We start from the raw sequence: 72,089 nt of genomic DNA on the forward strand, positions 1-72,089 counted from the left end.
TTCTAGTCATTTCAATCTACCTATATGCTTGTACTAGGTACTGCTTATTCAATAATATAACAAATTTCCTTCTATTTATATTGTTATGGAGAGGATTTTTTTGTTAAGACTTTTAATTCACCAATAATACACAAGAATGAATTTCCTGCCTACAGTGCACATACCTTTCCATATGACCAAAGTTATTGTCTATAGATAAATTTAGGCATGTTGGTTGTGAATAATTCCATTCATAATAGGTACAAAATTGTTCTATTTATGAAAAAAATTATAAACTAATAAAAAATCCTTGATCATTATATGTTTCAGTAGTAACAGCATTTCTAGCTCATGGTTGGGATTTTAGTTTACTATTTTTATTCTTTCTGTGACTAGTGAAGTTTTAAAATGATTTTGAATTGTTTTATAGTCATAGAACACATACACAGCGGTAAATTACTTATCTTTTGAAAAACAAAAATCTTTTGTTTCAAGAAAAAATTTCTGCTAGGTGTTTGGTATTGAAATCCATCTTTCATTCATTTATTAGATGAGTATTTACGAAGCAATGACACTGTACAAAGTTGGTCACACATAGTGTTCAATGTACACAGATGAATTATCTTAATCAGGTAGGTTACATAGGAAATGTGACCACAATGAGAGATTTTACTAGTCCTCTTGATTTGGACAGAAATCAGGGAAACCAGAGGCAATTGATGAAGTTGGAGGGTACAATAAAGGTGTTTTATTCTGGTGACCAAGTAGGAGACAAAGATTCAAGACAATAGCAGCTTGGAACTGGAAATAATTACTTTTTTCCATGTGGTAATTAACATTAAAATAGTTCAGGAATACAGGTGTGCTGTGTAGTTTTACATGCTGACTCCAATTTATACCCATAGGGTGGTTTATAGAATGTGAATTTACCAAATCTAGAATAAAACGTCTTAAGATAAGGTGATTTTTGTACAGGATGTCTTCTTTTCTGAATTAACAAAAAGAGTTTGCTAGCTGGCATAACAGTCAATAATAATAATGAAGTCAGTGTGGCTTAAAATAGAGAATTGAACAGGTCTCAACCCCCTTGTATGAACAGGACATAAGGTAGGGCAGGGGCAGTGGCTCCTGCCAAGTGTGCATGTTCCTGGGTTCGCTCCTGTTGCCCTGCTTCTCCGCACTCCAGAGAGGACCCAAACCCTGACAGAACTTCAAGCTCAGAGGACCTGCCACAGCTGCTCGTGGCATCCACCATGGACTGTGCCTTTGCTTCATACAGAAGGACTTCCCCAGGCTGCACGTTGGTTGTTTAAATGTTCTTGCCTGTGTTACACTCAATGTACACAATGAGCAGAATTTAACCTAAGCCTGAAGAGACCGAAGGAGACCCCCTGACACTGTCTTGTCAGTCTTGCTTCCTTAAGAAGCTACTTCCTGTATTCTTGAAGAGAAGTCTCTTCTATTTTTTTTGCATTTCTAATGAGTTCCTGTAACCCATCTGTAACACTGAAGAATCTCCTTAATAAATCTCCTTAATAAATCCATTCTGTGAGGACTGTACAATACCCAGCTAACAGGTGAGAGAGCACTTGTGACACAGGCTATGCACAAATTTGAGGAGAAGGGGAAAGGAAAGTAGAAATGTTCAGAGTAGCTCACTTCTTCCTGCTCCAAAATACTGTGTGAAAGCATGGTTGTGATGCTGCCTTCCTACAAAATTGTTGAACAAGTACTTGTATAGATCTTTGATTCCTTCAGTAATTTAACAATTATTTATTAATTATCAAGTATGCAAGATGCTTTCACCTGAAGCCTTCTCTTGAGATGTATATAACTTTATTCCAAAAGATGCCCACTTATGACTGAACATCAAAGTAGCGAAGATTCCTTTCACTCTGCTATAATTGTCCTTTCCCTCACTCCTGATCCCTTCCTTTCTCTAAACCATGATCACTTCATGGCACCGACTTGTGTGCATGTTTCTTATTTACATTGCTTGTCATGTGTGTTGGGGAGATTTGATGGGGAAGCAGAACTCATTACTGCCCCCTCACCCCCTTTTCCAGACCATCCAGACATTCGGTATTCAGGGCATTCCTCCACCTCAAAGGTGACACCAGAGGGCCTTTGGGGACTGGACCAGCTGCAGGACTTATTCCAGAGAAATGGCAACTGAGCATAACTCACAACCCTTAAGAAAGCAGAGCCGTCCTATAGATTCCACAGTCTGTCAGCCTGTGGGTGTCATGTTCAGTGAGAAATTGATCCTCGTACCGAAAGCTTAGCTTTCTTTCAACGGAAGCTCCTTGAACAGGTGACAATTATGGTGACAATGAGAGCTTTGCCAATTACTGGCTCTTTCTTTACTCTTTTAAACAATATCATTGTTCTGTGAGCCAAAGGTGATGGCTTCATTGCTGGCTAAGTTTCCTGGGAGAAAAGTTTATGTAACTCAGAGCACATGGAGTGTCCCTCTCTCAAGGAGAAGAGCAGCAGGTTCAGACAGGCATGCATGTGCTTTTTTCCCGATTCCTCTTAGTACTAGTTCCTAAAACTGTGTACTTCATCTTGAGAACCCTAGGCAGCAGTTAATAGAGGAAGGAAATGGCAATTTGGGGCCCTGATGGGTGGAAGCTCATGTATTTATTCACATGCATTGTTTGAACACCTGGGGCTTATGTGGTGGACTTTGTGGTGGGAGCTAAATATACAGTGAGGATCATCAAGTAGATGAGATCATGACTCGGTAGGGGAGACAAAATGTAAATAGGTCATTTCAGTTTCACAACTATATAAAAAGTCCTGTGGTCAGAGGGAAACATGGTACAATGGCAGCACAGAGGAGGGACACCACACCCAGTCTCAGGAAATCAGAGACCGTAAGGAATAACAGATGTTAGCAAATAAGGGGCACAGGGGGAGGAAGCCAGGGTGTCTAGTGAAGTCTGTGTCCTGTGTGCAATATCCCTGAATCAAGAGAATTTGTCCAATCGTGGAATTATAAGCAGTTTATTCTAAGTACAAGCGTCAAGCATTAGACAGCTGAGAAGAATTCCTAAAATGCTGAATTGAACTTGAAGAGAAATTTTCCTTTGAAATCACCATCTTTATAAACCTGAGTATTTAGGGAACATTTTAGCCAACATCCCAGGGGACGTTTTATCTGTAAATAAATTAGGGACTAGAATTTCCAGGCCTTACCAAGAGCCCCAAATGACAAGAAAATTAGGATGCACATCTTATACTTTTTGTTTCTGGCTGTAATAAGTAGATTTTTCCTGTTGAGCTGGCATGTTATTTCTAGTAGTGTTTAATACTTTCATCCTGGGACTTCCCTGGTGGCACAGTGCTTAAGAATCCACCTGCCAATGCAGGGGACACTGGTTCGAGCCCTGGTTATGTTCATGGATACCAATTTCTTTTGTATTTTCCAAAGATAGATGATAATATATGCATATACTCATTATTATTATTTTTATTTATTTATATTTATTTTTTGGTACGCGGGCTTCTCACTGTTGTGGCTTCTCCCGTTGCGGAGCACAGGCTCCGGATGTGCAGGCTCAGCGGCCATGGCTCACGGGCCCAGCCGCTCCGCGGCATGTGGGATCTTCCCGGACTGGGGCACGAACCCATGTCCCCTGCATCAGCAGGCGGACTCTCAACCACTGCGCCACCAGGGAAGCCCCCTCATTATTTTTTTAAATTGGTAATACAACTATACACACTTTCTGCATCTTGAGATTTTCTCATGTTAGCACAAATAAGAGTTTCCCTTTCCACTTCAGTGACTGTAGAGTATTCCTTTGTAAGTGTGTCTCAGGATTTACTTCACCAGTATGTGACAGAGAGACTTGAAAGTTGTTTCCAATCTTCTGGAATTACAACAATCCTTCAACAAATATACTACTACATAAGCCATTTTTAACTTGGGTAAATAAATCTGTAAGATAAATTCCTAAATGTGGACTTCTGTATCAGCAGTATTTGCATTTAAATTTTTGGTATATATTTGCATCAGTTTGCACTCTCCCTAGCAAATATCAGAGACCGCCAACTTCCTGGAACTCTTGCTAGCTGGTGCCCTGTCCAAACTGTACTTCCTGGCCCATCTGAGAGGCGACACAGGTACCTCCTAATTTTACCTTGTACATCATTTATAATCAGTAAAATTGAACACATTTATTCTCTTGGTATATTTTCGCACATTTAAAATATTGTGTTTGTTGCTCTTTCCTCACTGATTTATAAGGGCTCCTTATAACTTAATGAATTGATCTCCATGACTGTATCATAGATTACGACTGTTCTTCCTCTTACCATTTGTTTTTTAGCTCTTCTTAACACTTTTCTATAATTAATCATTATCCTCCAACTTGTTTTCCATTTCTTTAACTTAACTAATTCTCAAAATTGTTTGTTCTTTTTGCATTTCAGGCCCTGGTAATCACTTTAGTAATTCTTTGGTAATCAGTTTTTATTTTTAAACTCCTCTTCAACAAAACTGTCATGAAAACATATTTAAAAAATGAGCTACAGTGTTACACTATTAAAACATAAGAAGCCTTTCAAGATATACTTAATAGGGATTCTCAGCCCTTTTCATAGCCTCACTGAGAAATTTCGTTCCCATACCAAATAATTTATAATGCCCAGGTAGTACTGCAACTAATGCCATGCTAGCCACATCAAGGACCTCTGAAATATTTATGGACTTATTATTTTTAGTTATTTCAATGGCTTCGTTTAGTTGTTCTATCTCTTTATTTAACTCTTCAGCTTGCTTTTTAAATCCTTCTGTAAGTAGTTCTTCTTGCATCTGTAAAAAGGAGAGTCCCTTTTGAAAATAGCCCAAATCAAGATTTTGTATCAAACAACTACAGCAGATAAGTACATGTGTCTACTTCTATAATACCTTAGATGCTTTTTGACATTTGTCTAACATTTGCAAATGTTTGGACCTGGGTAGTGAAAGCATCCAGGGTTTAGAGCTTCCCAAGTTCCCTCAACACCATCTCCCTGGGCACAGAAAAGATGGGCCTAGGTCAGACCTGAAAACTACCCCAGGACTGTGTTCCAGCCCTAATAATGCACTTTGGGAGGGAATGTAGGTGAATTCTAAATATTTGTCAGTTTCATTGAGGTAGGATGACCACACATATGTCACAAAAATGGCACTGCTGACTGTCTTTAGGACACTGTCTATCAAACTCCAGGTTGAGGCAAAGAATGCATTTACTCTAGGTATTTAAAATGAATCAGGCAGACCTGGAAATGAATGCAGCAAATTTTAGAGCTTTCAGAATCCAGTATTTCATACCAGGCACAATCTGATACTTTCAAGAGCAGATGGAACTATTCCAGGTCTCTGATGGTTGTACCAAAATTTCTAAGGACTCTAGGACTGAGGTGCTATTCACTTGGGGCAAATGCGAGCCTATAATCACCACAAACAGCAGTCCAGGAGCCTGGGCCATGTTATTTGTATGCGCCAAACCCTAACACTACAGAAGGTGCTGAGTCTTACAGAGGTAAGTCTTCAGTGCGACCCACATCTCTTTGATGTTACAGAGAATCATATGTCTTTGGATTTCCCTCTGGGATCTGACTTAAGGTCAAATTTCTGTTTTTTTATTCCTGAGAGGCTAGCATTTTGTCCATCAGGCCCTGCCCAGGCCCATCCAGACTTACCTTCAGCTTGTGGTTCAGCATTGTTTCCAGCTCTCCTAGAAGGTATTCTTTTTCCCTAGCCATCTTCTCTTCCAGTTGGATCATGTTTTCCTTGAAGCTTCTCTCTTGTGCCGCCATTTTTTGCTCCTCTTCATTCTGTTTCTCTCTTAGCAGCTGCTGGTCCCTCTCAGCTGCATGCTTCTTAGCACACTCAACTGTTTCACAAGAGTTTTAAAGAGGGAAGAATATAACAGTTATGCTGAGCTGTCACCTCCTTAGCTCAGAGATAAAATGACTTTAAAATGGTGGGAAGGAATCTGAATATTCCTACTACCACATCAGAAAACATGCTTTAGCATGTGATGCAAAGGCACTGATTGGATGTACATGCAACCAAAACTCCCCTGGTTATTTCCAGATGTAGCAGAGAGGTTCCACAGAAGGAGAGGAAGCTGCCGTGTGAGGAAGTGTTTGTTTTCACACCTGCCAAAGGGAAGCACAAGAGCCACCTTTCCCTTTGTGAGCTCAGCCCTCCCCTGTACCTGCCAAGGCCTTGTCCCGATCAGTGAGGGCTTTGTCTGCCTGCAGGATGGCTTCCTCTACTCCTGCCTGGGACTGCAGGAAGCTCTGGAGGACTTCATTTGCCTGAGGACACAACAAGGAGCAAAGACTTGTCAGGCAGCAAAAGATGTAGTGTCTTGCTGAGGAAATTATTGTTCAGTAAACCTACAGATTGGACCCTTTAACTTCTCCATCCTTTGTAGGATCCCAAAATGGTTACAGACGCCAGAATTATGTGCAATTCTACAAACACCCACCCTCCATTGTGTGCAACTCCTATATCTGCACATTGTTTGGCTTCCGACTAATGCTCATCTACTCTTTCTTTATTACAATTTCATTTATGGATACTTCAACTTGTAGCTTCTATCGCCTCTTCCAGGAAGCTTTCCTAAGCTTTATTCTGAGTTTTGAATGACTGCCAAGACCTTACATTTGCCCTATCAGCCCTACCACTTGATGACTGTGTGATCTTAGGCAACTTAGTAAATTTTCCACACCTCATATTTCTCAGTTTTATAGTGGGGATGACAGCAGTACCTAATTCATTTTTTGGGGGGAACTAAATTGATTATCTTGGCAATATGGTAGAGCAGAAAGATCCTGAGCTCTCCTCCTCTCACAGGCACACTGAAGTCACAACTATTTGCAGAACAACCATTGGTGAAAAAGACAGAACCTATCAGAAAAGATCTCCTACAATTGAAGATATAAAGAAGGAACCACAGTGAGATGGGTAGGAGAGGTGGAGTCTCAATATAGTCAAATTCCATACCCCCGGGTGGGTTATTCACAATCAAGAGAATGATTACTACCTCAGAGGTTCTCCCAGAGAAGTGAGAGGTCCGAGCTCCACGCTGGGCGCCGCAGCCAGGGATCCAGCACCAGGAAGACAATCCTCCAGAGCCTTTGGCTCTGAAAGCCAATGGGGCTAACTTTCAGGCGTCCCAGAGGGCTGTGGGAAATAAAGTCTTAACCCTCAGAGGGTGCACTCTAAATCTCACATGCTCCGGGACCCAGAGAAGAAGCAGTAATTTGATAGGAACCTGCGTCAGACCTACCTGCTGACCCTGGAGAGTCCCCTAGAGAGGCAGAAGGCAACTGCCGCTCACCCCAGAGACATAGACACTGGCAGCAGCCATTTTTGGGAGCTTCTTCTACCACATGGACATTGGTGCTGGCATTCGCCATTTTGGAATATTTCCCCTAGCTTATTAGTCCCAAGACCCAGCCCTGCCCTGGTCCAGTGGTCTGCAGGCGCCAGTGCTGGGATGCTTCAGGCTAAGCAACTAACTGGGCATGGACAGAGCCGCACCCACCAGCAGACCTCCTGAGCCCACCGTCGCCTCTGGACATGGCCTTGCCCACCAGAGGGCCAGGGACCTGGTCCCACTCACCAGGCCACAGGCACTAGGCCTGAAACCCCCAGGGCCCTTTAGCCAGAGACCCTGGGACCCAGCTCTACACACCAGGAGGAAGATACCAGTTGCAATAAAACCTCAGTTTCAGTCTGCAGGGCCAGCCCACCCACTAGCAGGCTATATCCTGCCTTGGGACCAGCTGGGCTCAGGCCTGGACCAACATGAGGCCAACAGAAGCTTCAAGACACCCCAGATCCAGCAGCCCAACTGGTTGTACCCAACTGTGATCCAACACATGCTCTTGGACTCCTGGGCCCTGCAACTGGACTCCAGGATCTGGCTCTGTCCTCCAGAAAGTTGGCACTAGCCCTAGGACTTGGCCTCACCCACCAGTGCGCAGGCAACAGTCCTGGGGTCTCCTGGACACTTACTCTGCTCACCAGAAATGCAGCACTAGACCCAGAGCCCCCCGGGGTTCCACAGTCAGCCTCCTTGTGACCAGCAGCCTCTGCACAAAGCAGGACCTGGCAACCAAATGAACCAAAAAGACCCTCTGACTCCAATCTTCTGTTCTTTCCCACTCCCATTACCCCTCACCTTAACTCCTTTCCTGGGAACCAGTTTATAGTCCTGTTCAAACTTGCTCCTTGCTTCTAAGTAGAGACTGTGTCCTCCAGGGACAAAGAAAGTTCCTCCTGAAATACTTGTCATCAAGGATTCTGAAAGCTTCTTAAGCTCAGCCTGACAATGTTTGACAGAGGCCTCTTCATTTTGGATCATGAAAACGTCCTTCTTTTTCTCCATGATGTCCTGTCAGGGAAATATGGGGAAATCCAATAGAAAGAAGCTGTTAGAGGGAAGGTCCAACTGTGATCCTCTTGGAAGAAGTAGTCTGACAGCATCAGGTACATGAGACACAGAATAATAGATGTGGAGTCAGGAGTCTAGTTTTAGTTCCAGTTCTGACAAACTCTTTGTGTGATTTGTATGAAGTCCCTTAAATCCCCTGGGCTCAGTCTCAACATGTGTGCAATGATGCAGTTGGCAGAGGCAAACTACTACTTTGACAGTAGTAGCACTAATAGTGATCCATCCATCAACAATGAACAATGAAAGTACAATTATGAATGGAAGTAGGGTTTCCTCTTCAAACTTGGGTGCTATGGATAAAAATATGTACCTAGCAAATCAACTTCCTACTAATGAATTAAGTATACACTGAACAGAGTTTTGAACTCTTTCTGGATTCTTGTTTCATTGAGGATTTGAGTGTGTGAAATTATAGGAACAGAAATTTTTTTGCTTGTACTTCTAAATTACAATTGAGCTGGTTTTACTCTGTATGTACTAAGAGATCTTTGTAAATTATAGGATGGTCAAGGGAGACTGAAAGTCAAACTTTCAGTGAAGGTGCCAATGGTAAGCAGAATTATGATCTCCAAGAGCTCTCTCTGCTGGTGTCCACACTCCGCATAGTTCCTAGACTTGTGAAGATGATGAACAATTATTCTGTGTTTAGACTATATTACATGGAACAGGTTGACTTTAAGAAATGGAGATTACCTAGGTGGGCCTTACCTAATCACAAGCCCCTTAAAAGATGTTTTCTCCAGTTGGTGGCAGAAGAGGTAGTCGGAGAGACTAGAAACAAAAGAAGGAAACCATGCACCACTGCTGGGTTGCAGATGGAGGGGGGTTCCCCAGAGCGTCCATGTGAGTACCAAGCCCACTTGAACCTTGTTTTCAGCTATGGTACAGGGAGCAGAATACCCATAGACCCTGGGCTGGTATCTGACCTGAAGAACTATAAGCTAATAGATGTGTGTTGTTTCAAGCTGCTAAGCACAGTGTAATTTGTTTTGCCACAACAGAAACTAAAAGCCCAACTTTTAGAAAAGAGATGGACTGTAGCCTGTAGAGCCCTATCACTCACTAGAATCTAAACTCCTTATATGACGAGAAGCACATGAACCATGGTGTCAAAAGGGGGAGTCTAGGTATCATTCCAGAAGAAAGGAATCAGGAGGGATATATTCCAGAGCACATTACCACCAGCTTCTTCTGGAATGTCTGCTTGTCATCCTTGAAGGAGCACTCCATGAAGATTGCAATGGCTTCCGTCTCACAGGCTGCGTGCACCTCCAGAAGCTCCTGGAGCGTGTCCGTGGGGAGCCTCAGTCGCTGGGCCATCTGCTCACTGTAGTGGTCGGCTGCCTTCTGCACGGCCGCTGAGTTCTCACGCTCAGCCAGAGTTATCACTGCGTTCTCCAAACAAGGAACTCCTCCACTGTTGATGGCATCTATGTAGGCCACCACCAGAGTCCCCAACCCTGATTGAGACATGATATTTATGAAATGGAGAGAGAATTCTCACCTGTTTTAATAGCTTTAGAGATTAGCATTCTAAAAATCACTAAAATTTTATTGAATTTGAAGTTTTCTTTTCTTCTATCTATTCTTCTCCTCATTTTCTTCATTCTTGTAGCCTCCTCCTTTTTGTTCTATGAACCCCTTCTTTATAATAACATCACTGTGTCTCCTATTCACTCTACCTTTTATGGTTCTCAAATTCATCCCATTACAATATTAGCCAGATGATTTCAAACGATATGCTCAAGGGTCTCCCAGAACACTTCTCCCATTTTTATACAATAAACCTGTAAGTAAATTACATTACTTGTGGGCACTATTTGTAAATGAAAATGCCTTGATGAAAATGTCATCAAGAATTTCAGGGCAGTGACACAAACATTAAACCATGAGCTATGACCCATTTATTAATTTAGGCTGTCAAGGAAAAGTGTCCTCCCTGATTGGTGATCAAGTTCCTCTCAAAGAAAGACAAACATAAAATGTTTTGTTTGAAGCCAATAAGAGATTACAAAGCAAAAAAGAGAGAGGGAGAAAGAAAGAAAAAAGAGAGATGGGGGAGAGAGAGATACAGAGACAGAGATAGTTTGAGGGAGAGAGACAATGAGATATTCCCAAGGATCCTTAGAGTTTAGTGGACTGAGGTTCTACCCACTAATTGTGCTGAGCCGCTGGGCCACAGAGGAAGGCATTAAGAAAGAAATGGTGTGTGGTCTTCTTAGAACTGCCCAACAGGACATAGGCGGATTGTCCTAAAAATCAACAAGAAACAAGTCAGGCAACTTGGTAGGAAAAAAAAAACCCTTTTGAAATAGGAGATGCAAATAGCAAATATGTGACAAGGTGCTTAAGCTTATCTGTAGTGAGGCAAATAACATGCAACTACACAGACACCAGATCAGCAAAAGTTAAAAAGTGTTTTTACCAAAATTTTGGAAGGATGTGGATAATTCTAAATTACTGCTAATAAGCATATAAACTGACATAAAGCATAAACGGCTTTAAATGTTTGATAAGGCTTAAAAGGTTTAAAAACTTAAAAGGTTTGATATTATCTAGAAAGGCTGAAGACATAAATACTTCTTGATTCAGCAATTCCACTTCTGGGTATAACATAAGGAAGTTAGTGTACACGTGCACCAGGATATAGATGGAAGAATAATCATGAGAACACAATTTGTTGTTCATCAGCAACAAATGGATGAATAAATTGTGGTATCCTCTGTCAGTTGCAAAGTACAAACGAGTGAAAATAATTGCAGACACATATGACAAGCTAGATGAACCTCATAAACTTCTTATTGAGAATATGAAGCAAGATCCCAATGAATATCACAATGAAATTCCCTATATAAAGATTAAGGTATTTTTAAGAAATGTTTACATAGATTGTAAAACCATGTTTAAATAGGAAGAGCGAAAGAATGCACCATGAAAATCAAAACATTGGTGAGCTCTAGGGAGGGTGTGAGAGGGTGTGATTTGTGCTTTTGGGTGCTGGTGATGTTTTATTTTTTGATCTGGGCGGTGATTGAACAGATGATCGCTTCATATTTATCAACTTTATTATATGTATATATATTTTTATGCACTCTTCCGTATGTTTTAGAGTTCACGTATTACAAAAGACTAGTTAGACAAAGAGAAGGGGTATAGTTTATCAAAGTTTTGCTGTGAAATTAAGCCAAAAAGAATGCATGAGATATGGGATATAGGGATTTTACTGTCTGTTCTTCCTTCCATCCCTTTTTAAAAATAAGACATGTTGAACAATATTTGTGTGCTGCTTGGAATGACTCTGGTTTAAAGCCAAAGTGATGAAGGAGAAAGGAAGGGAATAACGGTTGAAGATGAGCCCCTGAGCAGATGGCAATGGATCAGGACGAATGAGGTGGCTGTTTCCATGGGGTTGGGAACACTTGATTACTGGACAAAAGAGTGAACATTGTGGGGAGATGGGTTTGAAGTTATAAATTTGGTGGTGAGAATTTGAAGTTTTCTTCAGTGGGAGGGGTTAGGCTCTTTCTTAACATGACACTAGAGGAGGATGATCCACAGCCTGTGTTATCACTGCTTCCAAGCAAATGGTCCTGAACAACACTAAACGACACTCACCATGGTTCTGCCCTGCCAGGCGGTTCATCAGGAAGGATTTTCCCGTCCGATACAGCCCTGCAATGGCCACCACCACCACAGGCTGAGAAATCTGGTCAAGAATCTTCAGTGCTTTTGGATTTACTGTCAGCTGATTGTTCTGGTTTTCCACCAGACGGATGGGGTCCATTATGGTGGATCCAGATGCCATGGGAAGCTGTAACCCAGAGGAACGACTCAGTAAAACACAAGATCCACAAGTTATCTCTCACGATGCACATCAGGCTTCTGCGTTTGGAACTTATATATCAATTTTCTATGTTTTGTATGCTTCTAAAAGGTAAGTATTTAGCCTAGTGTGCCAAGGTCTGTACAGATACATTATGTACATCATCTTATCGATCCTTACATGAACCCTAAAGCAACCTTATCCGTGTGATGCAGTGAATAGAATGAGAGAACAAAGCATTGATGATGGAGCCATGAGAACACTAACATTTTGGGGGTACGCAGAGGCAGAATGGAACATGAAGGAGATGAGGAATGACCAGAGACGATTTCTGGAGTTCCAGAATGATTTGGTCACTCATTAATTGCACAAACATTTATTGAGAACCTACCATGTGCTGGAGATTGTTTTAGGGACTCAGTATCAAACAGTGAACAAAATGGGTCCAAATCCCTGCTTCATGGAGATCTAATCTAGTGGAGAAGACAGATAATATAGAAAGTGGAAAAGCAAAATACATGTATGTATATTAGAGGATGGTAAATGATCAGAAGGAAATGAGAGGGAATGGTGTTTAGAGTGTTGGGGGTTGAATTCACATAGAGTTGAATCAGGAAAAAACTTGCCAACAAAGGAAAAATGAATGTGATTGGTGACCTTGATGAGGATAGATGCACTGAATCGGTGGGAACAGGCTGGAAGAGGAGTTACTGTGAGGGAAAGGAGACACAAAGAATGCAGCTCTCCCTCAAACACAACAGGACAGACCTTAAAGGTACCTAACAAAGTTGTGCATGCAAGAATGAATTTATTAACTGAAATTACAGGACATTTCTTATTATTTAAGCCGACAGGGAAGAGAGGCAAGCAACCAGGGTGTTTTAAGGTCTGCCTACATATTTTCCAGTCTCACATCTGGGCCAGGCTCTACTTTAAATGACTTCATCACAATGATTGGGTGTTTCATGATCTCAAGAGACAGACAGCAGTCAGAGAGTTTTAACTGTCCCTTTATTTTCTCAGACAATACTAAGCAACATCCACATGTTCCCATACTTTACTAGCTGTGTGACGAATGGAAAGATTAATTTCTCTGTGCCTCAGGTTTCTCTTCTGTAAAATGGTAACCCTAAAAGTAAAATTCAGTGTGTCATTAGGGTCATTAGGAGGGTTAAATATCTCATAATGCTTACAATGCTCTTAAAATTATGCTGGTACATAGTAAGTTCTATATAAGTATTGTTTTAAAATTAAGTGTCTCTGAAGACAGGGTAATTTCTGAATGAAAGTGGAGGATTAACTTTGGCCTGAAACAGTGACACTTCCCTCCCTGGTTGCAAGCAAGTGGGAGGACACAGCCCATGAGGAAGATGAGCAGGTAGGGGAGGACCAGTGATAACAGCTGAGAAGTGATAACACGGATGGAGGGAGAGACAGGCTGGAGGAACTCAGAGCTGCCCTGGGATGTCCAAGTACAGGTTCTGAAGTCCGGCTGCCAGGGTTCAAACCGGAGGGTTTAAGTCACTTATTGTCTGTTGAGATCTTGAAAAAGGAAGTTACCTCCACAGCCTGCATTTTCTTATCAGTTTATAAGTAAAGCAACAATTCTTGCCTGATTCATTACTGTATAGCTGGTAACAGATAGGCTATCAATTATGAAAAAAGAATTTTCCTGGATTCATGTACTATTTCAATAATCAGCAATTAGACATTGCGTTATAAAGTGTCAATGAATTCTGTAAGCTGCAAATTGCCAAGAAATATAAGGTACTGTATCTAAAATCTTTTAATTAGAAAAAACATGAATTTATTTAACAGCCTTCCTCTGTACAATTTCTTTTCTTTTTCTATAGTGGATTGGGAGCAGAGATGGGGGAGTAAAACATGACCTTTTACAACTGTGTTATGTGTTAATTAATAAAGGGAGACCTGGGGAATTCCCTGGCGGTCCAGTGGTTGAGACTCCGAGCTCTCACTGAGGAGGGTGCTGGTTCCATCCCTGGTCAGGGAACTAAGATCCCACAAGCTTGGGCCGTGCCCCACCCATGCCCATCACAAGGAAACCTCACTCACATGGAGTCAGCAGGCCAGAAGGGGGAGGTCTCATGCAGAACTACTGCCTGGAGGTCAGTTACAGGAAGAATTGTCAATTACAGACCCCAGGGGAAAAATCTTCCACGGGAAGGAGTCATCAGGGACAGTCCCCTATAGGAAAAGGTGAACATTGCATCTCCTACAAGAATTGACTACCCGGCAACTCAGTCAATGAGAATCTGTCATCACCCTGAACTCTGACTTTTCTTTACAAACCAACCTTCCCAGCCCCTTCCTTTTCTCTATAAAATAATGTTCTTCTTTGTTGGACTTGCCTGTGGCTTCTTCTATAGTTTGCTTGTCCCAAGTTGCAATTCCTCTGCTATTCCCGAATAAACTCACTTTTGCTGGTAAAATAACTGTTTTATTTTTAAGCTGAATAGCTATAAGCAAGAGAAATTGTAGAGCTTATTTCTGAGATTGAATATTGATAAAGCTTTGTGTAAGTCAATGAGTCTACAAAGATTCTTTTTTAATTCAAAGTATACTGAGGTACCAAAACCAGAAGCTTTTAACTTCAAAACTAAACAAGTGGAAAAGAACAGTGCTACTAGATGGCAGAGGCAATCAACAGTTTCCAAAGGTTACTGTTCAGCAGAATTATCTAAAGTGATAGATAGTTAACATACCCCAATCCCTGTATTTTCAGCAAGTCCAGAAATTATTCTGATGCGATTAATGTTTGGGCCACACATGAAAAACAATGTATGATAAACAAACATGATTAGACCTTAACAGTTACTAATCGTTTTTTTTTAGTGAGAGTGAGATTGAATTATTCCGTATAATACAGTTCTGTAGTATTCGGAAAATCAAATGTTAAGACAAAAATAATGCAGGGTCAGTTTAGGATTTAAATTGTCTCTACGTCAAGGACCATCTTTTCCCTGTTTCTCCAGTGCCCAGCAAGGCGCAGTCAGGATGTGTCCGAGGAGGGGAGGAGGGGCTAGAGGAAGGGACTGCACCCAGCGCCCCTGCAAGGGGCCGGGGGTTTGGGCCTTCAATTCCGAAAAGTACTTCAGCCCCCTTTCCTCAGACGATATAGAATGCACTCCTCCCTCTCCCATGCAGGGCTTTTTGCTGCAGCCCTGCGTAGATGCTCGAGGAGGAGCTGCGCACCCCGGCGACACGCCTGGCAGCCGCCCCGGATCCAAAAGGAGACGCTGAGCTGCCCAAGCAACGCGCCCGCCGCAGCGCACACCCTCCGCGCGGCGCTGGCCTCCGCGGCCTCCCCTCCTGCAGTGTGGAACCTGCGCTGGGGGATTTATTGTTGTTATTTAATGGAAATGTGCTTGGAAGGTAAAGTTTAGCAGCAAACTTACGTGCCGCGGTTGCGTCCGGGGTCAAGTTAGCTGCTCCGGCTTGCCCCTAGGGTTCCTCCTGCGTCTGGCTCCTCTGGAAACCGACTCATTTAGAAGCTGAAAAGCCAGCCGATTATGAAAAGCCTTTCTGTTATGGGTTGGGTTTATGAGAAACAAAATCGAAATCGAAAGGACATAAGGACATGGCTTTTTTTCTTTTTCTTTCTTTAATGGAAGCAGGAACCCGAATGAAGTCGGGGAAAGACAGGGAGACAGGGATTCCTCCACACCTGGCTGGGTAAACCCAACTTTGTCCCTTCTCCACAGGTGGCTTAGGTGTCCTTGACCCCATGGTGAACGTGGCCCAAATAATGGTAGGATGAGAGAGTTCAACAGACTGTCTCTCAGGGGCGTCTTTGTGAGAGAAGAGGTTTCTTTATGAATTTTTCTTCACTTGAAAAATGTTTCATTTGTTCATTTCCTTTCTCTTTCCTTTTTAAAAAAGTGTTTTTTTTTTTTAACCGCGGTGATTTTTTTTCCTTAGCAAGAAAATTACGTGTGTGTATAAAATCCATGATTTTATAGCCCAGACATATTCACTATTATTTTGTTACAGTTCTTCTTTTCTTTTCTCTTCCTTTCTTTTACTAGGGTGCATCCAGATTTGGGGGTTGGGGGTTGGGGGGAGGACTGTTTATAATTTGAGGGTGGATGCAAATTTGGGGGTTGAGAGTTGATTCAGATTCCTTCCATCCTGTTCTGTATCCTTTAAGGCATTGTACTTACCTACAACTTAAAAACTTGACTGCTGCTGTTAGGGAACCAGGTTCTTTTGCTCGAGGAGCTGCAAGCCAAAACACTGAGACGCTGAGGTTTGCAACAGGGAAAAATTTTATTTGTGAGGCAACCCAGTGAAGAGGCAGGAGAACAAGTCTCAGGTCTGCCTCCCAGAAGGAGAGGTGTTTGGAATACTTAGGGGACAAAGAAGCAAGGTGGTCTTAGACCTTGGGGAAAGGTGATCGGAGGTAGGGAAAAGGTGAGGTAATTGGAGTTCTGTGCAGGCTTATCTGAGTTGCATGCTTCTTCATGGGATACCTGTGCAAATTCAGGGAGATTTGGTTTGAAATAGGTTGGAGAATTTGGGGCTGTGATGACAAAATTCACCTATGGGACAAGCAAGTATATTCTGTGCAGACTCTGATCAGCCGTATTGGTTTCACCTTGTTTCAGCCAGTTTTGTTGTATTACAAGAGGAGGGATTTTCGATCTGTTCCCTTATCTGCTGTTCTGTAAGATAAGCTCAAGAATTTGTTAGTCGCCAGTTTCTGTTACAGGTTTTTAACCCTATGGAGCAGGGTTTCACTACCACATCTGTATTTCAGACTGTAGTGAGGGGAAGGAAGGACAGGGAGAGTGTAGTCTCAAAGTTCTATGGCCAAGACTCCCCAAGAGCAAGTGCTTTGACACATATTCCATATGCAGACTTATCTAGCTTCAAAAGCAGCTAGAAAAGTATAATAATCCTTAGCCAGATTGCCCTAAGCTTATTCTGTAAAATAGAATGATACCATACTTGAAGGTGCAAAGCATGTTATAATTCTAAAAGTATATGCAACAATATTGGGGACAGATTTTTCTAGAATCTTGAGATGAAACTTGGCAGATTCAAGACAAACCCAAGCTGGGAAAATTAGCATGACCTCATAATTCCTGAGCCACCGAGATTGATTTAGGGGGAGATTGAGCACATGACCTAAGGCCAGATAAAGTTAATCCTTTCTCAGTTACCTGGATCCAAGAAATTTCTCTCTTTTTCTGTATCACTCTTGGTCTTCTTCTGACTCTCTTGATCTCCTGTCTTCTGTTTTCATTAACTTTTTGTTGTTGTCAATGAGGGTATAAAGACGTGTGTTTCAAGATGAAGACTGTAAGGCCACTTAGGTATGTTTGGCTCTGAAACATGATGTATATTATTACTTACAAAGGGGTAGAATACATTTGGAGTCTCACTTCCAGCTTCCATGGTTGTAATTGCTTCAGGAAAAATCCAATAATATTGGAAAAGGAAGAATGATTAAAATGGGTTCCTAAACTGAAGGCAGTCACTGAGACTTGATTTAACTGAAATGAAGTGTTTTTCAGTTTCTATTAATTTAACTCCAGAAAAAGTGGTCTAGCATCTTGTTTTCGAAATTGTGCTTATTTGTCACCTAGTGTACTTAGCTTTGGGTCTAGTGAAAACTCTGAGAGGAAGAGTCTCATTTTCACATCCTGCTACTCAGATGTTAGTGAAAGACCACAGCTGTGGATGGACCAGAGTTCTAAGCAGCTCAAACAAAGGCCAAGCATACAATAAACATGGAGTCAAGCAAAAAACAAAACAAACAAAAATACATACTAGTTAAAACTATGCATTATAATGAGATAAGACAAAGAACAGAACAAAAATCAGGGATAAACCTAATGTTAGAACAATCAGACAGGGCGTTTGAAATTGCTATTATTATTATGTTGAAGGATCTAGTGGAAAGGTGAATAACACACATGAACATATGTAAAATTTTTCAAAGAATGGACACTATTAATAGAGTTAAATGGAAATGCTATAAGACTAAAGCACAGTATCAGTGATTAAGACTTATTTTAATGGAATTAACAGAAAAGATGTGGACAAGTTGGTGGAAAGAATCAGAGAAACTGAGATAGATTGATAACAATTAACCACATGGAAACACAGAAATAAAGAGAAAACAAATTATAACTGAGTGTTCAATAGCTGAAGACACCTCACAGGACAATGCCAAGAGGTTTATTGTGCACATAATTGAAAAAAATAAAGTAGAAGTAAAGAAAGAGGCAGAAAAAATGTTTGAAGAGAAAATGTCCCAGAATTTTCCAAAATTAATAAAAGACAAAAAATGGCAGATCAAAAGCTCATAGAACCCTAAGGAAAACAAATATAAGATAAATATGGCTATGCACCTCACAGACTAGCAATAGAAATCAAGCATAAAGAGAAAATCTTGAAACAACTGGTGAAAAAATAGAAATATTACATACAGAGGAACAAAAACTACGATTGGAAACAAACATTGCTAGAAATTATATAAGCTAGGAGAAAGTGGAATAACATCTCTAAAGTATTGAATGAAAAATGTCCACCAGAATTATTTACACAGTCACAATGTTTTTAAAGTGAATGCAAGATAAAAACTTTTAAAGTATAGCTTTCGAACACTTGTATCCTGTTGGTGGGAATGGGAATTGATGCAGCCCCTATGGAAACAGTATGAAAGTTCCTCAGAAGACTAAAAATATAACTACCATAGCAAGGGAGTTCTCTTGGGCCTCATTATAAGGGCATTAAACTCATTCATGATTGTTCCGCATTCATGAACTAACCACTTCCCAAAGGCCTAACCTCCAAACACCAGCACATTGAGCATTAGGTTGTCAACGTATGAATTTTGGGGAGACATACACATTTAGATGGTAGTAGAAAAGTTCTCTAGGGAAACCAAAAGACAACAGGGAGACAAAAACAAAAACAGTAAGGAAATTTTAGTTCCTGACCCCACACCCACAACAAGTGGTAAACACAACCTAACCTCTAGACAGATAATGTAAAACCTCACACTAAAGGCATATTTACCTTAATTCCTTTAAACCTATTAAATCACGACAGCTTTCAAGAAAAAATTATGAGGCAAAAAACATAGTCTAAAGAGACGAATCAAGTATCAGAACCAGACTCAGACATGGCAGAAATTTTGGAATTGTCAGACAGGAAATTTAAAATAACTATGATTAACATGTTAACAGGTCTAATGGAAAAAGAGGATAATGAAATGAAAGAACAAATGAGTAATATAAGGAGAGAAATGGAAACTCTCAGAATCATAAGGAAATACTAGAAACCAAAAACATGATGACATAATGAACAATGACTCTGATGGGTTCATCAATAGACTGGACATGGTTGGGAAGGACTCAGTGAGTTTGGAGGTGTGTCAGTAGAAACTTCTCAAATTGAAAAGCACATCGTATTCAAATTGCAGAAAATCAAAGACAAAGAGGAAATCTTGAAAGGAGCCAGAGGAGCCAGAGGGATAGAATGCCTTACTCATAGAGGCACTAGGTAAGAATTACATCAGACTTTTTAGACTTTTCTTCTTGCTTGAAAGCATACAAGCAAGAGGAGAATGGAGTGAAATATTTAAAATCTTGAAAGAAAAAGGAACAACAAATTAGAGTTCTGTATCTACTGAAATTATTCTTCAACATGAAGGAGAAATAAATACTGCATAGTAACAAGTTGGCCTTCCTCTCTTCACTGGCATGTTATCAGAAGAGGCAACGCCACCACCACCTGGTAGTAAGGAGATCATCTCCCACTGGAGTCGGGGGGGGGGGCACATGGGTCAAAGTAACTAGGCATTCCCACCCTTTATAGACAAGTTGTTATCAGTGGAGGACTAATGGGACCCACCCCCACCCAGCAGTAACAAGGAACCCCTCCATCCAAGGCATCCAGAGAGGCTGAAGTGGGAATTTACACTCACCTCACAGTAATGGTACGGCCATTACTCCTCTTTCTTTGCCAGCAAATAGGATCTGATTTCTTATAAGAGGTCACTGGACAATTTAAAGTCTGCTCTAAAATTAGAGTATTATCCAAACTATCAGAAATAAAGGCTTAGATCCTAAAATGACCAGTCATTATATAAACAGAATGTGAGAACATATTCAACTCTGAATTGAGACAAGTTGGGCAAGGACTCAAGAATTCTTTCCCCCTGCCTTCTCTAACTATCTCAGTCCCTCTGATTAATTTTTGTAAATGATAAGATTTAAATTTTATCTTGTTTATGAATGTAAAATTCTGGTATCCATTTTGGAAAAATACCGGAGACTTTATTTCCTATTAATATAAGTGAAATTAAAAGTAAAAGTAGAGTAAGGCTACTTTGCAATAGGACTAAAGTTCAGAGTCAGCTCCTTTTTCTCTGACCAAGAAAATCCAGTTATTATCAGGAAACCAAAATTAGTTCCAGGGACAATTGAACCTCAAAATTTTTTTGTATGAAGTAACCAAATTTCCTGCTTATCTTTTTTTTTTTATAAATTAATTTTTATTGGAGTATAGCTGCTTTACAACATTGTGTTAGTTTCTATTGTACAGCAAAATGAAACAGCCATGGGCTTCCCTGGTGGCGCAGTGGTTGAGAGTCCGCCTGCCGATGCAGGGGACACGGGTTCGTGCCCCGGTCCGGGAGGATCCCACATGCCGCAGAGCGGCTGGGCCCATGAGCCATGGCCACTGAGCCTGCGTGTCCGGAGCCTGTGCTCTGCAACGGGAGAGGCCACAGCAGTGAGAGGCCCACGTACCGCAAAAAAAAAAAAAAAAAAAGAATCAGCCATACATATACCTATATCCCCTCCCTTTTGAACATCCTTCCCATTGAGTTCACCACAGTGCCTTAAGTAGAGTTCCCTGTGCTATAGGTATGTAGTCTTTTGTTATCTAATTTATACATAGTATCAATAGTGTATATGTGTCAATCTCAATCTCCCAATTCCTCCCATCCTCCCTTTCTCCCTTGGTATCCATACATTTGTTCTCTATGTCTGTGTCATTATTTCTGCTTTGCAAACAGGATGATCTATACCATTTTTCTAGATTCCACATATATGCGTCAATACACGATATTACAATACATTGTTGTTTACTATAGGAACGATGCCGTACAGCAGATGCCTAGAATGTATTCCTCTTGCTCACCTGAAACTTTATACTCATTGATTGGTAACTTCCAATTTCCCCCTCCCTACGGTGCATGGCATCACCATTCTACTCTTTGATTCTATGAATTTGAATATTTTTGATACCTCATATAAGTGAATCATGCAATCATGCAATAATCATGCAATATTTGCCTCACTGTGACTGGATTATTTCATTTGACTGGACATTTCATAATGTCCTCAAGATTCATTCACGTTGTTCCATATTGCAAAATTTCCTCCTTTTTTAAAAGACTAAATAGCATTCCATTACATGCATATACCATCTTTATCCACTAATCTGTTTATGGCCATTTAGATATTTCCACAATTGGTTATTGTGAACAGTGCTGCAATGAACATGAGACTGCTGATACCACTTTGATGTCCTTATTTCTACTCTTTCAGGTAAATAATGAGAAGTGGGATTGCTGGATCATATGGTAGCTCTACTTTGAATTTTTTGAAGGTACACCACACTGTTTTCCATAGTGCTGAGACATTTTGTATTCCTGCCAATGGTGTGCAAGAGTTTTCTTTTCTTCACAGTCTCACCATATTTGTTGTCTTTTGTTTTTTTGATAACAGCCATTCTAACAGGTATAAGGTGATATTTCATTGTGCTTTTGATTTATATTTCCCTAATAATTTGTGATGTTGTATATGTTTTCATATACTTGTTGGCCATTTGTACATCTTTGGAGAACTGTCTACTTAAGTTCTTAGGCCATTTTTCTATTGGGTTAGTAGTTTTTTTGCTATTTAGTAGTAAGAGTTCTTATATATTTTGGAGGTTAACCCCTTATCGGTATATTGTTTGGAAATACTTTCTACTATTCTATAGGCTGCCTTTTCACTCTGTTGATTATTTTCTTTACTGTACAGAAGCTTTTTAGTTTGATGTAGTCCCAATTATTTATTTTTGTTTTTGTTGCCTATGATTTTGGTGTCATAGCTATGAAATCTTGCCAAAACCGATGTTGTGAAACTTTATGTTTTGTTTTAGGAGTTTAACAATTACAGGTCTCCCATTTAAATCTTTATTTCACGTTGAATTGATTTTTGTTTATGGTGTAAGAAAAGGGTCCAAATTCATTCTTTTAAATGTGGTTCTCTATGATCTCCAACATCATTTGTGGAAGAGATTATTATTTTCCCATTGTGTATTATTGGCAACCTTGTCAAAGATCACTTGATTGTATATGTGTAGATTTATTTCTGGGCTTTCTATTTTGTTCCATCGGTCTACATGTTCTCTTCATGCCAGTCCCATACTGTTGTGAATAGTGTAGCTTTGTAATATGTTCTGAAATCAGGAAATGTGATGCATCCAGCTTCGTTCTTCTTTCTTAGGATTGCTGCGGCTATTTGAGGTCTTTTGTGGTTGTATATGAATTGTAGAATTGCTTTTTCTATTTTTGTAAAAAATACTATCAGAATTTTGATAGAGATGACATTGAATCTGTAGATCAGTTTGTTTTGTAAGAATATTTTAACAATATTAATTTTTCCAATCTTGAACATAGGATGTTTTTGCATTTGTGTCTTTTTTACTTTCTTTTATCAATATTTTGTAGGTTCCAGTATTCAAGTCTTTCACCTCTTTGGTTAACTGTATTCTTTTTGATGCTATTATAAGTGGGATTGTTTTTTTAATTTCATTTTCAGGTAATTTATTGTTAGTGCATGGAAATGCAACTGATTTTTTTTTTTTTTTTTTTGCAGTACGCGGGCTTCTCACCACTGTGGCCTCTCCCGTTGCGGAGCACAGGCTCCGGACGCGCAGGCTCAGTGGCCATGGCTCACGGGCCCAGCCGCTCTGCGGCATGTGGGATCTTCCCGGACCGGGGCACGAACCCATGTCCCCTGCATCGGCAGGTGGACTCTCAACCACTGCGCCACCAGGGAAGCCCCACAGCAGATTTTTGATCATGGAATTTAGTACAAGTCTCCAAAATTTGGTGGCAGAGGTAACAGAAATAAGCTGAGAAGATCAAGCCTGCACTGGTTGATACTGTATTACTGCGTAGACATCCTGACTCAGCATAGACTTGGAGTAAGGCCTGGAGAACAGGAAGGTACTGGCAGCCTAGGTATTTAATTATGTGGTTAATTGTGTAGATGGTCATGAAGTCTTCCTACTCATTAGGATGCTTCCAGACATAAAGTTATATCTCTGAAATGACAATTTCCTCTTTTGAAAAATGACAATATAATGGTACCCGTAACATAACGTACGGATTTGCTCACAGAATATCTGTAAAGCCACTGTTCAGTGCCTGGCAATGAATAGCTATGGTTTATTAGTGATTTAATTCTATGAGATTTTATCCTGCAAGTAGATAGCCTTTAGTAACCAGAGATGGTCAGGGGTAGAAGCAATAAGAGAATGAAATGTCTACTAGTGTTCGGGCTAGAAAAGTCCTTCAACTGACCTAATGCTCTAAATTCTAAGCAGTGCTTTTTATTCAGCACAATGGTAGAAAGAATGGAGATGACACAATTGAATACCTGAAGTTTAGGGCTAGAACCCTCTCCTGCTCTGCCATTAACTGGGCCCTCTCCTTTTCCATCTTCTCAGTCAGTTCTTTCACATGTTCCTGATAACCGTTTTCTCTCTCTTGCATCACCTGGTCATTCTTCTTTTGCATTTCCTCCAACATTTTGTTTGCAGCTTCTGCAGATTTAGACTTTATACATTCCACGTAAGAAGAAAAATAAGCAGAGAAATATGAGGATCTTAATTTATTGTTAGAGCTTTATTTTCACCTTTTTGCTTGTTTGTTTGCTTATTTCATGAAGAAAACTTCTTGTGGTTATTTTTGCACTGAAGAATCAGAGGACAGATTGACATAAATATTAGTTAAGAAAAGAATCCCCTAAAACTATGAACTATACTTGCTATTTTTTGCTCTATAGTAATATTCCAGGTGGACTAATGTGGCTAACATTAACATTTCTAGCGCTTTCCAACTATGTAGAGGGTTTTCAGTTATTCTCACCTTCAATCTCTTTTTCTTTTTCCGTAAGTGACTGATCAGTATGTTGAAGTGCATCAGCCACATCTTCCTTGGAATCCAAATATTTCTTTAGTGTCTCTTCTGCTTATTGATGCAGAAGAAGTTAGAATTAGGAAATAGAGACTATGGGTTAAAGTAAAACCTAGCAGCACATCTCTTAATTCAACTTCATTTTACCACCCATTTTAAAATTTAAATACCTTTTCAAACTAAGCTTTCTTAAAACCCAACTCCGGATCCACCTTCAAACTTGCTTCATTCTCAGTCACCCCAATTTTAGTAATTTAATTAGTAAATCTTGTCTTCTAATTGCATGAGTTAAAAACCTTATGGTTATCCTTTATGTCTTTTTTTTTCCCCCTCACAAATCCCAGGTACCATTATCAGTTAATGATGTTTGCTCTGACTTCAAAATAAAACTAACCAGGGCCCGTCAATTGTCACCCGCTCCTCCCAAACACCCTGGTCCAAGACATCATCACTTCTTGCCTGGACCACGGCATTAGCTTCATAACTGGTCTCCCTGCTTCCTTCCACTCTTGTTCCCCTATAGCCTGTTTTCCTCAAGGCAGCTAGTGTTGTGTTATATTACTTTAAGAAAGATCACTTCAATTTGATGCACCAAATCCTCTGCTGATTTTCCAACTCCTTCCAAGTAAAATTGAAACTTCTCTCAGTGGCCTCCAGGATACTACTTTGTTTAGCCTCTGGCCCCTGAGCATCTCTCTGACCTCACCTCCTGCCACCTCTTCCTTTGCTCACTGCCTTCTTAATGCTTTTCCTGCCATTCCTAGAACATCAACCAATTTATCCTTCTGGATGTTTCTGTCGTTTGAAATTGTCATCCTCTAGATGCCCACTTGGCTCACTCCCTGACTCCTTTGAAGATTCTGCTGAAACAGTACCCCACGATAGAGGCCTTCTCTAAAAACCTACATATAAAATAGTACCACATATCCTTCCTCTCCCATGCCTGTAGTCTACTTTGTGTTTCTTCAGGGCACTTTTTTCACTGTGATAGTGATTTCTCAAGTCACTGTAGTATTACTCTCTCCTTTGCCTTAGTAACAGGACGCTTAATTTTTTCCACCAGGGCACATTGTGGGCCTTGATAAAATGTTGCACTTTCTAGTCAACCTCCCGGTAGCTGAGGTGACCTATGATTAAAATATAGCTAATACCACTTATGTGGAATGTTATATAGTACTTTTTGCAGATCGCCTTAAAGAGAGTTGACCCAGAGACTTTTAACTCTTCTGTTTTTCCCTTTTCTTTCCATCTGTAATATGCAAGTAGTGGGTGAAATTCCAGTAGCCATCCTAGACCATAAGTTGACCTTGAAGATGTAGGCTGGGTGCTAAGGTGCTGGAGCAGAGCAAAGAAGTGGCCTGGGAACAGGGTGATTGTGGAGTTGTCATAGCAGCATGGACTCCCTCTGCCATACTTCTTATATAAAAGACAGAAAATTTTCTCCTTTTTAAGCCACTCTTGTTTTATTTTATTTTTAAATAATATGTACCCAAACCTAATTCTAACTGATATAACCTGAGTATACCAGCACAGAAGTATAGTTAAGAGCAGAGAGTCTGCTACAAGGATTTCTATTCCAGCTGTACCACTTATTACCTGTACATCTTAGGTGAGTTATTTTACTTCCCTGTGCCTCAATTTTCTTATTTATAAAATGAGGACATTAATAACATGTACTTCATAGGGGTGTTGTGAGGATTGAATGAGTTAAGCCCATTTGTTTCCTGAAACAAAATAAGGTCTATATGTGTTAACGCTTATTATTATTAGTTTTTTCTGTAAGCTATAATTTGTTGATTGCTGATACTTTGAAAGAACTTGTTTTCTTTTAATTACACTAACCACAGAAATTTGACAAGGTCTAGCATATAGTTAGGACTAAGTAGATAATTGTTGGATGATTGAATGACTAAGTTATTGAAGAAATTCTACAAACATTTTGGGGGGCTCCATCTGTGCTTCCAAGAAGGAATCTGTTATTCATCCCATGGTAGTCTCTCCTATTGGATAAATCAGTGAATGGATCAATGAAAAGCACAGGCACTGTTTACCAATCACATTTTGGTTGATTCCACTGTAGTTTGAAAGTGTCACCTCAGCAAGTCCCCAGAAATGGTACTCAGTAGGTAGTTTACCTGTATCCCCTTTCTGGGGGACTGGTAGTACTTATTCTTTAGCTCCTGCTTCTTCCAAATAGAGATGATAACCTCCTGGTTTAGAAAATATTCCTTGCTTCACATCTTCGTATACAGGGCCAAAAATATCCTGAATTAAAGCCATGCAATAAACTGAGGATGCTTTCATGTTCTGCTTACAAAAGTCATCTCACTTTGCTTCTAACCCTTCCTGTGAAGTGAAAAAATAGTACAGAAGGTACAGTAAGCCATTATGAGGTTGTTAACCACACACAGATTACTGGAAATGCTGCTTCTGCAGAGAATGTGGCATATAAACATTACACACCTCTCACCATGCTGGGAGATTCTAGAATACCCCTAAATAGAGCGCTGGTTTAAAAAAATACATCTACTTCTCTTTGTGATTATCTGAAGCTTTTTCCCCATGCTTTTTTAGCTTCAGAGAATGATTCTCAAAGCATAGACGCTGTTCCATATAGAAACTTCTCTTTTCAAGTCCCTAATTTAGGAATAGTTTACCACACAAATGTTCAGTAAGACAGGCTTGCAGGGAGTTCCTGGTTCCACCACTTCGTGACTTAGTGACATTCAACTTTCATGAAATGAGGTTTCCTTTTTGTAAAACACACGAAATTTTATCTATGTCATAGATTCCACGTCAGGATTATATGCAGTGGTGCAAAGTATTAAACCAGTGACTTTTTCATGAGTGCTCAAAAGGGTCAATGATTAGTGGTACATTCTTTAAAATGATAATACTTTTGCATATTTTCTCAATACAAGACAAACGAAGGTAATGGAGATTGTACTGCAGGTATTTTCGGTATGGAGAAAGCCTAACAAACAGCATTTTTACCTACATCAAATTATTGAAGAGAACTTGTATATCAAGTGTTTCTTTAGTCTAGAAAGATGTCCATTGTCTGCTGACCTTCACTATTTAGTTTCATCAGAACCCCTGAAAGCAGGAAGGTGTAATTTGAAAACTCCTGCCCTTCAAGCCGGAGAAGGGATTGTCATCTGTCAAGTGATTATTTGTCATACAACAATCCTTCCTTAATTTGAAAGGACTAAGACTTGAGTCCTCAAATAGCATTCTTATAATTGATTTCTCTTCCCTGTCTTTCTGAATATTTTACTGTTGCTTTACATTAAACACAATACGTTTTTAGGGTTTTCACAAAGAAGTGAATCCTCCTGGATAATTAGCAGGGAACATGAAAACACTGTGTCTTTACTAACTTTAAATGAAAAAATAAATTAAAATAATCTTATGTAAATATAATTTTACAGTTTACTTTTTGCTTAAAATATGGCATCCATAGGGTGGAAATTAACAGAAGAGGATATCTGTAATAACCATAGTTGGTCATGGTACCATAGTCTCTAGGACTAAGTCTAAAGGAAGTCTATTCTTTCAGTAAAGATTGCAAATGAGTACACATAACGGAGGTCTGCTGTCTTTGGGAGGACTACTCATATCAAGAAAGGCCCAGATTTTTCTGCCTCTCATTAACTAGAATAGCAAATATACCCCTAATTTTTTCTGGAACACTCAGTCCACATCCTTGAAAGAGTTCTTCAAGACTTCAGTGACCTCTTTCTCACTGGCCCTGTGCAGGTCCAGCAGCTCCTGGAGGGTTTCCATGGGCAGCTGCACCTTCTGGCCCATCCATGGGTCATAGTGGGCAATGGCCTTTTGCACTGCGGCCGAGTTCTTAATCTGGGCCAAGGCCAAGACTGCATTCTCCATGCAGGGCAGATCCCCACTACTGATGGCATTGATGTAGGTCAGCACCAGGCTCTCTAGACCTACAAAAGAGAATTTTAAAAAATAGTGACTATTAGTTGGTGAGAGAGAGAGGAACAACTGTATTCCGTTTAGTCCTGATCATATAAATTTTATTATTTTGTATCAACGTCTAGAGTATTTTTTTTTATGTTTTTCAAGTGTCACAAACAATAGTTTTAAGGATTTTTTGAGAAGAATAGTGATGGAATATTTTGTTAACCTCTAGTTTCAGAGGAGTTTAAAGCTTCCCTTTCCTCCTCCTTCCCTCACCCAAATGGAAGATGTTGGAATGAATGGGTTAGAGTAAGGATATTTTGGGGACAAGATAGTAAGTCTTGATCTTTTCTTAGCCTTACTGTATCTCCCTTTTATATGCTGTACTGTATCTCCCTTCTAATATATAAAAAAGTCAGGGAGACAATTTAGCATACACAAGCATTTGTGTGTGTGAGTGTAGGGGTACACGTGGTACCGGCCACTAGTCCTGGGTCTGGCCTAAATAAGAGGACCTTTCTAGATAGTCTCTCATCCAAGCTCCATGCAGTGTGATCAGTTCATCCACATTTGCTAGGGATTTATGGTTTTAGCACTGAAAATCTCATATACCAGGAAATGCCAGCCTCGGGCAAACTGGAGTTGTTGATCACCCTACAACTACCAGTTTTTGGCTACAATAATGTATCACCTCACACTGATCAGAACGGCCATCATCAAAAAGTCTACAAATAATAAATGTTGGAGATGGTGTGGAGAAAAGGGGATCCTCCTACACTGTTGGTGGGAATGTAAATTGGTGCAGCCACTATGGAGAACAGTATGGAGGTTCCTTAAAAAACTAAAAATAGAGTTATTTTATGATCCTGCAATACTACTTCTGGGTGTATATCCAGAGAAAACTGGAATTCAAAAAGATACATGCACCCCAATATTCATAGTAGCACTATTTACAATAGCTAAGACATGGAAGCAACCTAAATGTCCATTAACAGATGAATGGATAAAGCAGATACGGTACATATATACAATGAAGTATTACTCAGCAATGCAAATGAAATAATGCCATTTGCAGCAACATGGATGGACCGAGAGGTTATCATATTAAGTGAGGTAAGTCAGACAGAGAAGGACAAATATCATATGATATCACTTATATGATGAATCTTAAAAAATGATACAAATGAACTTATTTACAAAACAGAAATAGACTCACAGACAGAGAAAACAAACTTATGGTTACCAAAGGGGAAGGGAGAGGAGGAATAAATTAGGAATTTGGGATAAACAGATACACAGTACTACATTTAAAGTTGATAAAAAAACAAGGACCTACTGTACAGCACAGGGAACTGTATTCAGTGTCTTATAATAACTTATAATGGAAAAGAATCTGAAAAAGTATATATATATATATATATATATATATATATAACTGAATCACTGCTGTACACCTGAAACATTGTAAATCAACTGTTCTTCAATTAAAAAAAGACAACTAGCAATTTTGGGGCACTCAATCCTGGGCCTTCTCTTTCTATAGTTTTAAGTAGTGCCATCTATATTTTAACTTCCTGCTTTGAGTTGATTTTTAAGCTTTCGATTTGTATATTGAAATATCTGGATGATACTCCTTCTTGTATACATCAGAGAAAAATCAATACTAAATGATCCAAATCTAAACAACTTCACCAACTCTGGAAAACTATTCTTCCTCCAAGTATTTCTTTTAGTAAATGACATCTGTTCAAGCAGTTGCTTAAGCTCAGAACGCTGGAGTCGGACTTGACACTTCCTTATCATTCCTTCTACACACCACGCCCATATGCCCTCCATCATCAAGGTTTATGGATTTGACATTCAAAATATGTGTGGATTCTGTCCATGTTGACAATCTCAATTGCCACTATCTTAGCCTAGCATAATCCCTATTTATTATTAAAATATTGCAGTATCATTCATCTTCTCATTGCTTCATGTACATCCCTCCAACATGGTATCTACAGAATACTCAGAAGGATTTTTTTAAGTATAAACATAACCAGTCCTTTTAGGTATGGTTCCCTGAATACTTCTCCAACCATGACGCCACTCTTATTCACTCTACTCTTGTTCAAGTCGCACTTTCTTTTACATTCTTGAAGTCGCAGAGATCTTTACTGTCTTCGAACTTCTCACGTGGTATTATCTCTGTCTGCAGAGCTATTCGAACTGTTCTTCTAATTAACTCCTACTCATTTTCAAGTTCTCATTTTACATGTCACTTTCAGAGACAAATATTCTCTGTCTTCGAATCCAAAGCAGCTATCATTTTAATTTATTGTGCTTATCATTGTTTATCATTAGAGTTAAATAAATTGTTTTAGTACCTTTTGATCCCACCGTGCTAGAATGAAGATAGAGCTAAAATATTTTAATCCACCATTACGCCCAGTGGTTGGTGCACTGCAGGCACTCCTAATCAATTCATATATTTTTTGCATTGATAAACAAGAGAATTGTGTTAAGGTTAGTGGCAAAGCTTTGCAAACATGGAGTATTTGCCTTTTCCTGACTTTGTCAATCATACAACTTTCCTGGAAGGAAATTTCATAAATAAGGAGAGAAGTTGGTGGAGAAGGTTACTACACCAGGATTAGATTCTAGTTTGTTTCCTTTATTTACCTTGCTCATGTGAATGTTAGATAACACCAGAAATACTTTTAGTTCCCATATAAAATTCACAAAGTGACACTTGTGTTCTGTTTTCCTTGGCATCATTAGACTCTGTATTTGTCAGAAGTAACCCTCATGGTTCCCACTTCTATTGTCTACAATGGGCAATAGGAAAGTCCAAGTATGGGCAGTGAGAGGGACTCATGAGGCCCATTGACTGTGATGCCCCCTGAGAGAGTCTTGGCCTTGGAATGGCTGAGGATGTAGAAGCAGAAGTCTTCAAATTGTTCTCTGAATTCAGGGTTCAGATCTTCCTCCTGTAGCTGCTCCTGGCGGGTGAGGTACTTCCTCTGAGAAGGGTGGTCAAAGATGAAGCACTTGTTCTCTGGAAGAACTTTCGGATACATAACCAAGATTCATTAAAGCTTTTAGTTTTTTTTATCAGTACCTGGAGGAATGAAAATTTGAGGTAGTACAATTTCAGGCTGATTGCTTCAAATATATGACCCTTCAACTTAGTAATTTGCACAAATCCTATATTAAGAGGTAAATATTAACTAATCATGGATCAGACCAAAAAAATTAAAGGGATAGAGAAATGAAATTTCTTTTCTTCTCCAAGAAGGAGGTAACTTAAAATTAGACCCAATTGATTCACCTAAAGAATGTTTCATTTCCTCTAACAGAACAGCCAGGATAACAAAGTTATGAAATTATAATTTTTAGCACCTACATAGAAATGGTCATTGTGATATTGTTTTCTCTTTTTTTTGTTAGCCAACCATCAGGCCCAGTAACTTTGCTTTAGCTTCAGTGAAAGCTTCCGGTACTCATCAGCAGTGATGGGTTGCCCATTTGCTTCCAGCTCCAGGGAGAAATCTCTCAGAGTCCACACCAAGTCTGGAAAGAAGCTCACAAAGTCAGCTGAGTCTTTGGCCTCACGTTTACCAGGTGAGGATTTTGCCCTGATTCAATCTGTCAGTTCTGTCACATAGCTGAGATGCTAACATAGGAAAACTGCAGAAAAGGAGTAGCACCTTTTATGCTGTATTTTCTCCCAAAGCTTATCTAAAATAATTTTTCTTAATTGGTTTATTCATTCATTCCACAATTTATTGAGCAACTGCTATGAACCAGGCACTGTCTTAGAACCAATAACATTGCAATGAGTGGGACAATTCTACCATACACATTCTAGTGAGGGAGATAGATGATAAATGAATAAACAAAAATGTAATAAAATCTGAGTCTTGTTAATAATTGTCTTGAAGGAAAATGAACCCAAGCTAAAGGTTAGAGAATAACTGTGTACGTCTGCATGTTGTACTGGTTTATGTAGTGGTTCAGGTAAATTCATCCTGAGATGATCATTGAGCAGAGATCTGAATGAACTGAGGGAGCCAGCCATGCACTAACTCATTGGAGGAATATTCCTGGCAGAGGAAATAGCTCCTACAAACGCTCAGATAGGAAATCACTGAGTGTGTCAAACATATAGCAGGGAGACCAGCATGGCTAGGGCAGAAGTCCTAGAATGGATAGGGTCCAGACTATGTCAGCCCTGTAGGCCATAGAGAGTGTTTGAATTTTAATCTAAATTTAATGGGAAGCTATTGAGAAGCTTTGAGCTGAGAGGGGATATGACCTGATGTTTGTTTTTAAAAGATCATTCTGGCTGGTGTTGTATCTGTAAGAGACAAGAGTATAAGCAGAGAGAAGCATTAGGCAGTTAAGAGGTAACCCAGAGGAGAGAAGATGGAAGTTTAGACTGGAGTTATCAGTGAGGAAGTGGTGGAAATTAGCCAGCCTGGGAAAATACCTATGACAGTGGAGCTGACAGGACTTGTGACTAATAGTTTGCAGGTTATAAAGAAAGGAATCATCCAAGATGAATCCTAAGTTTTGGGGGGTTTTTTTGTTTGTTTGCTTGTTTGCGGTACGCGGGCCTGTCACTGTTGTGATCTCTCCCGTTGCGGAGCACAGGCTCCGGACGCGCAGGCTCAGCAGCCGTGGCTCACGGGTCCAGCCACTCCGTGGCATGTGGGATCCTCCCGGACCGGGGCACGAACCCGTGTCCCCTGCATTGGCAGGCAGACTCTCAACCACTGCGCCACCAGGGAAGCCCGAATCCTAAGTCTTTGATCCAAAACTGTGATGGTGAAGGAGTGCTTTTGGTCAAAAAAATTAAGAGTTCTGTTTTTTGACACGCTAAGTTTCAGTTGTTTCTTATACATCTAAATGGAGACTTGTAACTAGATACACAATTTTGTGCCTGAGAGCAGTGGTCATGATTACTTATACAAATGTTATGGTGATTGACATAACGGTGTTAGTGAACTCCTTGAGGCTAGAAGAGATGGCCTAGGGACTGAGAAAAGAAGAATAGAAACCCAAGAATCAGAGAGCTATAATACTTAGAAGCCAATAAGAGAAAGAAGATGCAACAAAGTAAGCAGAAAAGATATAGCCAATAAGGAAAGTGGAATATTAGGTAACTGTGGTGTTTTAGACACCAAAAGAACCAAGTGGTTCAGAAAAGAAAAAGCCATCAACTTTATCGAACGCTCCTGAGAGGTCAGTGAGTATGAGAGCCAACCATTAGATAGAGGACCATGAAGGTAACCTTGACAAAAGCTAATTTAGGACAATGCTTGAAACTCAGTTTATGGAAATGTTGGAGTTGTTGATAATGACCAGAGCTAAGAATGCAGGAGAGTGGAGGATTAAGATGAGGAGGTGAGGGAACTGAGAGGCCAGAGTGTTAGACGAATGTCTGTTGGGTGGTTGTTTTTTTTTTTTTTTGCGGTACGTGGGACTCTCACTGTTGTGGCCTCTCCCGTTGCGGAGCACAGGCTCCGGACGCGCAGGCTCAGTGGCCATGGCTCACGGACCCAGCTGCTCCGCGGCATGTGGGATCTTCCCGGACCGGGGCACGAACCCGTGTCCCCTGCATCGGCAGGCGGACTCTCAACCACTGCGCCATCAGGGAAGTCCTGTCTGTTGGTTTTTAAAGTCTCTAAGAATACAGTGAACTAGGAGCTAGAATATTTAACAGATGAAAGTTTGTTTACAGGGAAGTGGGTAGATGACTTCGCCAAAGGATAGTGTAGTCTCAGTACATGTGCTTCGGAGGAGTTTCTCTTTTTAATGGGAGAATGAGAAAGTCTCTGGAAGCTGTGATAAAGAACAAGGAGGTTACCTAAGTTTTGTGGGACCTATGACATGCAAGGTGTGGGAGAAAAAAATCACCACTTAAGACCACTTGAGAAGTCTGTGGGGGAAATACTGTCCAGAGAGTATAGATAGAACTCAGTCAGAAGGAACTATTTAGAGATGATGATAAGGATCTAAAGATTTGCTGAATGAGACATGAGTTCTAGAGGATGCTGAGGGCTTGGCAATGGAGATTTGTTGGGAGAGGTCATCAAACATGACTGCAGTTTTGACCCCTGAGCTGGACCCAGGCACCTTACCCTCTCCCCTGTCCTTGGAATGTGCACTCCGCTTGCCTTCCCCATGCTGGAAGTTGCACAAGGACACAGTCTTGAGATAGTAATGGGTGCTGAGACCATCTGGACTGTGTACTGACTGAGCCCAGGTAAGGTCTCTATAGAGACTTTTAAAATTTGGTGGGTGGGTGTGGAAATCTATTTGTCTTCCAGCCACCTAAGACAAGACTTCTAAGTAAATTCCCTTGCTTATTAAACCTGCCACCTGCCAGTCTGATCTGCCATTTTCTTTGGTCTCTCCCTGCCCTCTGGGTACTAAGGTCAGTTTCAGATTACACCCAGGAAGCTCCTGAGGAGATTGTGACCCAACAGGATTAAGTCAGATAGGGCTTGTACAGAGCCTTGTGCAGCTAAGTGTCTAAGGATAATGTGTGACCAGAAAGGCCTGGGCTTCTGGCGGTGATTGAGGTAGACTGGGATGGTGAACATAATGGGATTCATTAAAGAGGGGACTCCGCAATTCTTCTGCAGTTGCCCACAAATGTAACTGGTGACAAAATAAAGCTGTTCTTTCCTAGATTTCATGTTGTCTGGACCACAAAATGGATTCTGCAGCTGGTCCACGGCCTGCTGGTTGATGGTTCCCATGCTGTTGTATAAAAAGGTGCTGCTCAGGAGAATGGCCAGGGCAAAAATTCAGCAGTCATTCTGGTTGTCTCCCTAGAAGTCATTGTAGAAACCACATAGAGTGACTTAGAGCACATGATTTCAATTCAGATGGACAGAGACTGATCCCAGATGTCTCTATTTAACTCCGGAAACTTAGGTTAGTCATTTCCCTATGCAAATTTTTATCCATCTGTACATGAATTTATATAAAAACGTTAAATTCATGGTGTAGTGAAATTTAAATTAGGCATTGTACATAACTGCGTATGACAGTGTAAAGCAAATAAGCACTTGATAGTGGTGGCTATTATGATCATGTAATAGAATTCAAACCTATCTCCTGAACTGAGACTGTGATCCTATTTCTGTTCTCATGACATGTCATGGTGAGGAACTTTTTAGACAATAGTTAAAATATGCCCCTTTAGCAAGAGTAATAATGTATTACAAAGATGTTGTCATCAGATCTTATACTTTGCTTCTCTTACAAATAGCACAGCTGTGGATAACACCATTCCCACCACCTTTCTGGGTTCTCATTCTGAAAAGTCAGATATGTTTGTAAACTGTCTATCAGATTTAGAGACCCCTTCAGTAGCCTCACCAAGACATTTTCCTACAATATGAAAGAAAAATGACTTAAAAAGTCATTAGCCATTATTTTATGGGTTTCAAACCTACCAATGGGCCTTCCTGACCACTCTCAATGCTTATATGTGTGGCCAAGGTATGCAACAATTCTTAAATTAGCCCATCATTCTCATACTCAGTGTTTACTTTTCTCCCATAAGGCTCACTTTGGTTTGCTTCAAATTGGATCTGAGATCAAATCTTGAGCACAGCCAAGTAAATAAAATAAATGAAAATAATACATTAGTATGATATACTTGAAGCACAAATCAAGGAGTGGGAAATAATAATGCAAAGAGGGCTATTGATCTGACATAAATAGGATTTAAAAGATTTATTTTTTACCTTCTCCACATCCCCCAGGCCCTCAGTATCAAGCAGAACTAGAGTATGTTCTGGCTTCTTGGGATGAGGCACACACCACATCCAGATGCCCTTCGTGTGAGATTGCACCGTGGAGCCCAGAGAAAAACCTGCAAGGGGGCATGGGGTTAAGAAAGGGTGGAGTTTTAATAGCAGATGGATCTTGAAATTGAGATAATAGTTAACAACATCAAGGTTTAACGAGACAAATGAAAACATAAACAGTATTGATCTTAACTGCAACCAGAAAAAGAGAGAAATTAGAACATTCAGTACAAACTGAAATATTTATTTTACCTTAAAGATCAGTATAAGCTTGATGTTAATCCACATACATTTTAGTAAATGTTTTATTGTTTATTATTAGCTGTATTAATTTTCTTTATTATAACCTTACCCCTTCCAGAAAGGCATATTTATACTTAAAGAGAAAATTAAGGCAAAGTGGTAAGGAAGAGTTGACTCTTATCTTCCAGCACAGAGTAAATGTAAGATGCCCATCACTGTATTGAAAGTTAGCTTTCAATATTCCTCCCAGGTCTCTAACGTCCTCTTTTCGCATCACTGAACTTGATTCTGGGAGTGTAGGTGGACAGAAGGGAATCAGCTGGGCTTTGCTAGTGCCACTCACCCTTGTTCTTCCCAGCCAGCTTGTTCATCAGGTAGGATTTGCCTGTGCAGTAGAGGCCCACGATAGCCACCACCAGAACGGGCTGCTTAATGGCAGACAGGATCTTCACAATTTCTGGATTAACTGACAGTCGCTCATTAATGTTCTCAATAAGGCACTCTGGGCCTGGCATGTGGATCTCTGAGGCCATGTCCAGAGTGCCACCTGATCTGCAAGGGAAGAGATGGGATGGAAAGCAATGTCTAGTCAGTTAGCTGATTGAGAACTTTGCAGTTAGGACTAAAATTTGGTTTTCTCCTTGAACTTTGTTCCTTGTATGTTTTAAAAAGTCCTGTGGCCTATTTAAGCCTGTCCTATAGACTAGTCTACTGGTTCTTTTTAAAAGTAACTTGATTTTGAAGGAGCTTAGCCTTACACAAATTCATATATACATTGGATACAGAGTTTCCATATTCCATTTCCCCAGCTTCCCCTAATATTAATATCTTATTTAACCATAGACAATGGTTGAAACAGGATTTTAACATTGATACAATACTATTATCTAATCCACACACCTTTTCCCCATGTCACCTGTTTTCCCCCTGATGTCCTTTTCTGATCCAGGATCCAATTCAGGACCCTTCATTGCATTCAGTCATTACCTTTCCTTAGTCTTCTCTCATCATTGACAGGTTCTCATTTTTATTTTGTCTTTCATGACCTTGTCATTTTAGAAGAGTACTGGCCTGTCGTTTTGCAAAATATCCCTCCATTTGGGTTTTTCTCATGATTCCTCATGATCAGGTTGAGGTTATGGACTTTTGGCAAGAATACTGTGGATGCAATGTTCTGCCAGTCTCAGTGTATCATATCAAGGGATGCATGATGTCCGTAGAACACACTCTGGTGCTGTGATGTTAACTTTGATCACTTGATTTATGTGGTGTCTGCCAGATTTCTCCACTGTAAAGTTACTGTTACCTCCTTGTAATTAAAAAGTACCATTCGGGGAGATATTTTTGAGACTGTGCAAATATATTCTCCTTAAAGTTTAATATCATTTTTCTTTTTCTTTTTTTTTTTGCGGTACACGGGCCTCTCACTGTTGTGGCTTCTCCCGTTGCGGAGCACAGGCTCCGGACTCACCAGCCCAGCGGCCACGGCTCACAGGCCCAGCCACTCCGCGGCATGCGGGATCCTCCCGGACTGGGGCACGAACCCGCGTCCCCCGCATCGTCAGGCGGACTCTCAACCACTGCGCCACCAGGGAAGCCCTAATATCATTTTTCAATGCTAATTTTAGCATCCACTAATAGTGATTCTTGCTTGTAACAATTATTACTGTAGTGCTTGTCTGTAGGTGATTTGTACTTGCACCATTCCTTCAACATTTACTAACTGAGGTTCTATTGTAAACAAGAGCTGTTCCTTCTCCTTTATTTATTTTTTTACTCATTCAGTTATTTAGTTGTATCAGTATAGACTCACAGGTATTTATTTTATTTTAGTCTATGGGGTTTAATACTTTACTAACATTATGTACTTTTTGCTTAATTTGCCCCAGATTTGTTCATTGAGAACTCCTTTAGCCTGGCTCCTGGGTCTTTTGGGCATGCTTCCATCATATTCTGAGCACTTCCTTACTTTGTGGCACCATAGGGTATTCCTGATCTGTCTTCTATGTTGCCTGCTTCAGCTCTAGAATTGGCCATTTCTCCCAGCAGCCCTGATTCCATTCTTTGGGTAACAGAACTTAGATGCCAAGATATCACACTAGATATGTACATTACTTCTAGGTCCCCTCAGTGGGCCAAGTTAAGAAATGTGTGTATGAATACTAGTATAAGTGTACATAAATCTATATTTATCTATTTATTTCTGTATAAAATCTTAATTTCCTGCTCATGTTTCTAATTCCAATTCAACACAACAGGAATTATTCAAGCTTTTCCCCTCTCTTTAAACTCCTTACTCTGATTATGAGAGCCCCGGCCCTAATTATCCATAATAAATTTGCTTATGTGCTCAATCCTAGTATATGCATAAAGTATCAATAGTTTCAAAATTGCTAGTCTATGCCTCTGTGATAAATAAATTTACTAACTAAAGTACATTATTAGGATTCAGTGGTTTTTGTCTTTAGCCTGATATATATATATATATATATATATATATAGTCAAAACACTGTATTCCGAAATTCTTAGATTTGTTCTTTCCTTTCTCCTCCTCTTCAGCATAGTTATTCATTTATAATGCAGTCACTTTCATTTGTTACTGTTTATGTTTCATTTAGGCCTCCCCCAAGTCTTGGTTAATTTTAAGTATGTGTTTATTTTTTGAGTATGTAAAACATTACATGGGTCTAAGAGTCAGAGTTTTCCGAAAAGGTGTACTCAGAGAAATGTCACTTCTTCTTCATCTGACCACTCCATTGCCATCCTACCTTTCTATTTTTACTACCCTATTCTCACCCATCCTCTGTGAATAAGTACCCAATCTCATTAGTTTCTGGTTGATACTTCCTAGTTATCCTTTTCATAAATGAGCAGATATATTTTCTTATTCACATTTTCTAGCAGGAAAGATCGCATGGTATAGATATATGGAAATCGCTCTATATCACTTCATAAAAAGCTTTCTCATTCTTTTTGACAGGTGCCTACTCCATTAAGTGCATATACCATAGTTTATTTAACCACTCTCCTACGTGTGGGCATTTAGATTGCTTCCAATTTTTTTCAGTTATAATGCTGCAATGAATAACCCTGCTAACTTTGTGTGTATTTATTTTCATATTGTTGCAACTGTTTCTTCTGAATAGATTCCTAGAAATGGGGTTGCTCAGTCAAAAGGTAAGAGTATATACTTTTGTTATATATTGCCAAATGCTTTTCCAGAAGAAGGGTATACCAGACTGCACTTCTACCAGCTCATCTTGTATCCCATTTCCAGAAAATGGAGGTTCTTTCCCTCTGTGCCTCACATCTTCTGACTTCATTACAAAACTTCCTTTCAAAGCTTTTCACCTTCACATTTCCATCCTTGGACTGAACACCCTGAGCTGTCTGAGCTCAGGCATATACAATAGGCAGGCTGCATCTGGAGCATGTTGTGTCAAACTTATTTATGTAATGTGGAACACACGCCATCCTAACCCAGTCCTGGACCTGGTCTCTCCCAAGTCTGTTCCTGTGCACAGTCTGGGACTCAGGTTCCCCAGTGGCTTCTTCCTCTCCCAGGCAGGCACCCCTGCAGCTCCCACAGCCCGTCCTGTCTACTCACTCACTGGTTCTTAATCCTTGACCTGCATCTGCTTTCACAGGTTTTTCACCCAAGACTGATATCTCTAATCTGAATCTGACTCTTGATGACAAATTGAAATTGTAACGGAGTAATCATAGTTCAGACATAACAAAACTGAAGTCGGGCGGCCATTGAGGATCTAGTCTCAGGCAAATCCCTGTACCACGGAGAACCTGAATTTTCTCTGAACTGTATCAAACAAGGACACCAGCAGCCGTATTTGGGGTAACATCTGCCAGCTGCAAATTTATGTCTCAAGGCGCCCCCTTGGAACTATACAAGCATTTCAGACCCCAACCGTTGTTGCTTAACAAAGGTCCTTACTTTTTGCCAGCGCCAACTATAATTCTTGACAAAGAACTCATGTAAATAACTATGGTGTTACAGTTTTGAATTTTATAAACTTCTATTTTGTAGTCAGGAGGAACACAATTTAAATGCTTCTTGAATCTGTGTCTCCCAGGCTGAAGTCCTAAGAAACTTCAGATAAACACCACTTATTTTCAATCAAGTCACAGTTTCTGAAATTTTGATCAACACTCTGTTTATATATTTACTCAATTATGTTATCAGATTTTAACTTCTTTGTGTTTAAAGATTGATTCCTTATTATCTGCACATATAGCAACTTGCATATTGCTTTTAATTATCTCAGGTAATGAAGCTACCACTATGAAGCATTATCTTATAAATCAAAGCTTGTTTTCTCTCTGAACTCTGCTCTATATATTTATTCACATGATTTTATTTATTTATTAATTTGAATTTTTGAATATATGAATTTTATTTTATTTTTTATACAGCAGGTTCTTATTAGTTATCCATTTTATACATATTAGTGTATACATGTCAATCCCAATCACTCAATTCATCACACCACCACCCCCACCCTGCCGCATTGCCCCCTTGGTGTCCATACATTTGTTCTCTACATCTGTGTCTCAGTTCCTGCCCTGCAAATCGGTTCATCTGTACCATTTTTCTAGGTTCCACATATATGTGTTAATATATGATATTTGTTTTTCTCTTTCTGATTTACTTCACTCTGTATGACAGTCTCTAGATCCATCCATGTCTCTACAAATGACCCAATTTTGGTCCTTTTTGTGGCTGAGTAATATTCCATTGTATATGTACCACATCTTCTTTATGCATTCATTTGTCAATGGACACTTAGGTTGCTTCCATGACCTGGCTATTGTAAAGAGTGCTGCAATGAACATTGGGATGCATGTGTCTTTTTGAATCATGGTTTTCTCTGGATATATGCTGAGTAGTGGGATTGTTGGGTCATATGGTAATTCTATATATAGTTTTTTAAGGACCCTCCAAACTGTTCTCCATAGTGGCTGTATCAATTTACATTCCCACCAACAGTGCAAGAGGGATCTCTTTTCTCCACACCCTCTCCAGCATTTGTTGTTTGTAGATTTTCTGATGATGACCATTCTAACTGGTGTGAGGTGATACCTCATTGTGGTTTTGATTTGCATTTCTCTAATAATTAGTGATGTTGAGCAGCTTTTCATGTGCTTGGCCATCTGTATGTCTTCTTTGGAGAAATGTCTATTTAGGTCTTCTGCCCATTTTTGGATTGGATTTTTTGTTTTTTTAATATTGAGCTGCAAGAGCTGTTTATATATTTTGGAGATTAATCCCTTGTCTGTTGATTCGCTTGCAAATATTTTCTCCCATTCTGAAGGGAGTCTTTTCATCTTGTTTGAAGTTTCCTTTGCAAAAACTTTTAAGTTTCATTGTGTCCCATTTGTTTATTTTTGTTTTTATTTCCATTACTCTAGGAGGTGGATCAAAAAAGATCTTGCTGTGATTTATGTCAAAGAGTGTTCTTCCTATGTTTTCCTCTAAGAGTCTTATAGTGTCTGGACTTACATTTAGGTCTCTAATCCATTTTGAGTTTATTTTTGTGTATGGTGTTAGGGAGTGTTCTAATTTCAGTCTTTTACATGTAGCTGTCCAGTTTTCCCAGCACCACTTGTTGAATAGACTGTCTTCTCTCCATTGTATATCCTTGCCTCCTTTGTCATAGATTAGTTGACCATAGGTGTGTGGGTTTATCTCTGGGCTTTGTATCCTGTTCCATTGATCTATATTTCTGCTTTTGTGCCAGTACCATATGGTCTTGATTACTATAGTTTTATAGTATAGTCTGAAGTCATGGAGTCTGATTCCTCCAGCTCTGTTTTTTTCCCTCAAGACTGCTTTGGCTATTCAGTCTTTTGTGTCTCCATACAACTTTTAAGACTTCTTGTTCTAGTTCTGTAAAAAATGCCATTGGTAATTTGATAGAGATTGCATTGAATATGTAGACTGCTTTGGGTAGTATAGTCATTTTCACAATATTGATTCTTCCAATCCAAGAACAGGTATATCTCTCCATCTGTTAGTATCATCTTTAATTTCTTTCATCAGTGTCTTATAGTTTTCTGCATACAGGTCTTTTGTCTTCCTAGGTAGGTTTATGCCTAGGTATTTTATTCTTTTTGTTGCAATGGTAAATGGGAGTCTTTCCTTAATTTCTCTTTCAGATTTTTCATCATTAGTGTATAGGAATGCAAGAGATTTCTGTGCATTAATTTTGTATCCTGCAACTTTACCAAATTCATTGATTAGCTCTTGTAGTTTTCTGGTGACATCTTTAGGATTCTCTGTGTATAGTATCATGTCATCTGCAAACAGTGACAATTTTACTTCTTCTTTTCCAATTTGTATTCCTTTTATTTCTTTTTCTTCTCTGATTGCGTGGCTAGGACTTCCAAAACTATGTTGAGCAATAGTGGTGAGAGTGGACATCCTTGTCTCATTCCTGATCTTAGAGGAAGTGCTTTCAGTTTTTCACCATTGAGAATGATGTTTGCTGTGGGTTTGTTGTATATGGCCTTTATTAGGTTGAGGTAGTTTCCCTCTATGCCCACTTTCTGGAGAGTTTTTATCATAAATGGGTGTTGAATTTTGTCAAAAGATTTTCTGAATCTGTTGAGATGATCATATGGTTTTTATTCTTCCGTTTGTTAATATGGTGTATCACATTGATTGATTTGTGTATATTGAAGAACCCTTCCATCCCTGGGATAAATCCCACTTGATCATGGTGTATGATCCTTTTAATGTGTTGTTGGATTCTATTTGCTATTATTTTGTCGAGGATTTTTGTGTGTTCATCAGTGATATTGGTCTGTAATTTTCTTTTTTTGTAGTATCTTTGTCTGCTTTTGGTATCAGGGTGATGGTGGCCTCATAAAATGAGTATGGGAGTGTTCCTTCCTCTGAAATTCTTTGGAAGAGTTTGAGAAGGATGGGTGTTAGCTCTTCTCTAAATGTTTGATAGAATTCACCTGTGAAGCCCTCTGGTCCTGGACTTTAGTTTGTTGGAAGATTTTTAATCACAGTTTCAATTTCATTACTTGTGCTTGGTCTGTTCATATTTTCTATTTCTTCCTGGTTCAGTCTTGGAAGGTTATACCTTTCTAAGAATTTGTCCATTTCTTCCAGATTGTCCATTTTATTGACATGGAGTTGCTTGTAGTAGTCTCTTAGGCTGCTTTGTATTTCCGTGGTATCTGTTGTAACTTCTTCTTTTTCATTTCTAATTTTACTGATTTGAGTCCTCTCCCTCCTTTTCTTGATGAGTCTGGCTAATGGTTTATCAATTTTGTTTATCTTCTCAAAGAACCAGCTTTTAATTGTATTGATCTTTGCTATTGTATTCTTTGTTTCTATTTCATTTATTTCTGCTCTGATCTCTATGTCTTTCCTTCTGCTAACTTTGGGTTTTGTTTGTTATTTTTTCTCTAGTTCCTTTAGGTGTAAGGTTTGATAGTTTATTTGAGATTTTTCTTGTTTCTTGAGGTAGGCTTGTATTGTTATAAACTTCCCTCTTAGAGAAACTGCTTTTGCTGAATCCCATAGGTTTTGGATCATCGTGTTTTCATTGTCATTTGCCTCTAGGTATTTTTTGATTTCCTCTTTGATTTCTTCAGTGACCTCTTGGTTATTTAGTAATGTAGTGTTTAGACTCCATGTGTTTGTATTTTTTACATTTTTTTCCCCTGTAACTGATTTCTAATCTCATAGCATTGTGGTCAGAAAAGATGCTTGATATGATTTCAATTTTCTTAAATTTACTGAGGTTTGATTTGTGACCCAAGATGTGATCTATCTTGGAGAATGTTCCATGCACACTTGAGAAGAAAGTCTAATCTGCTGTTTTTGGATGGAATGTCTTATAAATATCAATTCAATCTATCTGTTCTATTGTGTCATTTAAAGCTTGTGTTTCCTTATTAATTTTCTGTTTGGATGATCTGTCCATTCGTGTAAGTGAGGTGTTAAAGTCCCTCACTATTATTGTGTTACTGTCAATTTCCTCTTTTATAGCTGTTAGCAGTTGCCTTATGTATTGAGGTGCCCCTATGTTGGGTGCATATATATTTATAATTATTATGTCTTCTTCTTGGTTTGATCCCTTGATCGTGATGTAGTGCCCTTCCTTGTCTCTTGTAACATTCTTTATTTTAAAGTCTATTTTGTCTGATATGACTATTGCTACTCCAGCTTTATTTTGATTTCCATTTGGATGGAATATCTTTTTCCATCCCTTCACTTTCAGTCTGTATGTGTCCCTAGGTCTGAAGTGGGTCTCTTGTAGACAGCATATATATGGGTCTTATTTTTGCATCCATTCAGCGAGCCTGTGTCTTTTGGTTGGAGCATTTAATCCATTCACTTTTAAGGTAATTATCAATATGTATGTTCCTATTACTATTTTCTTAATTGTTTTGGGTTTGTTTTTGTAGGTCCTTTTCTTCTCTTGTGTTTCCCACTTAGAGATGTTCCTTTAGCATTTGTTGTAGAGCTGGTTTGGTGGTGCTGAATTCTCTTAGCTTTTGCTTGTCTGTAAAGCTTTTGATCTCTCCATCGAATCTGAATGAGATCCTTGCTGGGTAAAGTAATCTTGGTTGTAGGTTCTTACCTTTCATCACTTTAAATATGTCATGCTACTCCCTTCTGTTTTGTAGTTTCTGCTGGGTAATCAGCTGTTAACCTTATGTGAGTTCCCTCATATGTTATATGTCATTTTTCCCCTGCTGCTTTCAATAATTTTTCTTTGTCTTTAATTTTTGCCAATTTGATTACTATGTGTTTCAGTGTGTTTCTCCTTGGGTTTATGCTGCCTGGGACTCTCTGTACTTCCTGGACTTGGGTGTCTATTTCCTTTCCCATGTTAGGGAAGTTTTCCACTATGCTGTCTTCAAATATTTTCTCAGGTCCTTTCTCTCTTCTCCTTCTGGGAACCCTATAATGCGAATGTTGTTGCATTTAATGTTGTCCCAGTGGTCTCTTAGGCTGTCTTCATTTCTTTTCATTCTTTTTTCTTTATTCTGTTCCGCAGCAGTGAATTCCACCATTCTGTCTTCCAGGTCACTTATCCGTTCTTCTGCCTCAGTTATTCTGCTATTGATTCCTTCCAGTCTATTTTTCATTTCAGTTATTGTATTGTTCATCTCTGTTTGTTTGTTCTTTAATTCTTCTAGGTTTTTATTAAACATTTCTTGCATCTTCTTGATCTTTGCCTCCATTCTTTATCCGAGGTCCTGGATCATCTTCACTATCATTATTCTGAATTCTTTTTCTGGAAGGTTGCCTATCTCCACTTCATTTAGTTGTTTTTCTGGGGTTTTATCTTGTTCCTTTATCTGGTACATAGCCTTCCGCCTTTTCATCTTTTTGTGAATGTGGTTTTGTTCCACAGGCTGCAGGATTGTAGGTCTTCTTCCTTCTGCTGTCTGTGGTCTGGTGGATGAGGCTATCTAAGAGGCTTGTGCAAGTTTCCTGATGGGAGTGACTGGTGGTGGTTAGAGCTGGGTGTTGCTCTGGTGAGCAGAGCTCAATAAAACTTTACTCCCCTTGTCTGGTGATGGGTGGGGCTGGCTTCCCTCCCTGGTGGTTATTTGGTCTGAGGCGACCCAACACTGGAGCCTACCCGGCTCTTTGGTGGGGCTAATGGCGGACTCTGGGAGGGCTCACGCCAAGGAGTACTTCCCAGAACTTCTGCTGCCAGTGTCCTTGTCCTCACGGTGAGCCACAGTGACACACACACACACCCGCCGCCACTGCAGGAGACCCTCCAACACCAATGGGTAGGTCTGGTTCAGTCTCCTATGGGGTTACCACTCCTTCCCCTGGGTCCCGATACGTACACTACTTTGTGTGTGCCCTCCAAGAGTGGAGCCTCTGTTTCCCCCAGTCCTGTCAAAGTCCTGCAATCAAATCCCACTAGCCTTTAAAGTCTGATTCTCTAGGAATTCCTCCTCCCATTGCTGGACTCCCAGGTTGGGAAGCCTGATGTGGGGCTCAGAACCTTCACTCCAGTGGGTAGACTTCTGTGGTATAAGTGTTCTCCAGTTTGTGAGTCACCCACCCAGCAGTTATGGGATTTGATTTTATTGTGATTGTGCCCCTCCTACCATCTCATTGTGGCTTCTCATTTGTCTTTGGATGTGAGGTATCTTTTTTGGTGAGTTCCAGTGTCTCCCTGTTGATGATTGTTCAGCAGTTAGTTGTGATTCCAGTGCTCTTGCAAGAGGGAGTGAGAGCACGTCCTTCTACTCTGCCATCTTGGACCAATCTATTCACATGATTTTAATCATGACCTCTTTAACCAGGGCTTGATAATTTGATAATTTTGATAATTTTATAAAGTTAAAAGAAATGAAAGTCTTCTTTTAGTAATGCCCTATCATTATCTTTTTAACTTCAGTGTCTCAATCCCTGTAACTTGAAATGTTTATGATAAAACATTTGTTAACTTTTTGAGATACTAGCAAATGCAGAATACAGGCATGCCAGTTTTTATTCTTATCCTGTAAGAAAGCACTTCCACTTCCACTATGGTTGATTATTTCTAACTTGCTCTGGCTGAGGGCTTAGATCTAATAAGATGCCAGTCTTGCCTGCTATCTTGCTTCCCATCGCTTCAGGGGATAATGGCCAACAAAAAGCCTTTTTTCCTATGATCAGGACCTGTTTCCTTTTACAACAATGGCTCACTAGGACTGCCACAAGAAGATAGTCTGTCTGATTTTATAACATGAGGCATAGCACTTTTATAAAAGGGGAATCAATGATTGTCTCAGAAAAAGTGGCTGCACAAAGATTTCATAAGCTCCCAAATTACAATAATGTGTTGCCTTTTTTGTAGACCCCAACTTCTATTTACCTAGAACTAGAAAAGTTTGCAATAATGAAAGAAATGAAGTCTGAGCTTTATTAAGTGGGTTTTATCAAAGATAAGGTATTGGGCTTCCCTGGTGGCACAGTGGTTGAGAGTCCGCCTGCCGATGCAGGGGACACGGGTTCGTGCCCCGGTCTGGGAGGATCGCACATGTTGCGGAGTGGCTGGGCCCGTAAGCCATGGCCGCTGAGCCTGCACGTCCGGCGCCTGTGCTCCGCAACGGGAGAGGTCACAACAGTGAGAGGCCTGCGTACCACAAAAAAAAAAAAAAGATAAGGTACTTTAAGAAAGTGTCAAGAAAGAAATAATGTTGAAACATTCCTGGTTCTCAGTTTAGACTCTACCTCTGCTGGAACCTAATTCGACACAGAGCTGCAGCAGTGGGCACTTAAAGGACAGCCTGCTGCCCCAAATCAGACTTTCATATGAACTCATTTGCCATATCAGGCTCAGCTGCAGCCTGTCTTGGGCTGGTCATTTTAGAGAACATTTACTGCCTCTTATAAATCTCTTCCCACCCAGCCTCAATTTTAGCTGGTGGAGAGATCCTTTAGAGGTGAGAAGAAAGCAGCTTCAATTGGAAAGTTAGAAGTGTCATCCTCTTCGTTTTTTATCAGAGTTTAGCTTCACTGATTTCACTTTTCTCTCTCACTAGCAATTTGGATTTGACTTTATTCCTCCAATGTCCTGAGACTTTCCAGATTTTCTTCTGAGACCCAAGGATAAAAATCAAAACTAGCAGGCGACATCTGCAAAGAAATAGACTGAAATGAAACTGAGAGTCCAAGGCTATCACTCAGCAGAGGAATCACTGAGAGCTATGCTAGTGAGAGAGTTTGACGTGATTTCTCAACTGGAAACTTTATTTTTTTTTAATTATAATAGCCATTTTTATATTTGACAATTTGTTGGTATTTATTTGTGTTTGACATTTGACTGACGTTTTTTAAATTTGGAAATACTTAAGAAATACTAATTACAGTTTTGATTTGTTATTTAATTATCAGTAAAGTTATATGAATATGACAGTTATATTCATATCATTAATCTATTTTCCCACTTGTTTGTCTTCTTTATTGGTTTATTTGTTTCTTTATAGACCTTTACACAGATGTAGAGAACAAATGTATGGATACCAAGGGGGAAAGGGAGGGTGGGTGGGATGAATTGGGAGATTGGGATTGACACATATACACTATTGATACTATGTATACAATAGACAACTAATGAGAACATACTGTATAGCACAGGGAACTCTACTTAATGCACTGTGGTGACCTAAACGGGAAGGAAATCCAAAAAAGAGGGGGTATATGTATATGCATTGCGGTTTCATTTTGCTCTACAGTAGAAACTAACATTGTAAAGCACTTGTACTCCAATAAAAATTAATTAAAAAAATAAAATGTTGTTAGGGCAAAAGGAAACATAAACAAAGTTAAAAAGGAAACAACTGAGAAAAAATATTTGCAATCTAGATAACAAAGAGTAAATTTCAACTGGAAGCTTTAACTTCTATTATTAGAAGACATTTTAGAGACCGCTTATAATAAAAATGAAAGAAAGGTCCATTGGATCAATTAAAATAATGTTATTTGCTTCATGTTTGGGGCCAGTTTGAAAATTATTAGGATGAGAAAACCTAATATAATAATTTTCTAGGTCAGGTTAGACTCAATCACAGTGGAGCTTGTTACTCATGTTTAGTGAGTGAGGACTGTAAGTTCTTTGAGGGAATGACTATGTCATACATTTTGGAATTCTCTTTACCTAACCCAGGTACTGGCACTTAGTGCTCAATAAATAATAAAAAATAATGAGGATAGATTCCATTTTTTTGCACACTTGATTCATACCCAGTGACAACTTCTTTACAGAGATTAGCCCCTCTGAGTCTTATTACAAATGCTTTTACCACAATATTAGAGCGGTTTAATAATTTGTTAAAATCACAAGGCACTAAGTATGATTTGAACCCCAAAAGTTTTCTCCAGAACCCATGCTATCAACCACCTCACTTAATACCTCTGTGTTTGCTGAGTGAACAATAATAACAGTAATGTTTCTTATTTATCAATTGCTTCCCAGGCCAAACTCTTTACATATATAATTTGAGACTCATAATAATGCTTTATGATATGGGTAATTATTATCCCCACTGTCCCAGGAGGAAAAGAATCAGGAGGTAAGAAATATGTCGACCTAAATGTTCTTTGTTCAGTTTAAAGGATTATGTACCCTACAAATGTTGAGTGCAGTGTTCTATGGATATTTAATAGAACTCAACAGAATTCAGTGGAATTCCTTTCTTTGCTCTTCATTCCATTCTCTGTCTCTGAGTTTCTATCTGGGTATATATACAAATATATACCAATATAATATAAATATGAATAAAAGTAATCTTTACCTGAAATGGGACATACTCTTTAGTTGAAGAGAGAGTTACATAATAAAGTACTAAATGGGAAGATTAGAATCGGTGGGAATAAGAAGGGCGAGTGTGGACTGAAAAAATTGTAATGCTAAAGCTATAGTGGATGCCCATCTAAAATATTATCTCAGACTTATGGTTAAGCGTTATGCCCCAACCGGGAGCAGAAGGACCATCCAGGGAACATTTAGAACTGTTACAGGCAGAAATGATGAGTTTTTAAATGAATGGGCCTGGGTCAATGAATACCCATAAGGAAAAACAAGGAAATGACTTCTACCTCATACCATACACAAAAAGCAAGTCAGCGAGATTGTGGGATTCAAAATAAAAGGCAAAACAATAAAGTCTCTAGAAAATAATATGGAAAAATATTTTCAAGTGTTTGAGGATAGGGAAAGATTTTTTTAGGACACAAAATGTTCTAAACATAATTGTAAAGACTGACGGATTTGACTATATAAAATTAAGTTGTTTATCATAAGACACCATTAATAGAGGAAAAAGGCAAAGCACGCATGTGAGAAGACATACATAAATGATAAATGACCATATATAAATATATAAATAACTATATAAATAACTTCTATAATGATAGGTACTCAATAGAAAAAAGGATAGGATACTTAGACTCTGCAAAAAGAAGATATCCAACTGATCATAAACATTAGAAAAGGGTCTAGTATCATAAATCATAAGAGAAATCAAGTGAGCATCACTAGGATATTGTTGTTCACACCTACCACAATGGCTTAAATTAACAATACTGATGATTGCAAATGTAGACTAATATATGGAGCAACTGGAATGCTCAGACATTGCTCCTGAGTAAATTTAGTACAACCACTAGGGTAGCCTTTGATTTTGATATTGATGGCACCAGGAGATGTCTCCTGGTGCTTATGCCCTTGTGTAGTCCCCTCCACATTAAATACAGGCTTGGTCTTGTGACTTGACAATGATACATCAGCAGATATGGCCCAGAGTTGTTTAAGTCTCCTGAATGGAGACTTGTGCTTTTGGAGTTGAGCCTCTATAAAGATCAGGCTAGACCACTGAATGATGAAAATTCCATGTAAAGAGATTGGTTTCTGTCTTCCAACAATCACCACCAAGACCCCATAGATGTGGATGAGTCCACCTTGTATCCTCGACCTCCAGCTATTCACCAGTAGAAGGTAATAGCTACATGAGGGTAGCAGGTGAGTCTAGCAGAACAATTCACCCAATTCACAAATTTGTAAGAAATAAAATAATTGTTGTTTTGAGCCACTAGGATTTGAGTGTTTATTATACAGCAATAGAAAATGGAGTCAACCACTCTGGAAAACTGGCTGGCATTATATACTAAAGTTGAATATAAGTACTCTATGGACTTGACCATTTCACTCCTAAGTACATTACTATCAGAAATATATGCACATGCATATCAGAGACATATATAGAATGACCGTTTCATAAGTATTTATAATATCGCCAAACTGAAAATTATCCAAATGTAAATCAACAGTAAAATGGATAAGTGGTATGTCTGCACAATGGAATGTCTTATAGCCATGAAAATGACCATACTACACTTATACCCAATACTGAAAATTAATCTCCAGATTGTCATGAGTGAGAGGAGTTGGACCCAATAATATTCATTCCATTTATGTGAAGTTCACAAACAAGCAAATCTAATCTCTGATGTTAAAAGTCAGAAAGTAGTTACTTTAGAACTGGAAGGAGGGGTTATTGATTAGAAGGGGGCACAAGAAGACCTCTGGTGTGTTGGCGCAAAATGAACAGGGTGGTTGTATTCATTTTCTGATATTTCACCTACTGTGTACTTTTGAGCTGAGCAATTTTCTGTTCCTATCTTATACATACACTAACATTTTTTAAAAATGTTATGGGACATGTCTTTACCCTTATAAAAAAGCCAGCTGGGGCCTATTTTATGAATGTGTTCTCCCCACAACAAAGAAAAACAAAATGACTATGCCCTGCCTTGCTTCTTCCCCAATGTCACAGTCATCTGATAATATTTAGACGACTTTGTGAAATAACTGGAAAATGTAAAGCCTAGTCCAAATTAAGTTTCTTACCCGCACTTTCAGGAAAATTGGCTCAGATCCTAAAATGATCGGTCACTGTGTCAACAGAGTTTGGGGCCACATCAACTCTAATCTGAGAGAAACTGGGCAAGGACCCTCCTATCCTACCTGTCTCTTTTCTTGCCTTCTCTAACTTACCCTGATCAATATTTTGCAAATTATAAGGTCTATAATTCATCCCTATATTTTTCATGAATGTAAAATTCTGGTCAAAGGTAAATTTGAAACTTTAGTTCCTGTTACTACAAGTGAGATTGAAAATGAAAGTAGGTCAGGGCTGCTTTGAAATAGGGCTAATGCTGAGAAATCACTTGTTGCTTCTCCTGACCAGTACAATCTGTTGTTTTTATCAGGCAACCAAAAAATAATTCCAGGAACAGTTGAATCTTCTTGTGAATTGTGTGTAATATAAGGTAAATAAAAGTGAACAACACCTGCTGGAAAAAGCTCATTTCCCTATCCCCTTTTCAGAGGGTTTCTTTGGTAACAAAGAATCAGTGTCTTTTCTCTAAACTTATGAAGGTAAATAAAACTCCAGGGTCTAAATAAAACCATTGGCAGCCTTACAAACCAGAGGAGTCTCCAAGTGTTTGGGCTTCACCCCTATTGAAGTATGAACACCCAGAAACCTAGAGCTTCAGGTTTCCTGACAATTGAGAACTTAGAAATGTTTTATTATTCTTTCAGATGAGGGCAATTAACTAGACAGTAGCTACTTCAATTTTCAAGTGAGATTAGGGTGAATTCTTTAAAAGATAGTATAGGAAGTTCAGGATGTCACAGCAAACTGTGCTGCACAGTACTCATGGGAAAACAGGATACCATTGATCCAAGGAAACATGTCACATACTGGCTAAAAACAGTGCAAAAGGGTGTTACCTGCTTGGCTATAGAAGAAGCGTGAAATTTTATCCTGACTTTCTAGTCACTTTCAGCCTACCTATATGCATATACTTGGTTCTTTTTACTCAATAATAAAAGTCTTCCTTCTTTTCGAAATTGTTATGGGGAGGATGTTCTCTGTTGATTAAAATTTTAATTCACAACAATATGAAGCAATTGAATTTGCTCTCTACCCCCAAACCTTTTTCCAGATGAACTAAAGTTAATATTCATAATAAATTTGGCATGTTGGTTGAGAATAATTCAATTTATGGTAGGTATAAAATTATTCTATCAATGAAATACTTATAAATCAATAATTAGTATAGAAAAGCCTGGAATAATATATTGCATACTCCAAAATCAACCTTATTTCTCACTAATTGAAGGTACTAGAGATTATTTTTTATTTTTATACATTTCTGAATATTGTGGATTTTTCAATGACTACAAATTATTTTATAATAGTAGAAAAACATACCCAACAAAAAGTAATTTTCCTTTTGAAAAAGAAAATCATTTATTCAAGAAATATTTTTTTGAGTATCACAATCCGTTGGTCATTCATTTTTTAGAGAAGTATTTAATAAGCAATGGCACCATACCTTAATGTTCAACTGTGTACAGACAGGGAGTTATTATATTAAGGTAGGTCATGTAGGAAAGATGGCTTGGAATGAGGGATTGTACTAGTCTCCTTGGTTTGGACCAAAACCAGTCTCATTTGTTATAGTTGCACCATCCAATGTTTTTATCCTAGAGGGCAAACAAGAAAACAAATTATTAAATTATCCATGTGGTAATTTAAAGTATTTTTCAATAAGCAGTGTGCTGTGTGCTTCCAATCTGCCTCTGGTTTAAACCTATGGGGTCATTAATGAGCATGTGAATTGCCCTAATCTGGTATCATCACCTTAGGAGTTAGCAGAGGAAGTATTCATTTCTAATTTACAATAAGGAGTTTATTAATTGACATAAGGGTTAGCAGAAATAATGAAGTCATTAGTGTTGAAATTATATGATAGCTACGGAGAAGTGATCAGAACCTGATACCCTGCCAGCTATGCATATTCCAGGGCTAGAACCTGAGGTCCTGCTTCTCGCCCCAGAGAGAGAATCCTGTCCCTGCCACAGAATCTCACTGCCTCCACCTGGAGATGAATCTTTGCTGCACACAGAGGGACCTCCCCAGGCTGTAGAGAGATTGTTTAAATGCTCTCACCTTCTTGTTATTTTCAAGGTACACATATGTTGCAGAATTTAATCTGAGACTGAGGAGGCCACAAGAACCCACCTGACACTTGCCAGCTCTCCTGAGCTTCCTTAAGCTCTTTTCTGTGTTCTTAGAGGGAGGCCTCCTCTCTCTCTCTCTCTCTCTCTCTCTTTTTTTCTTTTTTGCATTTCTCATAATTTCCTGCCCCTAATCCCTACTTCATCACAGAAGTGTTTCCTTAAGAAATACCGTTTTGAGACCAAGCTGACAGGTGAGAAGACAGCATAAGCTGTCTTCAAGCTGAAGATAAGGCTGAGAAGTAAGGAGAGAATTCTAGGAATGGCAGAGCTGCTGACTTAGTGTATAAAATACCACGTGCAAGGATGGTTGAGAAACTGGCTTCCAAAAAATTTGTGCAAAAGTTACTTGAAATAGATCTTTTATTCCTGCAATGTCAATAATTATTAGTTAGTTTTCAAGTATGTGAGAGGCCTTTTGCCTGGAACCTTTGCTTTGTGTATATAAAATATGACAACAGATGACAACTTATGCTTGAACTTCAAAATGGGTGAATATTGCTTTCACTCAGCTTCATTGTCCTTTGTCTCACTCTTGACCCCTTTTTAATTGTTAAACATCTCTAATTGCATGTCAACATTCTTGTGTTGAATGTTGCATATTCCATTTACTGGTCATGTATACTGGGCAGATTGATGGGGACACAGCACTTTTCCCTGCCCCTTTATCCCCTTTCTAGACCATCCAGACATGCAGTATGGAGTATATTTCTCTAGATGAGACCAGTGGGCTTCAGGACTTGCTCAGCTCTCAGACTTCTCATTCCAGTGTTGGTTGGAGAAACTGCAAGGTGACTAAGAATTACCTCACCTCCCTCAGGAAAGCAGAGCTGTGCTCCTCCGCCTTTAGAAGCAAAGAAGAAATGAAGACTGATTACAGAGTTGCTGTTTCATGGCTCAATGGATAACGTTCAGATTCTACCACCCTGTCAGCCTGTGTGTATTATGTGCACTGAGATATTGGTTCTCGTAGAAAAAGCATGATTTTATTTCAGCAGAAGCACCTGAACTGATTTAAAAAAACAACAACTACAGTGGAACTATGAGGGGTTTCCATGATTCTGGTAATTTCTTTACTGTTTTAAACACCATAATTACCCTGTGAGATAAAGGCAATAGCTTAATTCCTGGTAATTGTCATGGGAGGAAGTTTGAGAACACAGAGCATATAGAGTTTCTGTCCCTAAGAGAACAAGACAACAGGTTCAGATGGGAGAGCATGTCCTTTCTGCCTTGGTGATTCCCATCTGCACTAGTTCCTAAAACTGTGACCAGTATTTTGAGATCCCTGGGAAAGCAGGGAATATAATGGGGACATAGTAAATGGAATGGCAGTTCTTGTATTTACTCAGCCTACACCGGTTGTTTATGTGGTGGGCTCTGCACTGGCAACTAACAATATATGATTCTGACCAATGCATGAGATCAAGGGACAGTAGGGGAGACAAAAGTGCACAGGCAATTTCAAGTTCACAATTATATAAAAAGTGTTGTTTCAGGAGTGACAACATGCAAGGCATGACAGCACAGAGGTGGGTCACCCCTTCCAGCCTCAGGAAGTTAGGAAGTAGGGGATCATAAGGAGAACAGAGGTTAACAAATAAGGGGTATCAGATGAGGAAGCACGAGTGTCTTTTTAAGACAAAGGCCCAGAGTTAAGAGAATATGTCTGGCTTGTAGAATTACAAGGAGTTCATTCTAGCTACTGCAGAGTCTAAGGCAGTAAACAGCATAAGAACTCCCCCCAAAATGGTGTTGACCCTGAAGAAAAAATTTTCTTCTAGTTCACTAACTTCACAAATTTGGGGCTGGAATTTAGATGCCATTCCAGCTAACTTCCCATATGATTTAGTATCTAAAGAGATTAGGGGGATTAGGAATTTTAAAGCTTTATTGAAAAACCAAATATTGATGAACCCACAGTATAATCAAAACTCCACCACATATACTGAGCACAGAGACATGCTTTGGGACAAAGGTGACTCATGGTTCCCAGTGACAATGATCCCCTCTTTTGGGGCTCTTAGTAGTTGCATGGGTGAACAAATAAGAATAGAAAATTTTTGAATGCACCTGGAAGTTACTATTCAGCTAGTCTTCTGGCATGTTATCAACTTGTAATAGATTTTTGTCACTCATTGGCTGGTCAAGGACAAAGCACTTCCATTTTAGAAAGAACCACCTGATAAAATCTGGGCATGTTGGAATTTTGGATTTTAAGACTCTTACCTGCAGTTGTGGAAAAATAGTGACCATTGTAGGGGCAGCCTTCAGGCAAGGGTGTTGAGGACTTTCATTTCCAGGAATCTTTGCATCTTTGTAGCTCCTATGCTTTCAAAACTCCTTTAATCCAATCTAATGTTACCTTATTGCAAATCAAATTTGTGCTAATCAAGCAAAGACAAGGAAAATCATTTTCTGCACAGGCCAAGAGTCAAGGATGTACTTCAAGAGAGAAAGGAGAGGCATGCAGCGCAAGTGAAGAAGCTTATGGTTGGTTTTCTTAGCACTGGTATGGAGTTTGGTGAATTAAGTACTAATTAAATGTTTATTGAATGATCGATTAATGAAAAATATGGTCATAATTCTTTGTGATCCTAATATCTCCATGGCAGAAATGAAGAGTGGGCCCTAAAATAAAGTAATAAACTAATGCCAGAATGAAAACAACATTGTTTGTTAAAATGTCATGTGGAAGAGAGTGATACCCAGGTCAATAAAGAAAAAACTTAGAAATCAGAGCTAAGTATATATATATATCTCATACACAATTGTGCATTACACAATTGTGCTTACACAATTGTGCATTTGGGGTGTTTTGTTTGCTTGCTTTTGTTTTTTGTTTTTACTGCAAAGGAGGATAGTTATCCAAGCAAAGAAGCTTCAAACTTCAATTAAACAGGTAAATTAGATTATTAGATTGTGTAGATGATCAACAGTTTACAAAAGTTATTATCCATAAGTCATCTAGCGTGATGATAAAAAATGTCCCAAATCCCTATTGGCAGCAAGTACCACAGCTAATTTTGATGTAATTTGTTCATGGACCATGCATTTAAAAAGTGCATGGTAAACAAATAAGAGTAAACTTTATAGTTATTTTTAACAGTTGGTGAGTGTAAACGAGATTAAATTATTCCATGTAATATAGCTTTGTAGAATTTATGAAATTAAATATAGTTAATACAAAAATAAGCAAGAAACTATATCCTGGGATATATTGTCTGAAGGTAAGGACCCTCTTGTCTTTTTTCTAGGTTTCTCCAAGGCTTGGCAGGGGGCAATTAGAAAATGTTTGAAGGAGGGAGGAGGGGTGGGATGAAGCCACCCCACGCAGCACCTCAGCAAAGGGGCTGGATTTTGGTCCTCAGTCAGAGAATGGACTTCAGCCCCCTTTCCGCAGTTGAGGTACGATGCGCTCCTTCTCCTTTGCAGGGCTTTTTATGCAGCCCTGGGTGGATCTCGAGGGGGAGCAGCGCATCCCAGAACAAGGTGCCCTCGATTTGCCCTCGCAGCCGCGACATACCATCGCCCTGCGCGGCCGCCAGCTACCTTCCGGCTTGCAGTCTGGGGCCGGGATGGGCGGGGGTTCTGTGCGGTTGTTAGTTAACGGAAAAGTGCGCGAATGACCACATTTGGGAGGGAATTTATTTGGCGCGGGCGCTGTAGCTGGAGTACAGGCTCTCAGTTCTCACCTGCCTTTGCTCGCCCCTCGCCCTCTTCCTGCGTCTGGCTCCTCCGGAAACCGACTCTTCTAGAAGCTGAAAATCGAGCAGGGTGTTAAAGCCGGTGGGGATAAGGAGAACCGAAAGTAGATGAGCTTATTTTGTGGCTTTAACTGTTGGAGTTTTTAAACTGTTTTTTTTTTTTTTTTTTAAATCAAGGTTGGAGAACGGTTTGTGGGGTGAGGCTGTGGCAAGTCCGCGCGGTTCCTCAACACCTGGCGTTGGAAACCCAAGCCTGGCCCTCTTTTACAGTTGCCTTAGGTGTCCTTAGCCCGCCCTAAATACAGAACAGCAGGCGTGAATGTGAACAAAGTAACTGTAGGATGAGATAGTTCAACAGCCTGTTTCTCAGGGGTGCTTTGTCGGGAAAGAGGTTTAAGGTTTTGTTTGTGTGAATGGTATTTTTGGTAATTTTTTTTTTTTTATCGGGAAAGAGGTTTAAGGTTTTGTTTGTGTGAATGGTGTTTTTGGTAATTTTTTTTTTTTTTTAACCGGGAAAGAGGTTTAAGGTTTTGTTTGTGTGAATGGTATTTTTGGTAATTTTTACTTACGCATTTCTTGTTTTTTCTTTGCTCTCTCCTACAGGTTTTAAAAAGAGTACTCTTGTAGTTAACCTGCCTTCTCTATTCAGGACAATAAAAATATGTGCAGTATGTACGTGCATATATAAAACCCTTGATTTTATAGTCCAGAGATAATCACTACGATTTTGATGTACATTCTTCCTGATTTTTTTCTTTGTTTATGCTAAGGTGCATCTGGATTTTGATATCTTGAAGCTTATATAATTTGGGATTCTGCTTTAAAATAATAAAAAGTAAAAATTAAAAAGAAAATATTTTAAATTAGCAAATAAATTCTAAGTAACATTTTTTTAAAGCTGACAATGCTACAGAATTTTATCTCAGCTTTTATTTTTTACTTCTGTTAGAGTACTTCCTTATCATATTTAAATTTCATTGTGAGCAATAATTCCGGCATTCTCAATAAAGTTGAGGCATACAGAAGAAACATTTTAATGCACTTTAAAATTTCATTCGATTATACCGAGCAACAGAATGACAGTTATAATTAAATCGGCCCTTTATTATAGGCCAATTATAGGCCTCTGTTGTCTTCTGAATAGATATAGGTAGGAGCTGTTTTGCTAGAACAGTGTGGTCTTTGGTTCATTAGCTACCTTTCTATTTCCAAAATGTTCTGAGTGAATTGAGAAGACCTTAAGAGTCTTTCCCAATTTCACCAATATATTTTTGTGAAATTGGCTCTTTGACAGTAGCAGAGGTGAAAACTAAGTACTAACATTTAGATGTTAGAGATTCACTTTTCACAGCTTTAATCAGGTTCCTAATATGGCAAACTTGTATCATAAGTAATAGAATAAAACACCATGTAAATAGAATTTCATACTGAAATTATTTTAATATTGAGTTATAATTCATGTACAATATTATATAAGTTACAGGTGTATGAAATAGTGATTCACAATTATTAAAGGTTGTATTACATTTATAGTTATTATAAAATATTGGCTATAGTCCCTGTGTTGTATCCTTGTAGCTTATTTATTTTATACATAGTAGTTTGTACCTCTGAAGCTCCTACCCCAATATTGCCCCTCCCCGCTTCTCTCTCTCAACTGGTAACCACTAGTTTGTTCTCTATATCTGTGAGTTTTTCTTTTTTGTCATATTAACAAGTTGGTTTTATTTTTAACATTCCATGTATAAGTGATATATAGTATTTGTCTTTCTCGGACTTATTTCATTTAGCATAATACTCTCCAAGTCCATCCATGTTGTTACAAATTGCAAAATTTCATTTTTTTTATGGCTGAGTAGTATTCCATTGTGTGTGTATATATATCTATATATATACACACACACATCTTCTTTATTCATTCAACTATTTATGGATACTTAGGTTGCTTCCATGTCTTGGCAGTTGTAAATAATGCTGCTATGAACATTGTGGTGCATGTAACTTTTTCAATTAGTGTTTTCATTTTTTTTTTCAGATATATACCAAGGAGTAGAACTGCTGGGTCATATGGTAGTTCTATTTTTAGTCTTTGAGAAACCTCCTTATGGTTTTCCAATTTACATTCCCATCAACAGTGTATAGGGCTTCCCTGGTGGCGCAGTGGTTGAGAGTCCGCCTGCAGATGCAGGGGACATGGTTTGTGCCCCAATCTGGGAAGATCCCACATGCCACAGAGCGGCTGGGCCCATGAGCCATGGCCACTGAGCTTGCGTGTCTGGAGCCTGTGCTCCACAATGGGAGAGGCCACAACAGTGAGAGGCCTGCGTACCGCAAAAAAAATAAATAAATAAACAACAGTGTACAAGGGTTTCCTTTTCTCCACATCCTCACTAATATTTGTTATTTGTGGTCTTTTTGATATTAGCCATTCCGAAAGGTGTGAGGTGACATCTTGTTGTCATTTTAATTTGCATTTCTTTGATGATTAACAAAGTTGAGCATCTTTTCATGTGCCTATTGGCCATTTATATGTCTTCTTGGGAAAAATATCTATTCAAGTCTTCTGACAATTTAAAATTTCTTTTTCATGTTGAGTTGTATGAGATGTTAATATATTTTGGATATTAACACTTATTGGTCATATAATTTGCAAATATTTTCTCCTATTCAGTAGATTGTCTTTCTGTTTTGTTAATGGAGCCTTTTGTGTGTAAAAGCTTTTAAGATTATCTAGTGCCCATTTGTTTATTTTTACTTTTGTTTTCCTTTGCTTTAGGAGACAGATCCAAAAAAATATTGCTATGATTTATGTCAAAAAGTGTTCCACATAGGTTTTCTTCTATGAATTTTATGGTTTCCAGTATAAAATGTAGGTCTTTAATCCATTTTGAGTTTATTTTTGTATATGGTGTTAGGGAATGTTCTAATTTTATTCTTTTTCATGTAGCTGTCCAGTTTTCCCAACACAACTTATTGGAGAGACTATCTTTTCTCCATTGTATAGTCTTGCTTCCTTTGTCATAGATTAATTGACCATAGGTGTGTGGGTTTATTTCTGGGCTTTCTAGTCTGTTCCATTGATCTATGTGTCTGTTTTTGTGCCAGTACCATACTGTTTTGATTACTGTAGCTTTGTAATATAGTCTGAAGTCAGGGAGCCTGATTCTTCCAGAGCTGTTCTTTCTCAAGATCATTTTGGCTATTTGGGGTCTTTTGTGTTTCCTACAAATTTTAAAATTATTTGTTCTAGTTCTGTGAAAAATGCTCTTGGTATTTTGATAGAAATTGCATTGAGTTTATAGATTGCCTTGGGTAGTATGGACAGTCTAACAATATTGATTCTTCCAATCAATGAACACTGTATATCTTTCCATCTGTTTGTGTCATCTTCAAATTCTTTCATCAGCATCTTTTAGTTTTCTGAGTACAGGTCTTTTGCCTCCTTAGGTTTATTCCTAGGTATTTTGTTCTTTTTGATATGATGTTAAATGAGATTATTTCCTTAATTTATCTTTCTGATATTTAATTGTTAGTGTATAGAAATGCAACAGACTTTTTAATATTAATTTTGTATCCTTTACCAAATTCATTGATGAGCTCTAGTAGTTTTCTAATGGTGTCTTTAGGATTTTCTATGCATAGTATCATGTCATCTGCAAACAGTGACAGTTTTACTACTTCCTTTCTAATTTGGATTATTTCTATTTTCTTGCATGATTGCTGTAGCTAAGACTTCCAAAACCATGTTGAATAAAAGTGGTGAAGTTGGGCATCCTTGTCTTTTCCCTAATCTTAAGGAAATGCCTTCAGCTTTTCACTGTTGAGTATGATGTTAACTGTGGTTTGTCATATATGACCTTTATTATGTTGAAGTAAGTTCTTGGTATGCCCACTTTCTAGAGAGTTTTTATCATTAATGGAAGTTGAATTTTGTCAAAAGGTTTTTCTGTACCTATTGAGATGATCATATGGTTTTTATTCTTTAATTTATTAATGTGGTCTATCACATTGATTGATTTGCAGGTACTGAAAAATCCTTACATCCCTGGAATAAACCCTACTTGATCATGGTGTATGATCCTTTCATATGTTGCAGGATTTGGTTTGCTAATATTTTGTTGAGGATTTTTACATCCATATTCATCAGTAATACTGGCTTGTAATTTTCTTTTTTTGTGATATTTTTGTCTGGTTTTGGAATCAGGGGGATGTTGGCCTCATAGAATGAGTTTAGAAGTGTTCCTTCCTATGCAATTTTTTGGAATAGTTTGAGAAGGTTAGGTAGGTATTAACTCTTCTCTAAATGTTTGGTAGAATTCCCCTGAGAAAGACATCTGGTTTGGGACTTCTGTTTGTTGGGAGTTTTTTGTTTTTTAAATAATTGATTCTATTTCATTATTGGTAATTGGACTCTATATTTTTTATTTCTTCCTGGTCTGTCTTCAGAGATTGTACATTGCTAAGAATTAGTTCATTTCTTCTAGGTTGTCCAATTTATTGGCATATAGTTGTTCATAGTAGTCTCTTATAACCCTTTGTATTTCTGTGGTGTTTGTTGTAACTTCTCCTTTTTCATTTTTGATTTTATTGATTTGGGCCCTCTCTCTCTTTTTCTTGATCAATCTGGCTAAATGTTTATCTATTTTCTTTATCTTTTCAAGGAATCAGGGGTTAGTTTCATTAATCTTTTCTATTTTTTTTTTTAGTCTTTATTTCATTTACTTCTGCTCTGTTCTTTATGATTTCTTTCCTTCTACTATTTGAATTTTGTTTGTTCTTCTTTTTCTAGCTCCTTTAGGTGTAAGGTTAGGTTGTTTATTTGAGATGTTTCTTGTTTCCTGAGGTAAGTTTGCATTGCTATAAATTTCCATCTTAGAACTGTTTTTGCTGTGTCCCATAGATCTTGGATTGTCATGTTTTCATTTTCATTTGTCTCTAGGTATTTTCTGTTTTCCTCTTTGAATTTTTCAGTGATCCATTGGTTGCATATTGTTTAGCCTCCATGTGTTTGGTTTTGTTGCAGTTTTTTTTCTTGTAGTTGATTTCTAGTCTCATAGAGTTGTGGTCGGGACATATACTTGATATGATTTCAGTTTTCTTAAATTTACCAAAGTCTGTTTTGTGGCCTAGCCTGTGATGTGATCTATCCTGGAGAAAGTTGCATTTTCACTTGAAGAGAATGTGTATTTTGCTGCTTTTGGATGGAATGTTCTGTATATATCTATTAAGGTCATCTGACCTAATGTGTCATTTAAGGCACTGTTTCCTTATCGATTTTCTGTCTGGATGATCCATTCACTGATGTAAGTGGGGTGTTAAAATCCCCTACTATTATTCTTCCTGTCTATTTCTCCCTTTATGTATGTTAATATTTGCTTCATGTATTTAGGTGCTTCTATACTGGGTTCATATATATTTACAATTGGTATGTCTTCTTGGATTGATCCCTTCATTATGTGTTGTCTTTCTTTGTTTCTTTTTATAGTCTTTGTTTTAAAGTCTTTTTTTGTGTTATATAAATATTGCTATCCCAGATGTTTTTTGATTTCCATTTGCATGGAATACGTTTTTCCATCCTCTCACTTTCAGTTTGTGTGTGTCTTCAATCTGAAGTGACTCTCTTATGGGCAGTATATAAATGGTTCTTATAGTTGTATCCATTCAGCCACTCTGTGTCTTTTGATTGAAACATTTAGTCCATTTATATTTAAATAATTATTGATAAGTATGTACTTATTGCCATTTTGTTAATTGTTTTGGGGCTTGTTTTCATAGGTCTTTTTTATTCCCCTCTTCTTCTTTTGTTGTCTTCTCTTGTGATTTGATGACTATCTTTAGTGTTATATCTGGATTCCTTTTTCTTTTTTTGTGTGTGTCTGTTATAAGTTCTAGGTTTGTAATTACCGTGAGGTATATATATATATAGATATAGATAGATAGAAAGATAGTAGATCTTAGTTGTAGAAGATCTTTTCCAGTAGGTTCGAGTCTTTTTCCTCAATGGTTGTTCTGCAAATAGTTGTGATTTTGGTGTGCCTATGAGATGGGGTGAGCTCAGGAGAGTGTCTTTCTACTCCACCATCTTGTGTGGTCTCCCAAACTTCATATTGAAGTATTAAAATCCTTCTTTTTTCTTTGATATATGATGTAATGCTATTAATCTCATCTTCATTAGGAAACTTTACCTTTAAGATGTGATTATATACTATTGTTCTTAATATTAAAAGCTAAAATATACTCTTCCAATATAATATCATGGTGAAATTAGATGATCAGTGTTTTTTCTTTTTTAAACTTCAAAACATGTATGAAGTAAGCATAATTTTCTATTTCAACATTGCCAATACTTCAACTTTTTGGCATTAGTCTTTCTGGCATTAGTCCACTAAAAGTCTGTAAGGACTTTGGGAATTCTGTTAGTTTTTCTTAGCTGCAGTTTATTTATCTCTAAGTGGATTTAGCTAATCTCTAGTATTCATTTGTGCTTTTACAGTTTAAGATATTAAAATCAATGTAGATTTTCAATTTCCTTAACTCAAAGTTGGCAATAAAAATATTTACTCAATATCTACCTCAAAGGGTTGCTACATATGTATGCTACCAGAATGAATCTTCCAAGCAACAATGGCAGTAAACTGAAAGCTGTATTTCTTTTTTTAAACTATTTTAGCACTTAGTATGTACCTGCAAAGATGGACTGCTTAATCTTTTAGTCAATTAAAAAAATCAACACAGGTAAATGAATAATAAATGTGAAGAGCACTATATTGATTCAATCCAATTTGACAGGCATATATTGAGTAATTATTGTATGCTAATCCCCACAGTAGGTACAGATTGTGACATGGTCCCAGATATTGAAGTGTTTACAATCATGAAAGGAGAGAGAGGTTTATGAGAAAAACATGCAAAGGAAATATACTTATTCAAATAATAAATTAGTATATGAATATGTGTGTGTTTACATGGATGAGTATATGCATATAAAATTTCAGGTGAAGATAAAGAATGGTAACAAGTCAATGGGTAATGGACAGAGGAGGTGGATATTCTAGCTATGTTAGTCAGATAAGGGTTCTCTGAGGAGGCAATATTTTTAAAAGTTGTAACTGAAGTGAGTGGGTAAGCCATTTGAAGATAAAGTGGAATAGTGTTCCAGGCAGGAGAACAGCAGGTTGCAGAGGTGAAAACAAGCTTGGTGTGCTCAGAAAACCATGAGATGGCCAGTGTGGCTGCCACACTGATCAATGTTTTCAATTGTCTTTATTTGGGATTATTAAAATTGAGCAATGCTATCTTTGCCTGCAACACTTGAACTTACATTTTACTGGTACATGTAATCCAATTGGAGACCCATATTTACTGGGTATTTAAAGCAAATTTCTCACTCTTGGTGAAACTATACCTTGAAGGGGGCAAATAGTATAAAATAAAGTGAGAAGGTATCAGTGCTAACATAATGTAACAAATGAAATATTTGAGTCTATTTCAAAGCAACAATTATATTTGGAAAGGTTATAGATGGCTTCATAAGGAGGTGTAATTTCTGCTGTATCTTGAAGGATGACTCAGATTTCATCAAAGAGAGATTAGAGGAAATGTATTTTAAAGGAAGGGAATGAGCAAATATATAATGGTAGTGAGTAAATGCTGCACATCACTTGAAGTCCACTGTAGCTGATGGGTTCATTGAAGATGAAGTTGAAAGGTCAATTGTGGCCTAGGTCATAGACTTTATTCCAGAGGCAGGCAGTCTTTGAAGATTATCAAGCATGCTCAGAGCTGTGCTTGTTGCATCACTCTGATTGCAGGAAAAGAGGGAGAAAAAAGAGCTCACTGGAGAAAGAGCTCATTTAGGAGGCGGTTGCTACAGCTTAGAACAGGGGTCTCCAACCCCCCGGGCCCTGGACCAGTACCAGTCCACGGCCTGTTAGAAACCGGGCCACACAGCAGGTGAGTGGCAGGCAAGCGAGCAAAGCTTCATCTGCTGCTCCCTATCACTCCCCATCGCTCGCATTACGACCTGAACCATTGCTCACATTACCGCCTGAACCATTCCCTGCTCCGTGCCTGTGGAAAAATTGTCTTCCACGAAACCGGTCCCTGGTGCCAAAAAAAAGGACCACTGGCTTAGAAGACATGTTATAGTCCTTCTGCTCTTGGCTTGAGTGGAAACTTTGCTCCATAAGATCATTCAGGGATGCAGCTTCCTTGCATACTGCTCTTCTGTACCCATCAAGTCATAGTATTCATCTGCAAGATCAAAGTTTGACTGCTGCCACGTTAGTGATCCAGGCAGTAGGAAGGAAAAAGGGATTCACAGAGTGAAAGTTCTAAGTTCTCTCATCCAGATCCAGAAGTGACATACATATACTTTTCTTTTTTAACATCTTTATTGGAGTATAATTGCTTTACAATGGTGTGTTATTTTCTGCTTTATAACAAAGTGAATCAGCTATACATACACACATATCCCCATATCCCCTCCCTCTTGCATCTCCCTCCCACCCTCCCTATCCCACCCCTCTAGGTGGTCACAAAGCACCCAGCTGATCTCCCTGTTGTTTATATTTCATGTGAAGCTTAATCACATGGCCATACCAAGCTGCAAGCGTAGCTAGAAAAATATAGTCTCTAGTTGGGTTGCATGAGCTCATCTTGTAAAATATAATCATACAATATTTAGAGGTGAAAATTCTGCTATAACTCTAAAAATATATGCAACAATATATCAAAGACAGATTTTTTTTTAATGAGTCCTGAAACAATCTTGGCCATTTTGAGAGATGAACCCAAGGTGGGCTAAGTATAGTGGCCCTGTACTTCCTGAGACACAGAGACTAATGTAGAAGGAGGATGGGCACATGACCCAAGCCTGAATAACAACAGTCCTTTATCGCCTACCTGGATCCAAGAAACTCCCCTTATCTCTTGTGTTTTTGGTTTTATTTTTAATATTGTTTATGATCCTATAAAGACGGGTTTCTAGAGAAGAATAATCTAAGTCTAGTTAGTTCTTTTTGACTGTAAACAAGGTTTTTTGTTAATTGATAATGGAGGAAAAAGTAAATTTGGATTATTTCTTCCAGATTCCATGGTTTGTAAATGTTTTGAGGAAGAATACCTTTTAAAATTACATTCAGAGTTCAGTTATAAGAGTACAGTATTGTAAAGGACAATTTGTTAAAATGGGTTATTAAAATGATAGAATTTAATGGGACTCCATTTAGTTGATATAAAGTTTTTCATATTCTGTTAGTTGAATTCCTGAAAAGATGGTCTAGCATCTTGTTTTAGAAATTGTGGGGGTTTATTTGAAACCTAGAGTACTCAGCTACTGAACCTAGTGAAAATACTCAGACAGGAACAGTCTCATTATTTAATATCCTGCTACACAAAGTTTGGTAAAACACTAAAAAGCTGGCCTCCATCAGGTGCTCACAGAAAAATATTAAATGTAGGGCAGGAGAAATGAGGGAGCCCCCTTGGTGGGACAGGCAGGTTGGGCATTTCATGGTTTGAGGTTGTACAGCAGTACCTGGAGAACAGAGATGACCCATGCTTTCACCAGGAACCTTGAACTGAGTTACAGGTACTAGCAGCCCATCACTGTGATAGGAATAAGATCATAAAGAAATAAAAGACCCATGTGACACCAGTGTTCAGGGTCTGCTAAAACTGGGAGTGGAACAGCAATACTGAGACAAACTTTCTGGCACTCCAGGCTTTATATAAAGAACAGTGTAATTATAGAACTCCATTGGAGAAATTTGAGGCTTGTGGTACACTGAAGTTAGCTGTAGAAAAAACAAAACCCATATCCAACTGAATTATAACTACATTAAATAAATGGTCACCACAAACATCTTAACAGAAAGGAGATGTACCCATTTCTAAGCATAAACATTATTTCAATCTCAACTCTTTTTTACACAATGGCCAGCATTCAATAAAAAATTATGAGACACAGAAAAAAATGAAGTGAAAAGTATCCATTGTGAAGAAATAAAACAAGCAGCAGAAACAGAGATAGACCAAGTATTGGAACCATCAGACAGGGCTTTTAAAATGACTATAATTATTATGTTAAAGGATCTAGTGGAAAGATGAACACAGTGAACAGATGTGAGTTTTCAGCGGAGAAGTGGAAACTATTAGTAGAGTCAGATGGAAATGCTGTAAGTGAAAATGAAGAAGTCCTTTAATGGGTTTAACGGATGACTGAATGAGTACCCAGTGGAGGAAAGAATCAGAGAACTTTAGATAGGTCAATAGAAATTAACCAAACTGAACCATGAAGATATTCAAGGAGTGAAAGAAATAACTGAGCAACCAGTAGTTCAGCACATCTCACAAAACAATATCAAAACAATATACATGTAATTGTAATATTAGAAAATGGAAAGGAAAGGGAACTTTCTAAAATTACTGAAAGCACACTATAGATTCAGAAGTTCAGAGAAACCCAAGTAGGATAAATACAAAGAAAAACACACCTAAACACACCATAGGCAAAATAATGAAATCTAAACATAAAAGATCTTGAAGGCTACAAGAAAAACAGACACTACATACAGAAAAACAAGAGTAAGAAGGTGAACAACTTCTTTCTGGAAACTGTGCAAGTTAGGGAAAGTGGAAAAACATTTCTAAAGTACTGAATAAAAAAACAACTCAAATTTCTTTGCTCAGTAAAAAAGTTTCAAAATGGATGTAAATACAGAGATTTCAAAGCAGAGCTGATAGAAATATTTTTTAATGGATTCAATGTAATCCCAATGAAAATTTAAACTGTTGTTGGGGGGAGTAAGGTGATTACGAAGATTTCATATTTGTAGGATAGACACATAGATAAAAGAAAGTATTCTAGATATGGCATCATGTATTTGTGAATGTGAAAAAAGACAAAAGGCTGTCCTCTGTCCCTCCCTGAGAGGCACTGATCTTCCTTCTGTTCCTTGTCCCTCAACACAGGTTGAGCTGACTCTACCTTTTCTCCTCTTCTACCACTAACTGAGCATATTCACTTCAAGCCACATCATCAATGGTGATCATAAGCACTACTGCAGATACAGCCCTGGAGTCTTGATTGTTTCTCATTTTGCCCTAACTCCATTCCATAGAAACAGATTTGGTGTCAAGTGAGGCCAATTGGAAAGAGCATCTACACCCTTGGTCCTAAGATCCAATCTGTGAAATTAAAACAATAGTTAGATAATTTGGCGTCCTCTGTTACCTGTGACATCTATTTCCAAATGTTGAATATGTATGTGAGTAGATTATCATAAACTTGAAAGTATCCATTATACATTTCCAAAACTTTTCAAGGCTAGTTCATTTTAGGTTAAGAAATTTTCAAATTTGTGACTTTGGCATCCGGTCAATCAAACTATGCTATCAAAAGCAATTGATTTACATTTTGCCTATTTGTCATTATTATAGCTCCAATGCCTTCAAAACCAGCACTTGTGTTGATAAAACAGAATTAACAGACACAGCATAGTCTAAGACCAGTAAGTGCCTCTGAATTGCCTGATCTAGGGTTCCCACAAGTGCCCTCTGAAGGATTCAAGGTCCCAGGACATCCTGGATTCTAGTTGTTAGATGGACTTCCCTCATATTACTTGAGCTGTTCCATCCCCAACCTCAACATCAGAGTTAGGTCACTGATTGGACCACTACTCAGGAAAAATCCTTCCCAAAACTGTGGGAGAAATGATGCAGCCTGAAGGAAAACATCAATTCCTTGTAACAGGAGAGCTGTTATTTTTACAGTGGTACCCACTTTTTGCTGAGAGTACATGCCCAGCATATTTCAGACAAGTTTGGCAGAATCAGCATCCTTTGCTCCTTTTACCTCACTTTTCCTTCTCCTGCCTTGTTCTCTTCTTTTTCTCCTCCACTCTCCTCCATCATGCTCCTCCTCTTTTGGGGGTGTTATCTAGAGTCTGTTGAATCAGAAACATATATTTATAGCCAAGTGCGTTCTACGCATTATTTTACTAGTTTGCATGAGTATATCATTTCTAAATAGATATAAATATTTACTATGAATTCTCAATCATTAAACACATATACATTGTTTTGGATTAAAAATACTACTACTGGAAAGTTTTTAGAAACCATTATAATTTTAAGGATGATTTTCAGTATTTTGGAAAAGTATTTGGAATCAACTACTAAAGTTGAACATAAGTAGCCAATAGCTTGCGCATTTCACTCCTAATTATACATCCAATGAAAGGTGGTAGGTAAGAATATTTGTGGATGACTGATGAAAGCAACATGTGCCTCTGTAAGTTCTAAGAGAAAGGAGGAAGCCATTTTTTTTTCCTGAAAATATAATTAAAAAGTATTATACTAGAAATCAGACACTTTGTAATATACTCTAAGCTACCAGTACCAAGCTTGGACTCTTAGATAAGTGACTTAATTTTGCTTAGTTGCAATTTTTGAAAATCTCTTCTAAGAGAGGTAGGAATGAAATCAATATTTATTTTGAAGATATTGTTCTTTTCAACCATGACAATTCCTTGGGTATTAAGATGTATTTTTTTTTCCTTTATTAACTGTACAGCTTGCAAAGGCAGTTATAAAGTATTATTAGGTAAATGCTCAACCAAATATGTTATGGTCTTTGGTACCTTTGGATGTTCAGTTCGAGTCCAGAAATACAGCTGAACAGCACAAGGCCCTATCTGATTATGGGAAATTCAGCATAATAAAACTCTGCAAAGAACAGGAAAGAAGACAGATGTTAAAATATGTGCTTTTCTTCTTTAAACAGTAAATCATATTTTGAGCAACTAAAGAATTTCAAGCTCCTATAATGTAATCCAATTGGGAAACACCTTATATAAATAAGTAAGCAATTTAAGGAAAACAAAACAGAGTTTTGTATAATGTTTCTATAACTTTTAAAACCTATTTCACTAGGGATTGATAAAACAAAGAAACAAAAAGCAAATAGAAAGGTATAAGAAAATGTGTTTTATTTCCAATATTAAAATAATTCTCAAAAAAAGTTCTCAATATTTTTAGGGAAATTCAGAAGTCCCTATAGACTTTTAACTATTGGGAGGAAAAAAACCACAAAGTAGTATAGTTATTTTAAAAAATTATATGGTTACTTACAGTTAAAATATATATACACAGATATATTTACAGAATCCATAGTTTTTAATAAAAATCAGTAGGCTTTCATATATGATTGCAAAGAATTAAAATCATTTAATTTTAGTACTATAAGCAAGCATAAAATCAAATAAGTCCCATGAGATCTTGTGGAACATTATCTTGCATACCTTATACCAGCAGTCCCCAACGTTTTTGGCATCAGGGACAGGTTTCATGGAAGACAATTTTTCCATGGACTGGGGGAGGGGGGATGGTTTCGGGATGATTCAAACGCATTACATTTATTGTGCACTTTATTTCTATTATTATTACATTGTAATACATAATGAAATAATTATACAACTCACCATAAAGCAGAATCAGTGGGAGCCCTGAGCTTGTTTTCTCTTGCCACTCACTGATAGGGTTTTGATATGTCTGCAAGCAATTGATTTATTATGGTCTCTGTGCAGTCAAACCTCTCTGCTAATGATAATCTGTGTTTTCAGCCGCTCCCCAGCGCTAGCATCACCACCTCAGCTCCCCCTCAGATCATCAGGCATTAGATTCTCACAAGGAGCGTGCAACCTAGATCCCTCGCATGCACAGTTCACAAGAGGGTTCGCGCTCCTATGAGAATCTAATGCCGCCGCTGGTCTGACAGGAGGTGGAGCTCAGGTGGTAATACGAGCGATGGGGAGTGGCTGTAAATACAGATGAAACTTTGCTAGCTTCCTAGCTGCTCACCTCCTGCTGTGCGACCTGGTTCCTAACAGGCCATGGACTGGTACTTGTCCATGGCCCAGGCATTGGGAACCCCTGCCTTATACCATTTATTTACAGACTTAAAGGATTATAAAGATGTGATACACAATCACCAAGTCCAATATAAATTGCTTCATAATATATAATGTCCTATTTAAGTTATGCCCTTGGTGAGGATAACAGGAAGGTTAGGCTTCTTTAGCTCTTCAGCCTATGACACAATTTCCATGCTGGTAGTTCCTTCCATCTTCTAGAGTACCTCTATTTCATTATGATGTTATTTGCTTACAGCTTAGAATAGTCTAAGCAGACTGTCTACTGACCATGACCAGGAGTCATATAATTGCCCAGAGACTGAGCAGCCTCCACCCAGTTGAGAACCACACACGTCTCCACTACGAAGCTTGGTTAGTTTTTTTTACGTGTGTTTTATCATCAGTGCCTCTC

At 38.6% G+C, this 72,089-nt stretch overlaps 2 protein-coding genes and 1 long non-coding RNA gene across 6 annotated transcripts in view; 1 reads left to right on the forward strand and 2 right to left on the reverse strand.

Moving 5' to 3' along the window:
• Nucleotides 1-2,972: 2,972 nt before the first annotated feature.
• Nucleotides 2,973-37,004, reverse strand: LOC137218952 (guanylate-binding protein 7-like). Its single transcript, XM_067726812.1, is given in 11 exon segments — nt 2,973-4,798; nt 5,671-5,864; nt 6,192-6,294; nt 8,169-8,381; nt 9,621-9,901; nt 14,701-14,705; nt 31,283-31,457; nt 31,802-32,067; nt 35,132-35,241; nt 36,166-36,293; nt 36,815-37,004. Coding segments are annotated over 11 exon segments (1,905 nt in total). The 3' UTR covers nt 2,973-4,558.
• Nucleotides 23,181-48,403, forward strand: LOC137218955 (uncharacterized). Its single transcript, XR_010940938.1, has 3 exons — nt 23,181-23,521; nt 31,850-32,023; nt 48,008-48,403. It is a non-coding gene; the product is annotated as an uncharacterized lncRNA (long non-coding RNA).
• A 22,328-nt stretch (nt 48,404-70,731) lies between these two features.
• LOC137218954 (guanylate-binding protein 5-like) overlaps nt 70,732-72,089 on the reverse strand; it is a 15,756-nt gene continuing 14,398 nt past the window's right edge. For all 4 annotated transcript variants that reach the window (XM_067726816.1, XM_067726814.1, XM_067726817.1 and 1 more), the window contains one exon: nt 70,732-72,089. This exon is cut by the window's right edge and continues 584 nt beyond it. The gene's annotated coding sequence lies outside the window, so the exon portion shown is untranslated.

Source organism: Pseudorca crassidens, chromosome 2, assembly GCF_039906515.1.
Source record: "Pseudorca crassidens isolate mPseCra1 chromosome 2, mPseCra1.hap1, whole genome shotgun sequence".
Lineage (NCBI taxonomy): Eukaryota > Metazoa > Chordata > Mammalia > Artiodactyla > Delphinidae > Pseudorca > Pseudorca crassidens.